A 65,196-nucleotide genomic window follows, 5' to 3' on the forward strand; every position below is an offset into this window, starting at 1 on the left:
TATTGAGCTGTTGAAAAGAACAAAGGGCAAACTCACCTCAATCTGCACATTGCCCAGTTATCAATATTTATTTCATTATTTCTTCTGGTTATTAGAAGCTCAGCTCCATTGCAACTTTTAGCTTAGGTGCTTCAGCTCCAACATCCCAAGGAAACCTTCAAGCTCAGATTTAGTTTCACAGGTCTGCATCAAGGTGAGTGAAGGGCAGACCTAAAAGATTTTGAATTTGATTCTCTGTATCTCACTCGATCAGAGATTTTTACAGGCATTGCTCACTGGGTGCCTGGTGGGAAAAGATCTCCCTTCCACTTGTGTCCCAGTCAAGAAAGTAAAAGATGATCAGTTCTCCAGCTCACCAGAATAATGGACAATCCTGTGCCAAAGCCACTCTCATCTAAATAGCTGCAGCATGGAATAAAAAAGTCTCTCACTTTTTAAACAGGGAGGGCACTGCTAAATACCAATGAGGTCTTGATCCTGGGGCTGAACAGGGTTTTCTGAAGCCCAGTATTACACTTTTATATAGCCACCTTTTCTGAATTTGTCTAATAAATTTAATCAGAGCTGTCAATGACCATAAGAAGATTTTTATCCTATTTCAGTTAACTCAGGGCATTCTTTCCTGAGGATAATCTTTAGTGAATATAGAACTGCATTGTGGTCCAGGGAGCAAACTGAATGTATTGTTCAGATTGAATTATAGCATATTACTGTCAAGGGTGTTCCTTCAAAAAGCTGACACCTTCTAATTACATCTGTGAGACTCTGAGAAAAATGGTATCCCAGGGAAAAAGATTGCTTGGCACCCACTTTGTTAGTTTTAGCCTGATGTTCATTTCTAGCCATTCATATAGGGCTGAGTCATACAAGAGAAGCCTGTAAGGGAATCACAAACAATCTGTCTGGCTTGAGGAAATTGGGAGCCATTTCAAGTGTGCATTGCCTCACTCCATAGTTAGTGGCAGGGGCTATTAGAGACTCTGGAGACTCTGAAAATAGAGAGGGCATTTTTCTACCTGAATAGTTCTGCAGATAGACTGGAGATGGGACAAAAACAAGTTTTGTGAGAGAAAAACCATCCCAGGCAGAGCCAGAATCAGATGCACCATCGGAATCGGATGCAGTCATCCCTCACCTGCCCAGGGCATCTCTAAATCTCAGCTGACAATCTTTTCCTTCTGTCTTTAGGCAACATTTTTCACCTCCCCTGAGCTAGTTTGAAACCTTTCATTCCATTCTGCCTGTTCTTCCAAGAATGTGGTGCGACAAGTGGAAACTCATCTCCACATGGGGGAAGAAGCAGGCGGGAAGAGGGGGGAGCGCTGTGTGAATATTAAAACATTTGCAGTGTGAAATGTTGAGTTATGAGCAACCACAGCACACCTCGGGCTAACAGCATGGTGCCAGGGCTGTGCTGGCACAGGGGGTGTCCCAGGAGGGCTGGCAGCAGTGCTTGGAGGGATGCATGCCCTGGGCTCAGCAGGAGCTGATCCAGGACTGAGATGCTTTGGCTGAAGATGCACAAAAGCCCTGTGTGGTGCAAACCTGCTGGTGCAGGAAGCTGGTTCTCTTCACACTGGTGAGGCTGGTGTATGCCTGGAGGCAGCATTACAATCCCATTTAAATATTCATCCACTTTGTGTGCATGCTCTGATTTACCCACGTTTGCTAAGGGACCCTCTTACTTCCTGGTCCAAATTGCTCTCTGTGGTGGAGAAAAGTTTTTATTCTCCCAATGCCATTTAGTGATGGAGCTGCAAAGCTTTGGCCCTGCTCTGGTGGCAGATGGGGACCCAGGATGTCTGTGCCCCTTGGCTGCAGAGTGGCAGGGGAGAAGTCAGGTCTGAGCAAAGCTCCTTGTTCCTGCTCCTGGTGCTGATAAGGTACCAGAGAGGTTGTGCAAGCCCTATCAGAAGATGAGAATGTGCCTGAGGCTGTGGGCTTGGTAAGCTCAGAGTAAAATGGTTACTGGCTGATGAGTAGGACATGGGGTAGTTAAAGCCTTGGAGGTTTCTATGGGGTTTTGGGCCATCAGAAGGGGCTGAAATGCAGTAGATGTCCAAGGCAGGGAGCATCACTGCTGCATTATTATGGAGTAAAAAAGGGACACAGAAGGCATCCAGGAAATGGGAATGGAGAAAAATGACCCTGGCAAGTGCTGCCATTCCCAGGAACCTGTGTCTCTGCTTCTCACACTGCTGTTCTCCATATGGTCTTTGGCTAAGTCACAGGAGAGTGGCTTGCTCCAGGGTCTGAATCATCAGTGCATTTCACATCTTGGTCTCGGAAACCTTGCAACTCTAACCCTGAATCTGTTTTACCCTGAGCATAGATAAAAGAGCCTGAGATTTGTGGTATGAGAAACCTTCCCTGCTGTAGGGAAGCCAGAGGAATCCAATGTATGGAACAAACTTGGAATGCTCAGCTTCAGAGGAGTTATAAAGTGGAGGGGGAAAACCAGGAACGTGCTCAGAGAACTCAACCAGGAGAGAGGCCACTGCTGTGGTGAAGCATCTGCTACAGGGATGTCTTTGCCAAATGTGAGACTTTGGAAAGGAGCTGTGGGTGTCCCAGAAAAGCACATTTCCTACTGTCTGCAGGCAGCACCAGCACACTTCCCTGTCCAGGAGTTCCTCCAGCATCACTGCAGATTCCTGTGAAGGGTATCCGAAGGGACAACCAGACCAGGATGCCTCAGTTTCCCAACAGTGCTCAGGACCTTTGTGAGGGGTTTGATCCCTGCTCATGGTCAGGGCCAGGTCAGAGCAGACAACTCTTGTTCCATTGATGGATTTGCTTTAATATTTCACTTCCTGGCCCAATTTCTTATGGGGTGTCTGTCTGAGAAGACACAATATCCCTGGAGTGTGCAGTGGCTGTGAACTTGGTTTTAGGTTCCCCTGGGCACAGCAGTTCTCATCTGATGTCTGTGTTGGTCCTGCCTGACCATGGAGCTGTGTTTCTCCTGGATGACTTTCTGGATGACTTTATCACAGATGAAGGTGAGAGCTGTCTGCTTTTTGAACACAAGGGGACGATTCAGATCTTTTGTGAGGGATGATCAACCACAGTAAATAAAGTTGCTGCTTGTGGGAGTAACAATTAAAACCCATTATAACCTGCTTTACTAGTCAGGGACTGAAGTGCCTGGAAGAACTTGCTCTGTCCTCCCTTGGTGCTGTTTTGCTTGGCCCATTTGCCTGATTTGGGAAAAAGATTGTGTTCTGAGGGGGTTAGCTTGAAATTCCTGCTCTCATGACCAGGGCAGTTTCCCAGTTCCTAAGGATGACTGATACCACAGAAAAAAATAAAACTTTCCCAAATGATCCTTCAGAATTTAGTATTTTGGTTAATGGGACATGCAACACCTCATGTTCAGGACAGACAACACATCACAAATTAAACCAACCTATGTTTCAGATCAACCTCTGAATTTTACCAAACTGCCACTCTGCTGTTTTCAGTGGAGTCCCACCTGAAAAACAGATGAGTTGGTGTGGCAGGTAATTGGTGTGGAGGTAATCGCATGGGCTTCTTGCTGGCTCAGGGTTTGGAGAAGGGAAAACAGGGGCAGAGAGCCCATGTCTACATGGAAAAGGCAGGGTCTGACCTGCTGGGGGCTGTGAGCTGATAACTCATGGACCTGATTAATGAGTGTGAGCCATGGAAACTGGCTGGGTGTCTGATTGCCCCCAGTGCCAGGCAGGAACACTCAAGAGCCACCTCAGCCCCTTATTTTCTCCTTTTTTTTCTAGAAGAGTTCACAGATGGCAGGGCTTATCTCCACTGATTATTGCTCTTCTTTCAAGACCTATAAGGAAAGACAAGCCATGACTTTTCCCCTCCCTCTCTCTCTTTTCAGGAGACCTGCTCATGGCCACGTTTTTTGCATGCCTTCTAGATACCATCAGAAAGGAATGGCTTTTTCCAAGTCTTTGGTGCAGCTCAAGGCATTTCTTTGGCTTTTGTGGTTCTTTGTGTGTTGCAGTGCTTTTATTTGGGGCAGCACTGAGACAGGTGGGGTGTCAGCCACAGTTTGCCAAAGCCAAGGGTCCCGTTGGGTTCATGTGTTTATGGCATGGCCACAGAATAAAAATGGGAACTGGGGTTTGATGTGCCCAAATATGTGCCCATGGGCTGCAGGGTGACCACACCCCATGGCTGCTTGTCTGGGATTTGGGGAAGCCTAGGAATTTTGTCCAAATGGGCAAAAGTCCTCATATTCCATAAGGATGGGAATTTAGGAAGGAGAAAGGGGACACATTATGAGGAACTTCTCTATCAAGGACAAAGCTGCCAATGATGTTCTGGCTAAGACTGATTCACACCTTTTGTACAGCTGGGTGAGTGGGGGAAAAACTGCCCTCAGCCCATGTCCAGGATGGGTGGAGAGGCACTGGAACAGGTTGCCCAGAGAAGTTGTGGATGCCCCTTTGCTGGAAGTGTTCAAGACCAGGCTGGATGGGCCTACTGAGCTCTCTGGTCTAGTGGAAGGAGTTAGACCTACATGACCTTTAAGATCCCTTCCAACCCAACCCACTGTGATTCTCTGACAGGTGCCAGTATGTCCATCCATGTTCCCTGGCCACCAGCACACAAAGACAGATGTTTTACTTTTCTGTGCTCTCCAGAACTCCAAGTCAAAACAGGAGAGGTGCATTTAAATGTTACACCCCCTGTCTGCCACAGTAAGGTCAGCAGTCATTTTCTCCCTGTTCCTGGAGAAGGGACTGTAGTTTTCAGAGAGGAAAATGCCATCAAACCAAATGTCAAATACATGTGTTGGAGATAAAAGAATGGATATTGGCTGAGATCCCATTGTTTATTTTGCTGCACGAGGTGCTCACTAGAGGTCTGGTTTGCCTTCCCTCTCCTCTCTGTGCTCTCAGTAGCATCTCTGATGTGCTCTGGATGAAAAAACTTTTGTCCTCCTTCCTCTCCATCACATAAGATGTCACCCTGAAAGAAGGATGGGTTGCAGGACTAAAGCTGAGGAATGGGTGGGTCTTTCTGCAGGGCCCTTGTCCCTCCTTGCCAAGATGGAGCTGGCAGCCAAGCAGAGAAGTGTGGAAAGGAAATGGAGAGAAGAGAGGGTGGTGTTGCTCTGTGAAGTGAGAATGGACAGGCCTGGACCCACAATGTCACTGGTTTTGTCCAGCATAGTGACACGATCAGTGCCCCACTGGTGACACCACAGGGCAGGGGTGTAGTGGCCACTCATGGGAGGAATCACAGAGGTGGTGGCAGGGCCATCCTTGTCCCCACCTTGATCCAGGAGCTCACCCACATTAATCTAATCCCTTCTCTCCCTGGCTTCAACTCCGAGCTCACCTACCCTGAGGCTTCTGTGACTCCAACAAAGAGGAGGCTCAGATTTTTACCAGCTTGGGCACAGCAGCCTCATGGCATGGGGGTGAGCCAGGGACATCCCTGCAGGGCAGGCAAGGCTTCATTCACCTGGTTTTGGTTTTTGGCCAGTTGTGCCATGTCAGTCCCATACAAAGTATTGTGATGGAGGGAGCCAGCCTTAGGTTAAAAATAAATATCTTTGGTGATTAACAAGCATGGCTGGGGGACTCCTGAGCACAATTCATTTCTCAAACCTTGAATTCCCAAAGCAGGGCAGTTTTGTCCATCTTGACTTTAGTGACACATCCACTTTGCTTTTCCAGGGGGATTTGCTTCTGTTCACATTGCAGTGACACAGAGGTATTTATGGTCTTAGATTTCTGCTTATCTGATCCACCCCTGCCCTCCACACTCCTGGTATGGTGCCAACACTGAAACACTTTTCCTCCCTTTGTTTGTGCCCCCCCAGAGGAGGTAATATCCAAACACAACAAAAACCAGGTAGGTCTCCCAAAGAACTTATGGAGATGATTTTTTTATTTTTTTTCAGTTTCATCAGCCAACAGCAGAGGCAACACAGTGATTTATTCTCTTTTGGACATGGTTTTCAAGAATAAAAATCCTTATGGTGTTTAATGTAGCAGAATACAGCATTGCTGTGACCATGTCACCAGAGCTAAGGAAATTTCAAGTGGGACTCTGGCCATTCTCTGAACTGCAGCAGGATCTGAGTTACTGTCCCACAGGGGCTTGCTGTTGGAAAATAACGTAATTGGCTTTGTCCCGTTTCCAGTTTCACAGGGAAAGGAGCTGTGAGAGCACGCAGGGTACGGGGGCTGGCTGCTCCCGGCCTTTGGGAGCCTGATAAATGCAGCAATCAGCACAGAATGTCTCGCTGTGCCCTCCTCCCCTCCTGCCTGGGCACGGCACCGTCAGGGGCTGGGGCTGCCCCCAGCCCTGGGAAGGCACTGCCTCCCTCCCCCCGGGATCCCAGCATGGCTTTTAACCCAAATAGCTGACCTTTCATTAAAGATTACCTATTTTTACTGCTCCTCAGGATGGGAAGAAGAAAAGGCTGAGATTTGCAGAGGCAGCTCAAGCCAAGTTGTGGATTGGGAAATTACTCAGGGCAAGTTTAAAAGATTAATTTTTTTTTTGTTAAATTAAGGTAGTCCCCAGTTAAGCCTGGATATTATTCTGTTTGGTCTGCTAGTAACAGAGCAGGAAAGACTCTGGTGCCCAAGGACCACTGGGTAAGGCTGCATCTCTGCTAGTAAGTCAAAAGTGCTTGAGGCATGGTTGTGGGCTCTCAGACCACAGACACAAAAGGTCCTGTGTCCCTTAAACCCCTTTAGGCTCTGAAATATAGCACAGACATAAAAATTTCTCTTGGGAGTGGATCCTGGCCTGTGTTAATCTGTGCTGCTGGAGCTGCTGCCAGGGCCAGTCCCCAGGAACAACCCCCAGCACCAGGGGACTTGCAGGGGCATCACCCCCAGATGAGCCAGGCTCATGTCCCAGCCCTTGGCACCAGGGGAAAATGAGGCACAGAGAGATGGGGAGACCTAACAGAGGTCCCAAGGAAAGTCTGTCAGAGCTGTCTGTGGGCATGTGGGGCCAGCTGGGGGACAAAGCCCATCCTCAGGCCAACACCCAGGAGATCACAGCTTTCCTGTCTTGTCTGACTGCCTCTCATCTCCATTTGCAAAGCAGAGGTTGTGGTCTTGCCTTGAGTGTAGGGCTGTGAGGAGCAGATACAAGAGTGATATGCATCACACAGGCCATATCTACATTAACAGGTAATTGCTACAACTAGATTAGCAAGGCAGCAATAGGAGAGGACAAGGAGAACAAACAGGCTGGTGCTGTGGGCTCAAGATCTACTCCAGGTGCAGTCCACAGTGGTTACTCCAGGTCAGATTTATTCCAGTCACTGAAAATCCCCACCCTGCTCACTGTTTGAGGCTGGCTGAAGGACCAGCTACTCATTTATTTACATTCCTAGGAGGGGTTGTGACAGAGCTTCTGGTTCCATTTCCACTGAGGAGGAAAAAAAAGAAGATAAAAAATATTAAATTGTGTGCATCAGAGCTGTTTGCAAACTGGATCACTCTGGAGTGGGGGAGGCCAAGCCAGAAGCTGCTATAAAACAGCATTTCTGCTCTGAACCAAAATGCTAAAGCAGAGGCAGCCAGAAGCACCTCGGGCTTAATCCAGCATTCAGCAGAAAGATTCTCATTTACTGCAGCTCTCCCTGAGTCAGGCCCTGAGGGTTTGTCTGTACACAAAAATTAATCTGGATTAGGATGGGGCAGGAATTTAAGTAGCTCTTCTGGAATAACTTCACTTCATAGCAGACAAGCCTGTGGATGTTTGGTTAGGAAGCGTTGTGTTACATCACATTTGGGATGATGAAATGCACTCTGAAGAGAATGTCCTTGTGGTATTTGGTCACAATTACGCAGAGAACGCTCAAAAATCCATCCATTTCCTGCAGGAGGAGAAACAGAGAACACTTGGAGTTCTTTCCAGGGCTGAGTTGCCAGAAGAGCCCAGAGGGGTTTCATGGCTCCTCTGCTTCCATTCACTGAAAAAGAGCACAGAGCCTCACGTGCCCAGCACAGCAGCTCCCCTGACAGCAGTGGGCAGGACAGGTGGAGCATCAGCCCAAACTTGTACCTGGCTGCTGCTTAAGACCTGTTCCACACACACTGGCTCACAGAGAAGCACTTCAGAGAATCAGTTCAGAGCCCTGTCTGAAGTAATAAATGCTGTGCAAGGGTGGCTCTGCATGGTCACTAATGCTCCCTCCAAGTGAGCCTGAATCAGACCCTCCTGTGGTGCAGGTGGGCCTCCTTTCCCACATCTGCACCTCTGCTTGCTCTGAGAATCACACATTAAGTGGAGGAAGAGTAAATTATATCCTTAAGCTGGACATCACTGAGCAGAATGATAAAAGCATAACCCCCTGAGGGACCCCCAGGCCTTCTAATCCAACTGCCCGGTGGAGAGAAGGTCAGAAAATGCCTTGATAGAAGTGATCCTTCCTCCTGCACTGAATCCATTTTTTCATCCAAGACTTTTTCTCCTACCTGGCTGCTTTTGCACAGCTTTATTTCCAACCAGGTTTGAATGGCCTGGTAAATATTTCTGGCAATACACACCCGCTTCCAAAGACTCTGTTTGCACTCAGCTCGAGTTAATTGTTCATAAGCAACAGTCCATAGGCATAAAAGTTTCACATATTGTTTTTTTTTAGCTGCCTTGCTATTTATTCTGCCAGGTGATAACGTTGGTTTCTCTCTGGCTTTATCAGTCTTGCACAAGGACAAACGAGGAGCAAAAAGGAACCTCCCTTCTCTCCCGTGGAGTGGAGCCTGCAATCAAGCAGCCAAGGCAGAGGAACAAGCCCTTGTCAGTCTGTAGGCACAGCCTGGCTGGCAGAGTACATTTTCCTTAACATGCCTAATCCCACAAGTATGTGGTGCCTTGCTCTGCAGAAACCTCGGCTTTTCAGGTGCTAGAAAATATGCATGTTCCATGTTACTTGATAGTTTGCTCACATCCCTGACTCTTAGGGGTGAGCAATTGCTGACCCTCTCAGCTTTAACCTACTCTGAATGCACCCCCCCAACCAACACTGCAAGGAATAACAATGTACTTGTGATTTCTTTATATCTTTTTGCTGTAAATCCAGAAAATGAGACCTGAATTATTCTTTTCTGTTTGCTCCCCAGCAGAGTGACTTGTGTATGCTGAGCTTCCCCACAGCTTCCTGGGGAGGCTGGGAAGAGTTGGTGAAGTTGGGGTTTGATAAAGGAGCTTATCACAACCACAGAATAAAAAGTTATCATTGCTTCCCAGGTCCAACCCTCCTCAGGGGTAAAGGGGAGCTGAATGAGACCCCTCACAGTAGGTGGGAAAGATTTTCCCCCTTCTTATAGGACTCTCTGAGGTTTAAAAAAAAAAGGAAAAAAAAGTGTTCTCTTTCTGGGATGAGGTGGAAAAACCAAATTGCCACATTTTTGTAACCTACATGAAAGGGCTCACACAACTGCATCCCACTTTGCACAAAAATCACCTGCCCTGTCTGAGACCAGCTTCATCCCCTGCACTGTCATTATCTCCCCCAGCCAGGCTGCAGGATGATCTGCAGTGTCCCTCATCTCCTTTTCTTCTGGAGCTGTTCCACTCTGTATAAACACCACTCATCGATGCAGCTGTTGGGAGACTTCCCACATCCCAGGGGAGTGCTCCAACCACAAAATTATCCTCACCCTTGCTCTCGTCCAGTGGGTATTTAATTATTCTTACAAAGTGAAGTAATTCCAACTTGAAGAAAACAAGAGGCACCCGGGTCAGAGTACCCCATCATTATCACAGTAGGGAGCACTCTCCTAGGACATGAGATTTCCCAATCAGATGCTGAAAACACCGGGGGAAGCTGGGAAGAGAAATGTTATTGTTTTCTCCTCCATTTTGGGAATAGTTCCTCAGAATTCATGTGAATAAGAGAGTTTGAGATAGATAATTATCTGTATGTGTGTGTTTCTGGAAATGCTGAAATGAAATGCTTCAACATTTCCAAATTATTATTTTTTTGCATTTATTCCAAAAACATTTGAGAATGTGCATCATATTTGGCAACTACCCGTGGCCACCCTGAAACCACATTTTTAGCAAATAAATGATTCACTGAGTAAATTTAGCTCATCTTAAATGTCTATTTATATCACGGGAACACACCCTGTCACTGTTGGGACTTCACCATGTTGAGTACTATCCAGAGCTCACAGCCAGACGTGCTCTACCACAAACAGCCTGAGAGGGAAAAATAAAGCCCTGCCTATTTGCTTTTTGCAACAGCACAGATGTCAGCCTCTCTGTCTCAGAAGAGCTGTGCTCCATCCTATAAACCTACCCCAGATACCTCACACCATTTTGGGGCTGACAAGCACCCAAATCTTGCCAATCTCGTCTCTGCCACCAGCACAGCAAAGCCATCCATCCCTTTTTTAGTTCCCTTTCCCAGAACAGAGCCGTCTCACAGAAACCTTTGCCTTCCACTGGCAATATCTTGTGAATGCCGAATGGGTTAATCCCCTTTAACCAGCATTCCCGTAATGAAAGGTTTCACTCTTTGTCACCTAATGGTCTTGTGTCTAAAATAGAAGCCGAGCTGCCTTCACTCCGAAATGTTTTTAATCATTGTGGAATAAAAACCTAGCCTGGCTAGTGCCAACCAAAGAGATGTTTGTCTGCTCAGCAGATTTTATCAAAGCTTCCTTGATGTCTTTGCCTTTGTAATGCTAAGCACTTCACTGTTTGGCACATTTAAAGTAGGATGCGGTACATGTGAAGCATTTCACAGAGTGATGATGCATCGAGTGTGCTTTAGGAAGTAATGAAAGCAGCAGACTCATGATTTTTGAGCTTTTAATTACTTATTAAGTGGCATGACATAAAGGCTACGGGGGAGATTTTTTTTTTTCAGCATCCAACTTATTGGCTTTGAAGTCGGTGCCTAAATACCCTTTGTGCCTTTGAAACTTTCCGTCTGCTCGCGGGGGAACGTGCTGCTGCTCTGGGCTTTGTTTCGCACTGACCACATTTGTTCGGGGGAGAGGAGCCCAGCGATGGGAGCCTGCTCAGACACAGGTCTCTGCCTTTGCCATGGTGGATAAAGATGAGGGACAGGCTAAATGCCTGTCCTTTGACAAAGGATATAGAGAGAGCCCTCAGCACAGAGCCTGCAGCAATGAGTTCTGACCTGGCCTCAAAAATGCCAGCACTACAGGGGGCAAATAACCATAGCAGCCCCCAGGGTGCTTTTAATGAGCTGAAGCACAGCCCGAGTCCAGCTCTCCATCACTCACAAGCCACTGCCACAGCTGGGTTTAGCAGATGTCCCCTCTGACAGAAAGCACAGTGGTTGGCCTCGCCACCATCTCCCTCAGGCCTGGTGTCACTGCTGTGACAAGAATGCCAAAGCTTCGGGAGCAATAAAGTCAGGAGAGGCCAGAAAGAAGAAAAACCCTCAGATTCAGGTTTGGGGATTTGTGGGTACTCACAGCTTGCCTTTTTTTTTTTTTTTTTTAAGCACATTCTGAATGGAAATACTTTCTTCCCACTCATTCTTGTGATAAACCAGAAGTCTGTGGCCTCATTTTCTGTGAGGATGGAGCCAGGCAAAGTATTTTTCATGACAGTGAAGATGAAACCAGATCCTTCCCTCCTTCCCCACCTTTATAAAAACCATTGTGTCCCAAGATGTCCCAGTGAGCAGGGATCTCTTTGCTCAGCCAGCAGGTGACCCAGCAGCTGCAACACCTCTTCTTAACAAGCCCCACTGATTCCAAGAATCCCTCATGGACCACAAATCCAAGATTCTCTCTCTGGCTCCAAATGCTGCTGAATTCCTGGGGGTCATGTCAAAGCTGGACCAAGTACACTCACCCTGCAGCTGCCTAAGGCACCCTCTCATCCTCTGGTCTATGGAAAAGAGGTGTCATTCTGACATCTTGAATCAGTATCAAATGCTCCTTTCAAAGAGAAAGAAAATGGGGAAAATAAAGAAGAAAAAAAAGGAGCTGCTGCTGAAAATCTGCCCTCTCCACTGATGGAGAAATGCAGTGCCAAAAGTGTAATATGTGTATTTTTATCCCCACTGGAGGAAAAAGCAAAGCCACAACTTCCCATGTTCAGTAAGTGACCAACACAAACACACAAGGGCTCGAGTGCATCTCTACCCCCTGGAAAAGTTTTCTTTAATTAGGACAGACACAGTGCTCAGTCAAAGCAACATCAATGTCCAGGCACACAATTTGATTAACCCACTTCTTACAATCTTTGCTACTTGTTCAGATATTCCAGAGGTGGAGAAAAAAAAAAAGAGTGGGAAAGACTAAAATCCACTATGTTTGATCAGTTGGGGATTTTTTCTTTCTATCATTTTTTCCCCAAAGAATGACAAATACCAGCATGATCCTTTTTTAATTTTCTGAGTCTGCAAAACATTGCCTCTAACTGGATTTTTCTCAGTACTGGTCAGATCTGCACAGAGTCATCTGGGCAGGCAGCTGCAAGGGGATTTGGTTCAGGAGTGGAATGACTCAGGCTGCTCCCCAGTATCACCAGCAGGACATGAAAGGGTTGTGTCCTGGAATTTCCCTGAAGGTTTATTAGGTCATATTATTTAGAAAATGTACTGCATAAAACAATAATTAGTTTTTTTTAAAAAAAATCCTGCAGTCTGTGTTGCTCATGATAGATTAATTTGCAGGCCTATTTTGGGTATAATTATTTTGCATTTATTACTGCAGGTCCAGTAAAGAGCAGAGGTGAATGCTGTCTAAAAAAAAAAAAAAAAAAAGAAGGTAGAGGGCTGAATATTAACACCTTCATTTTACTACTGGGAGCTAAACATCAAAGGGACTAAGGGCCATGTAGAAAAAAAAACAATTTAAGTTCAACATAAAGAGCCTGAAGAGTCCATTTAGCAGAAACCCAAGTCTGAAGGTGCTGTGAGCATTTTACTTTTAGCTTTGCATTATTTTTTGGGATCCAAGGTTGCCCCTGGACACAGTCAGCTGGAAGTGGCCTAGGGTTTAGGTCATGATGAGCTCCTCAGCATCTGGAAATGAGCCATTCCTCTGACTAATTCCCCAGTGGGATCCCACCCACTCAGTGCTCGATGCACAGGACCAGCCTGCCCACAAAACTGGGCACTGATATCCCTTAAATCTCCCTGTGGCATAAAGCTGGAAATCCCAGGAGGTGGGAAGGGGGTGTTTGATGTTCTCCACAGCCTGAGGACAACCTCAGCCCTCTCCATCCCACCCATGTCCCTCCACAGCAGGTCAGCAAGCTGGTCTGGGGGGACACTGCTCACCCACCTTTTGAAATTGGGATGTTGCATATGAAACAATGCAATTAGGTGCAAAGGAGAAAAGAGTTGGTGGCTCTTTGTCCCTTTCACCAGATCTACCTGAATTTGTGGGAGAGCTTCATTTTAAGGGGAGTTTTGGGATCTCTCCAGTTTCAGTCTCTAAAGATTAGGTGTCACTATCTGGCTTATGTTGAAAGATGGAGGATCCTTTATCAGACTGAGTCCCAAACAGCTTCACTTCTTGTCAAAAGTCAGTGGTACATGAGGGACTGAAACTCACAGCTAATGTGGGGGGATTTCTGCAGATTTGAATCAGGAGTTTGTCCTCCTTCACTTGTTGCCCACTAACATCACTTTTCTGAGGCTCCATTGTAGCACTGGGCTTGTCAGGGCCATTCTCTCACCTGGGACTTTCTTAATAATATTTATGTAGTGGTTTACTTGTTGCTGAGGGAAGAGAAGTGAGAATTTCCCCCAAAAGGAAGGTCTGAAGGAGAAGTTGTCCTTGGCACAGGTTGGAGGGGTTGGTGTCATGGTCATGCCTGTCACACTGCAGGTCAAGGATGGTGAAAACCACCCAAGGGGTTACACGAGCTGAGCTCTGCTGGAAGTGAGCAGGGGCAGTGGGAAAAGTTGGAAGTGGATTTATCAAAAGCTCTTTTCACCTTTGCAAGGAGCAGTTCAAAACCACCCCTGAAAGCTGAATTTTTATCTGTTTCTCAAAATCTGAAGTGTTTATGTTTCCTTTAATGCACACATGCAATTCACACTATGAGGATGTACCATGAAACAATTTGGGCCCAAACTGTATCCCAGCCATGCCCAGTTTTCATCCATGGTAGCTCTCCAGAAGTGACTCCAGATCAATGCCAGTGTAGCTAAAAACAGGATCTGATCTTTCATCTCTTCCAATGAAACAAGAATCAGAGAGTTTAGACACTGATGAGCTATTTTCTCACCCAGTTCTCACACCAATATGGAGGATGAGGGATCCTGTCTATAAAAGAATTTAATTATGTTTATTAGAAAAATGTATGGTTTAGTGGGTGTCAGCTGGGAGCAGCTCCTCAGTCAGGCCTACTGCCACATGACAAATGAGCATAAACAAGTGAGATTGCTTGGTGTTACCCATGGCAGGAGCCTGGAGCTCATCAGCAGCTTTGCCTGCTCCAATCCCCTGCATTAAATGTGGAAAACCAGGAGCGTGCAGCCTACACGTGTGGGAGAGCGAGTGCAGGAGGGAAGGTGAACCTGGCATTGCCTTCCCTGGGTATTTAAAGAGCTGCAGAGACTCCAGAGTAGTTTCCCATGTGGACACACACATATGTTCACACTCCCACTCACTCCAGAGTCCCTGAATTGAGAGTATTTTTTTTTTTCCTTCTGAGTTGGTTCCTCTTTAGCGGCATTTGAAAATGAGCTGTAAGGAAGGGACTATGATTCCAGAGAAACAGTCTGGTGCCCAAATGCCTCCTTTAGATGGCTGTATCCAGGCAGCATGATCCAAACTAGTCACCCCCACCTGACCAGCTCCTAGAGACACCGAGGTCTCGAGCACAGTTCATCTCCTCCTACAACAGATGACTAAAATGTGGCAGGGGGGCTGTGCCCCACGGTGCCCGTTCCTCTCCACTGGCCATAAGGGTGTGCTTGAGCAGATGATTCATAACAAAAGTGCCCATGCAGGAAGAGATGATGTGCAAATCCACATGGTCCCTCAGAAGAGCCCAAGGCATGCTTCCCTGCCCAGACCCACCTTAAAATCACAGAATCACAGACTGGTTTGGGCTGGAAAGGACCTTAAAGACCATCTTATCCAACCCCCCTGTTGTGGGCAGACATACTTTCCACTACAGCAGGTTGCTCAAAGCCCTGTCCAAGCTGGCCTTGCACATGCCCTGTTGGAACAATAATTTCTATTATTTGGTCCTAAAATACCTGAAAGCCTTTACCAGTCCTATTCAGGGGTTTTGTGTTCACCCACATCGCTGCTGTGTAAATTCCCAAGCAGACAAGCTTTGCATAGGGTTCAGCATCCCCAAAATCTCCCTCTGAGGAAGTTCAGTTATTTTTTTTAAATAAAGACAATATAAAAAAGGGTTCAGATGAGGCAGAATCTGGAAGTTTCCCTCAGTCCATGTGCACATGCAGTCGAAGAATTCTCAATTCACATGAGCAGCACCCGAAGATGAGATTACACCGTGTGGGCGAGCATCTGCAATCCTCCACTCCGACCCACAAAGAGGGTATCTTTCCTTATCCTATCTCGAGGCTTTCAGCTTCAATGGGCTGTGGTTTTGTACATCCAGAAATTTCTGCCCTGGTTGTCCTGACTGTAGCCAGGGGCTGATGGGGCAGAGGTAAGACTTTGAGGGATTTTTTTACCAGGGCATGGAGTGATAGGACAAGGAGGAATGGCTGTAAATGAAAAGAGAGTAGATTTAGATTAGTTAGTAGGAAGAAATCCTTTACTGTGAAGATGATGAGGCCCTGGCACAGGCTGTCCAGAGAAGCTGTGGTTGTCCCATCCCTGGAAGTGTTCAAGGTCAGGCTAGACAGGGTTTGAAGCAACCTGGGATAGTGGAAGGTGTCCCTGCACATAGCAGGGGGTGGGACTGGATGATCTTTAATGTCCCTTCCAATCCAAACTATTCCATAATTCCACAGTCTTTTAAGGCTTCTCCCCTCAGGATGCATGTCTGCAGCTGGGGGTCACCGTGCAGCTCAGTTTGCAGGATCAGATATTTTGCAGAGGAATAATTCAGCGGCATCTGAGAACTATTAATTCAATATTTAGGTGACAGCTTTTAAAAGAAGCTTTCTGAGTGCACCACAGACATTAAGGAAACCTCACTCTCTGTGCAGGCTTGGTGAGAGTCCAGAGAGCAACTCCAGAGCAGGTGAGGAGGCAGCAGCCAGGACAGGGCCAAGGCTTCTGCCTCCTACCCAGTGCTGCTAACCACAAAGCATCCCCTCCCCTTTGTCAGGAGGGCTAATCCTGTAATGTGACTCTTGAGCAACGCTGAGGAGCCTAAATAGAACTTCATTCCAAAATAGCGCCTATGAAAATGAAGATAAGGCTCAACAAGTTGTAACAGATGCCTGTTAATTAGTCACTGCAAGGCACTTTCAAATGCAAGCTGTGTTTGGTGCACCAGCCATCCACAAAGCTGCTGTCCCCTCTCTTCTCCAGGCTTGAGTGAAGAGAAGGGATAAGCCTGGGCACCCTCACGTCCCTCAAACTCCCAGCCTGGCTGCAGCTGCTTGCTTTCTGACACTGGGCTCAGCCCAACATTGAAAAAGCAGGAATTTGGTTTTCACACTTGCACACAAATCCCAACATCAGACAGTTCTAGGAGTGTAGGGCAAACTCAGGAAAAATCAGCCAGGACTCATGTGCCCTTATATAAGCACTGACAGCACACACTGGTATCATTCTATTACTTTTGTCTTGATACTTGCATTTTATCTTCATTTATAGCTCATATTTCTGAACCCAGCAGTAAACAGTTTTTCCCTCTTTCATAACCCTTAATGATACAGGTTCCTTTTTTTCTCAACTCTTTCAGATTACCATTTAAATTAACTATATAAATCAGGCTCTGGCCTCTATTACACGGGAAAACAATTGGGTTCTGTTTAACTTAGGAATCTGCAGTGTTTATAGATAGACAACCCTGAAGGTAAGTTACTAAACTAGTTTCTAGTTGCATTGATCTGTTGCCAGAATACATAAATTATTAACTGAGAAGTAACTCCAGAGAGTGTTGTGTATTTAAGTTCATATTTGGTAGGGCTGGGGATCCGTGGCTTGGCCATGAGTAGACACTAGAAATATTAATCACTTTCAAGTAGAATTCTATATTTTAATTGCCGAAAGGAGACTTCTTTATTTCAGTGTCTGAGTAAGAAACCTTTCCCCTGCTTAATTTAAGTTACTGCAGTGCAATCCTATGGGAAAACTCCCACTGATTTCCCTGAGGACTCCTGCATTGAGTCCATGGGAGTTTGACCATTTATTTTGGTTGATCAGAGTGCCCAGATCCCTCTGCCACCTAAATCTGTCTCCCTTGAACTCCAGCTAGTCAAAATTTAGTGTTCTGTCACTGGAGCACTGCGTGGAGAGTGAGATAATGGTGTTTTCCTCCCAAAACGACACAAGGCACTCAAAATACTTGACAGGCCAAGGTCTGGGTGAAGAACACTCTTTTCTGCTCTTTTGTGTTAACCAGGAGGCTGACCCGAGGTTAGCTGTCCTTCAAAGCACAGAGGGTCACAGAAAAATTTGAATTACTTCCCTGGCTGACTTTTTGAGGACTGAGACAAATCTTTTCTTGAAAATTAGGGGATGTCACTGGGGCACAGCACGTGCCCATTGGGAAGCACAAGCTGAGAAAACACATTTGCTCTTTATCTTCCAATTCTTTTTAATTTCTGAGGTGTGGAACTTCAATCCTCTGGAGGTGAATAGGACAACATGGGGCATCCTGGCTGCTCCATGGGGCCAGCCTGCCTGCAGAGGATGGGGCTGTGAGGAATGCAAGCTGTCTGCATGCCACTCAGCCCCTGAGTGGATTCAGTACTAATTCCAGCTTGCCTCTCCCACCTCCTTGGAATAAATTCCTTCCCAGCTGAACTGCACTGTGGCCAGCAGTTCAGAGAGAAGGGAGGTGACAGCCTGAGCAGGCTTGGTCCCAGCTGGGCAGGTATCACCCCACATTTGTCCTCATCCTGCAAAATCAGGGAAATTTAACTTTGTCCCCACAGCATGAGGTGTCAACCCACTTTCCACACAACAGGGAGAAATCCAAGTGTGATCACTGTCACCAAAAACAAATTGTCTTGCAGGAACACCCAGAGCCATGAGGTGCCCCATCCCTCTGCTTGCAGCAGGTCCACCCCAGAGCAGCTCAGGGAACAGCAGGAGAGACATTTGCATGGGCAGCAAGTCAGGATTAAACAGCCACATCCAGCCACATCTTGTCCAGGCACCCACGTACAGCATCCCTGCTGTGAGAGAAGGGTGTTCACCTTTTGTATAATCTTCACCCACGCCAGGAGAAAAGCACCTTTTTGGCTGTGCAGGTGCCACAAATATTTTTGCAAAGCCCTGTGGTTCTTTGCAGTTCAGTGTAAGCTTTGAGCTCATTAGAACTTGGGATTTTTTCTGCTTCAGAACAGTGAGGGGCTGAAGGATGAAAGCCATGGCCTTTGTCTGCACAGCTCCCGAGGTTGTGCCATCCTCATGCCTGGATCCTCCTGCCTCTGGAGCTGTCCTTGAGCAACGCAGGGGTGAGGTGTGGATTTCAAGTGCATTTTAACACTTGAATAACTTTAAGCAACAGGGATAGACAGATTTGCAGGCTATCACCCAGGAAGTCCAGAGAAACTCAAGTAAGGGATCTCAGTTATATCTAAAGATGTCTGGCAGCTCTCAGGCAAACTTCTCACCAGTGGCAAGACTGGCAAATTTTGTGGAGCTGAGCGCTGCAAGAACCAGCTTTGGAGGCCCTGCTCATTTCATGTCCTTCTCTCACAGCTCCTTCTCCAGGGAGGCCCTTCTCCAACCTTCTGAGGTGTAGCATGGGGCTTTGAGATTAAAAAGAGAAATATCTCTTAGTATTAGGCATGACTCCTAGAAATCAAAATAAAATTGACCCTGCACATTTAAGAAATTCAAAGATTTGGCTTTGCAGCTCTCAAAGGCCCACAGATTTAATTTGATCTGTACATTTTTATTATGTAATGGAGTGGGTGACATCTGGACTGAAGTGCTATTGCCAGGATTTTGTGTTTTAGTTCTATTCCTCAGCAGCAGCGGGACCAGGGTAAAGTGGAAAGTTTTGTGGTTGCAATTCTGAGTGTATTGGTAGATACCCCCTTTGTGACTTTCTGCAAGTCACTTTATCCCTCTGCAGAAGTTCTCCCAAATAAAACAAGGGGGGAAAAACCCTTTCCCTGCACCAGGACCAGCTTCTGAAGATGCTGTCAGGATGTGAGAGGTTTAGAGGCCACCGAGATGGGGAATGGTTCAAGTGCTAAAATCCACTTGCTGTGACTGAGGTGGAGCTGCAAAGATTGAGGCAGCCATGAAGCTGGAGACAAAACTGAGACAAAAAGCCTGAATATTGTGACAACTTCTGTATTGATCCTCCTCTTTGTCTCCCTGAAGTGCAGCAGCAGAATTGTGGTTAAGAGCCATATCTGGAGAGCTTTTGTGGGACTGAGTGAGCAATGATCTCCAGAGATAAGGGGCAAGGCAAACACTCTGCTCTGTGAACTGCCTCTGCAGACAACTGCTCTCTGCCTCATAAGCTATTAATTACCAGATGTTAGAATTTATTTATTTTTCCTGAAAAGAATTCTGACAGCATAGAGGCTTTAGAAAAGAATGGAGGGAAAAAGAAAAAAAAAAAAGATTACTCATTTAAAAATTTCCCTTCTCCCTCCACTTTTTAAAATGCTTCTGGGTTGCTGAGCTGTGAAATATGATGTCTTTTTAAGAGTTCTAAGATTTTTGCCCAGAAGGAAGAAAATACTGTTCACGTTTGTCTCTTGAGGATTTAATGATCACATTGTAAATTTCTCTGGAGAAATGAAATAGCAGGCAGTGGGTAATATCCCATCTAATGCTGTTTTCCCCTATTTTCTTCCTCTAAGGCCTAGCCTCTCTCTTCAGACCTCTGGGATTTTCTGCATAATGGGAGGATGCAGAGACACAGGGTGATGTGTCCTTCACAAACAAATTTAATACATTCAAATATTATTCCTGCTCCAGCTTGATCTAAACCCCTCTGTGCCCTAAAAACAACACTGTTCAGTGTCCTCAAAAGCCAGAGCAACTGAAGTAAGGGAATTTTTCTATATAGTTGGTGTATGATAGTCCAAACATCTGTGCTCCTGCATCCCAGCACGTTTCAGAGGGATTCATCTTTGACTGGAAGGACACAGGTACTGGAGAATAATGAATTCCAATTTCTCCATCACCTCTGTGAAACCAGCCTGACTCCTTGCTCAGAACAGCCTAAATGGAAACCTGTGAAAGAATGAGGCAAAGGGGCAAAAAGCTGTTATTTGTTTAAACAACAGCCACCAGCCATGGAATCAGAGACTCACAGGATATCCTGAGCTGGAAGGAACCCACAAGGTTTAGCTTCTGGCCCTGCACAGGACAGCCCTAAGAATCCCTGAGTTCAGCTGCTCAGCTTCATTCCTGGACACAGGCAGAGCAACAAGAATCCCTTTTGGAAGCTGTGTTTCTTTTTTTCCCAGAGTCACATGTAGAACAAAGGGAAAGTCCATCTTTGGGGTAGAAACACTCATCTGGCAATGGCCAAAATCAGTGTTCTAGTGTTGTCCTCCACACTTTACCCACCTAAACCCTTCTTACCACCTTTAAGCCTAGAGCTTCTTGCTCTGGTGCTGGCTTTTCTGGGAGCCATATATCTTCACCCACCTTGCACCCAATTTTTGTCACAAATACTACAAGATCAGGAGGAAGGATTTATTATTTGCAAGAGCATTGGTACCCTTGGGCTGAGGTCTCTCCCAGCCTCAGGATTTATGCATTTTATTATTTCCTAGCCACCAGCAGTGTGTGACTCTCAGCCCTTTGTTTCCCAGGCACCTTCAACGTAAAAAAGCTCAAGACTCCCTTGTTATCTGGTTCCTGCCCTGCAGCACAAATCAGATTTCAAGCCATGCCCTGCTTTATTCCACAGTATTTTTAGGTCACATCTTACCTTATTTGCTCATCTTTTTCCTGGACAGGGGTAATTTCCATGTGTGAACAGGCTGACCTGGCCACTCACAGCTGCTGCATTAGAGAACATCATGGAGAGGGTGAAAATGGCATGAAATGTTTGAAACCTTGGCCTGAGATGGATGGAATTCCCTCTTATCCGAATCACCAGTGCTGGTGTGTGGTTTGGGGGAGGAAAATGGCTGGATCCAAAGCAGGGGGGACCCCTGCCCTCTCCTCAGACCCACTCAGAGCTGAGCTTCAATTTGCAAGGCAGATGATGAGAGGGTTTAATACCTTTGGGCAGATCTCTTCTTTGTTCTCCACGTTTCCTGCTGCCCTGATAGTCAGGAGTGCCCCAGGTTGTGGGCATGGGCAGGAGAGGTGGTGGGGCCCTGAACTGATCTCTCACTGCCTGATGGGGCTTAGGACAGGACAGGACAATCCCCCTCCTCCAGCTTGGGGGATTTGGCTTCCTTCTCCTTCCTGTGAGTCAAGGTCCCAGATCACAAAATAAATATTGTACAATATTCCTTTGGAAAACACAGGGCATCAGTGCTGCATCCCACTCCTCTGAACAACCCATGGCTGCACAAGGGCACACTGACCTTGGAAGGGCTTGTTGAATGTCAGGCTGGGACACCAAGCCTTGGATGTTATCTCCTGACCACTGGCTCTGACCACACCTTGACACAAAAAAGCAAAAGACACTTTAGAGTGCACCTGGAGATGGGCCTAAGCCACAGATTCAAATGTGAATTAAAACAGAAGGTGTTTGGCCCCAGGGTTTTGGTTCTAGTCCTTAAATAAAGCAATTTAATTTACAGTATGCCTGGCCCAGAGGAGCTGGTAAGAAGGAATGGAAATCCTCCACCAGTAGTTTCATTTGGAAATCTGGGGAGGAGAGTCCTACAGCCTCTGCTAAGTAGACATTGGGCCAAAGCACCAGCCTTGTCATTTAAATCACTTCTGCAACACAATTTCACTTGACATTGGCACACAGCATCTCCACACACCTACATAACTGTTTTATAAAATGCTCAGCCTGGCAGGATGCAATCCCAAAGGATAAATTAATAATAAGCCACATAGGCAGACATGAAATACTCAGAATTGCATAACAGCTCCAGAGATGAACAATCCATATCAAGTTGAGAAAAACTACTCTGTTTCAGATCCCTTGTCGATGGGCACATTCCTGCTTTGCGCTGCCAATGCTTGCTGGATTTAGTGTGGCATAGATTGGATGTGACTCATGGTAAAACAGGCAAACCCTGCCCAAACTAGAAGGATCCCATTTAGTGTGTTGAAAAGGCACCAAATTAGCTATTTCCTCAACATTTGCATAATTTTTTTTTGCATGAAACACGCTTCAGGGTATATTCCTTCTCTCAATCTTCTGATTTATTAATCTTCATGGCATGGGCATAATTATTTTCATGGTTCTGCCATGGTTTCTGCAGGCAATAAGCATCAACACATCTAAACAATTATATCACCTTCTTCTCTTGCTTCCTCCCAAAGCCAGTGCTCTCCTTCTTTTGGCAAAGCCTGATTTCCTCCTTTCTGCTCCCAACCCACCTGGAAGGAAAGGGATTAAGATGGAGACAGTTGTGCTGGCTGCAAGTCTGGCTGTGTGGGGAGGAGAGACGGGATGGCTGCGAAGTTCCCACAAAGTGGAGGCTCCTTCCAGCCAGGACTTCTACTTGGCACCCTCCAGACACAAGGGTGGAAAGGCAGGAACAGCCAAAAGCAGCTTCAGTCTCCTCTGCCAGGGCAAGGAAAGTGATTGTAGGAGGCCTGGAGAGAGACAAGGCTCTACCCAAGGGATTCAGAGTCAGTCAGGGCAGTTCTGCAAAGGGTGTTTTAGGTACTGCCAGTAGAAAAAGCCCCACAGCCCCATGGCCTCACAATGCACACATTTTCCTGTAGGTTTCTTTCTTCAGGTGTCCCTGGCTGAGGTGCTGGGAGCTGAAGTGATCTCCTCAGGAGCTGAAGTGATCTCCTCAGGAGCTGAAGTGATCTCCTCAGTGTCTCCTGAGGAGGGGGGACACAGGTGAGGTCCCTCTTTGCACCCATCAGACTACATGGGTGGGCCCTCCTCCTTCTGCTGGGCTGGCCTTTCAGCCTGGACACCACAGGGCTGGCAGGGTCTCCAAATGGTCTCTGTCAACCAACTTCAGCCCTGCTCTTCATCGATTTTAGGACATTTCTGTCCTGGGGCAGAGCCATGGGTTTGACTCCAGCTGGGTGTCAGTTCCCTGAGTTTCTCCAGCACTTGGGGATGAGTCTTGTTTGAACGTTTCAACCCATCAGTGCCTGCTTGGAGAAGCCAGCCCACGTCTGCTGGCAAGGAGATTGTTTCAGAGCCCTCTTTTGTGACTGTCTCCTGCCTGGACCTGCTGGACAAGGGAGAACAGGAGACCAAGTGGGCTCCTTGTGCTTGGCCCCAAATGGAAATCAGACTGAGAAATGAATGCACAGTGATGTCTGTGCCTAGAACACCCCAAAATCACACACTTTGAGTAAGCAGAGCTCTCTTTAGCACTGAGAAATAAAATAAAAATTCACATCTTGGCTAAAAGCGGAGTCGCAGTGCTGGCAGCCGGTTGCTGCTGATGCCAAACGAGCCTGGCTGGCAACAACCAGCTGCATTCCCATCCAGAGAGCCAAACTTGCACCCAAAATCAGAGCAGGCATGCAGGCAGCAGAACAGGGGACTCTGATCCCACTCAGCACACAGCAAACACGTGTTATCCTAGTGGATTCCTTCCCAGCTCCTGCCAATAATGCTAAAATCATAACCTGGCCTCTAGTCATTGCTTGGTTCCAGGGCCATGGAAATATTTTCTGCTTGCTGCTGGGTGAGCTCTCCTCACTGTGCCTGTCATTGGGGTTGTTTTTGCCCCTCACAGCAGCGCTCAGGAGAAGATTGTAGACATAAAAGAGAAAAAGAATTAGAGCTGTTACAAAAAAAAAAAAAAAAAAAAAAAAAAAGCCAGCTCTTCTCTGTGATTTTTATCACAGGCAGACAGCAAACCCACACAGCTGGGTGCTGGTGTCTGCCCAGCCTGGGAAGAGCAGGGAAGGGCTGCTCTGGGCCAGGTGCCTACCTGTGCTGGCTGTGGAGGGGAGCAGGGCAGGAGAGCACAGGTTGCAGCAGGACCTGGCAAGCAGCAGCCCCCAGAGAGCCCCTGTGGTGGCTGCTGACACAATTCCCAGCCAGCCCTGCTCCATCCTGTGCCAGCTGGATGTGCCAGCCCACCCTCAGGACCCAGGGGATGGAGCTGTGAACCCAGGCTGCTCAGTGGGATGGGCAGTGGGAGGTGTGTGGTCTTTGCCCAGTGTGCAAAACTCTGCTGACCCTGTGGGCATTTCCCTTCAGAGAGAGGTAATGGACACAAAAACTGCACCAGGGGAGGGTCAGGCTGAACATCAGGAAGAATTTCTTCACGGAAGGGGTTGTCAAGCATTTGAACAGGCACCCTGGGGAAGTGGTGGATTCAACATCCCTGGAAGTGTCCAAGAAATGAACAGCAGTGGCACTTGGTGCTATGGTTTAGTTTGGCCAAAGGTTTGACTCAATGATGTCAGAGGTCTTTTCCAGCTTTAATGATTCTCTAATTCTGCAGTGTTTGAGTGCACAGGGGGCCTGGTCCCAGCATCTTCTTCCCTTGAGCTGTCTTTCCTACTGCCTCTCACCCAGTGCTGTGCCTCCACAGTGCCAAGGCTGGAGCTTTAGAGAAGGTAAAACCTGCCCTGAGGGTTTTCCATCAGCATTCAGCCCTGGCCATGCTCAAATCACACCAAGGCTGGCTGTCACTGATGCCAAGGGGTCTGAGCCCCTCTTCCAGCCTCTCTGAGCTGGAGGGGTCAGGCTCAGACCCTGTGCACACTCCAGGAACAAAGCTGGCTCTGCTTCACCTTGTGGCAGGCTGTTCCCTCTCCTCCTGGGACTTGACAACCCCATTAGTGGCAAATGTCCTCACTGTCATTGGTGCCAGGCAAATCTGCCCTTGGGCACCATTTGGGCAAGTGGTTCCAGGGTCATTTACTCCAGAGGCTTTTTCCTGGTAATTTTGCTGGCACAGGGTGTACTCAGACAGGTCAGGTAGCTGTAGGGCTGTCCCCAAAGCAATGGCTTACACCTGGGTTGGGGTTCTTGACAGGGAAATGAGTTTCCATGCCATTAGCCAACAAACTTGGAGCAAATTGCATCCCCTCGTGCTAGACAACTTCTGCTTCAGGCTGAAGGAAACCTCTGAGGACAAATGCAGAGAGGACACAGAGTGATAGCTCTGCAACATGCTGCTCTAGAGAGGAATGAAAAATAATCCCATGAATGAGTGACCCCCACCAGTGCCCCCTGTGCTTGCTGTCCCTGTGTGACTTTGCTGAGCCAGGAGACCGAGGCTCCTCCAGCAGCAGCAGCTCAACCCAATTCGCAGGGCAGGGAAGCAGTTGTGAAAGAGTTTGGGAAGAATAAAAACCCAGTTGGAAACTTCACTACCAATATTTATGACGCAGAGCCAAAAGCTCTCATCAGGATTTAGTAAGACGAAGTGCTGCAGTCTCCCTCATGAGAGGGCTGGGGACCTCAGCTGGTTTCTCTCCCAAGGCGTGACGCCAGGCGTCTTGCACGGTTCCCAGCTTCCATGTGCCTTTGCTCATGTTTGCAGGCTTTTGAGAGTTGCAAAATTTCCCCTTCCACCGTCATCCCAAGGAGGGTGGACACTAGCACTGTTCCCAGCCCCAGGGTCAAATTGCTCAGCCTTTGAAGATGTTTCCTTGGAGTCCTTGAGCCTGAGTTTCTTGGCCTCTTTGAAGTTTCCCCTTGATGTTGGTGCATCTCTGGGTGACTCAGTTCCCTCCCTCTCCCAGAGAGATCAGACTTTGTTTGCCAGCTTTGTCTTATATCCCCCTGCTCACGTATGTGGTCTTGCGCCACTGAGTTCCAGGGCTCTGAATTTATGATGGGCTCTGCATGCACCAACATCATTTCATTGCTTCTTGATGGTAGCACATTTCCCTGGTACAGGGGTCTTTGGGGCATCCCTCCTTTCTGGAGGTGAAATTATACAGCCCAGCTTCATAGGTTCCAGGACTCCCATCAACCATGAAAACCCTCACTTGCTCCCAGTTTTACTGTGTGGGACTGAAATGAGGATAAGAGAGCCAAAACAACTCTCCTAGAGTCACAAGGAAAATCTCCTTGACCTTTTTTTCCTCCTTCAGGAATGACTCCTTTGCTCCTGGAGAACTTTTCCGGCTGCAGTTGTCTCCTGAGGGCTGTCGTGGTCACCTTCAACAGCAGGAATCAGCCTCGAGCTCTTCACACTGCCCAAGGCTGGCATGAGCTGCACGTTGGGTTTTGTTGTCCATCCTGCAGACACAGTGAGCATGCAGAGCTCACAGCCACGCAGAGCCAGCCTTAAGGGGAGTTGCCCTTATCTGACATCCATTGATTTAGGCCTTTAATCTGGGAAGGAATGTGCTGCAGGTCACAGGAAGCCAATGGATAGGTCCACAATCCTCATCGTGTCCCAGTCTTGCAGTGTAAGCCTCTCAGGCATGTTTTTTCACCAATGCAGATATTTGTGAGCTTCTGGACGAGGAAAACAGTCCCTCAACTCAGTCTTCTTACACCTTCTGACCCCTGAAACCTGGAATCTTTTTTTACAAAAAGCAAGGATTTAAATGCTAACAGCCAGAGGGCAGAGAGCAGAGCCCATCCCTAGCTCTGCTGACACTGCTGGAATCATGGAGTGAGAAGGATGAGATGAGGAAACCCAAGGTAAACAGGCTCATAATAGTACTGGTATCCCAAGCCAGCAGTGGCTCTGCTCCCACGTGAGAGTATCCCTCCCTGAGCTGGGGAGCTGGACTGCTTGTGGAGCTACAACAAAGGATTCGGACGTGTTTCCTCTTGGAACGGGATGAAGCGAACCGTCTGCAACCCCATCCAGTGGGCAGGTTGTCATCCCCCCTCTCCCTGCCTCCCTCCAGAGAAGTAGCTCTGCTTCTCATCCACATCCACCCTCCCCTTTGAAAGCCAAGCTTCCTGCTCTGGGCTATTTCTGACCTCCAGAGCCAGGCTGTCAAGTACCCAAGGATGAGATGGCCAAGGGGGGCTGCTGGGGCAGGGCAAGGACCTCAGGTGCTGGGGGGGGTCATTGAAACAACTTTTCTCATTGAAGCAAGCCAAAATCACAGACTCATAGAATGGTTTGGGTAGGAAGGGACTTTAGAGATCATCTACTTCCAGCTCTCAAGATGTTTTCCTGGTCAGCTGTGTCCAAGCAGACAAAGTTCTCCCACCCCTGTCCCAAGGCAAACAAGTAGTTGCCATATTTTGGCCCTCACTTTCAGATGTTCTGGTGTTTCTGCATGTGCATTTATTCCCTCCTATTCACACGGATGTATAACCAGGCAGCAGCTGTAATGTAATACCAGAGTCCTGTGTATAACTCTGAAAACACCACTGGAGCAGCCCTATTATCGTGAGACCAATCTGAGCAGGAAATATTATCATTACCAGGGGGCATTATTTTTTCCAATCACACTTCATATCAGTTGTCATCAAACCCTGTGTTTTATATAGTGTTACAATAGCCACAGTTGCCATGAATTGTCTCTGGATGGACTGTAAGTATTAAAAACAAAATAAGAAGCATATGTTGGAATGTCTGAAACTAGCAGACAAAACTCAAGGCTTTGACAACGTTACGGGTTTTTTGGAAGGAGCCAGATTTTAGCAATAACATTCCACTTTTGTGAGTCTACCCACCAGCATCTAACCTGCCCTATAACATCTCACTCGAGTTTACAATTTCCTTCACCTCCTGTTCCTCTCTAATGTAAACTCTCTGGCTTTTCTCGAACGTGTGCCTTGGAAGAGGAATGGCTCCAGCCTCCCAGGTGCCAACTGGAAATCTTCCTTCGCAGTGGACAAGCAAGAAAAAATGTACAATCTAAGGAAAGTGCTCACCCATAGCTCACTTTCCCCCCCTCCCTGCTCCTGTTCTAGCTGTAGCAAAATGTCAAAGGCATGATGCACACATTCCTTTGAAGCCATTCCATCGCCTGATGATCCATTTTGCTTACGAAAGGAATGTACGCGGTGCTGGGATTTTTGTTGGAAGGCCTCAGCAGCCATGGAATAACTGCAAGGAACACTGCCAGGTTTCTCCCCCCCTTCCCTACACATTCCAAAACATCCATCCAGCGAGCAATAAATAGCAAAAAAATATTAATTACCCAAAGGAAGAATTCTCTCCTGAACAAATATTGGCTTTGTGACAAGAAGGAGCTTGTGAAATGTGTGTTTGCCTACCAAACCCACTCAGTCTATTTCTGATTCCCAAAGAACATAATGACCTGTGTGCCAGATTTTATTTGGGCTTTTTTTTTTTTTTTTTTTTTTTTTTTTGCATGGCCAGCAAGAGCTGTAACAAACATTCAGGAGGGAAAATACTCCATTGTTGCTTTTGGTCTTATGGTGGGTTTTGTTCTCTGCTTTTAACTGTTCTTCATTTCTGGAGCTGCACAGAAAAAAAAAAAACAACCCTGTTATTCTTTTTTAACGTATTCACCAGTTCTCCCAGCTTTTCCTGAATTCATTTACTGCTTAAAAGTGTTCAGTAAATGAGCTTGGGAGAAATCAGTTTTGAGCTATTATATGCCACACACAAACACAGAGGCACATGCATACTTATATATATATATATATATATATATATACTTATATATATATTCATACATATATATTTTTTTCACAGTTACATGAGTAAGGGCTTGATCCTGGGGCCACATGGGTTAATTTAAAAAGTATAAATATATAAATGCCTCCAACCCACACTCCAAAGCAAAAATGATGGTCTCCATCCTGTGCAAAGTGCTGTGCACTTTGAAGAACTTGTTGCAAATGAAGAGTCCAGCCTGCCCAGAATCCAGCAGAGATGGCTGGGGATGGTGGGAGGGATGATAATGTTGTCCCCAGGGTCTGCCCAAGATTCAGCCTTTCTCAGCTCAGGGGCTGCCTGAGCTGAATGTGGGATTTCTGTGTTTAAAAACCCTTTGCCTTGGACTTCTCCCATCTCCCTTGGACCTGCAAACTGAGGAGTTTCCTGCAGACTGGGAGGGAAAGGGAACTGGGAAAAGGGGATGTTTCTGCTCCCACTTTGGTTTGCTGGATGCAACTCCCTTCTGCCAAAAGGAGTGTAGGTCACCCAGCTGCAAAACTCCCATGGCATTTCCCCAGAAGGTCCCACAACCTTCACAGACTACTTCCCTTTGAAACAGGCTCAAATCTTGTGGTCTCTCAGGAGCTAAAATACCATGTTGGCATTTACTCATTGTCTCGTTCGTTTTGGGGCTATTCTTTGGGGAAAACAAACAAACATACAAACATACAAAAAACTATCACTTGGACAGGCACTTGGAGAAATCCAGGAGGGAGATCAGGTCTGTGTAGCCCCAGGGCTTGGTAACCACAGTCCCAGGACATGGAATGTCAGCCCTCTCCTGCAAAACAGCACAGCAGTGACATTTTGGAGTTTAAGTAAAATGATGGCAGCCTTCCTGAAAGCAAAGCCTGCTTCAAAACACTCAGAGGAGACCACCCAGAGAAGACATGCCTGGAGTTCCCTGTGAGCAAATCTCTTACATCCTAAGCTATCCCTCATCTAAGTTGCCCAAGGCAGGACAAGATCCATTCATAGGTTGTGCCCTTCCCTGCTGTGGGGAGCTGGTTGTATTGTAAAGGCAGTCAGCAGTTAGGAGCAGTTACATAGAATTATTTATCCACATAGAGATCTTTTCATGGACAGAATAGTAAATCTTTTCATTCAAGAATTTTTAGACAAAAGCTATTTGTTAATGTGACATTTTTCAGCTATATCAGTGCAAACATCCATCCATTTGGTTTTTCACACACAGAAAACTTCTTTCTTGCTGTTTGCAAAAAAAAAAAAAAAAAAAAAAGAGAGAGAGGGAGGGTGAATGAAACCTGAAAGTATTTTTTTGTTGTTGTTGCTGTTGTTGTTTGGGGTATGTTTTGCTGGAAAATAAAAAAAAAAAAGTCAAAATAGGATGATGCTGTGAGTCTTTAATTTTGGGGAAAGGTAATTTTTAACCATCTAAAATCACTTGATTCAATAAGTGTTGCCCAGATCCAGTGTCATGCTCTGCTAATCAGATTTCAGGAGGCATTCAGCACAGTAAATCACACTGCCATGTCTTATCAGCCAAACTAAACATTGTGGTTCCACCATGAGGAACATCACAACTGGCTCTTGTAGGACCCTGAGCAATGCTGCTGGGTTTTGGGGATGTGCAGAAAAGAGGAGCAAAAGGACAGGGAGACCAGGAAAGGGATTGCAAAGGTCAGTAGCATTCACTGGGGTTTTTCAGGGCTGAGATCCACCCAGCTTTATCTTCCCTTCCTCACCTCCCCCGCAGTGATTGTCTAATGGGGGGATGCCATCCTCTCTTGTCATGTTTGCCCTGTATTGGTGATGTTGAGTTACAATTTCTGATCACTGTCTTTTTTCCTCCCTGTGCTCGTCTACCCTTTCAACAGGATTCTTTTCCCCTCCACCAGCAGACGTGAGAGTGGATTACAAAGTGATTCAGATGGAAAAACTACCAGGAAATGAAACAAACAATTGATTAAATTGTTTTCTGCACAAAAATTCCAAATTCTGGCTTGAATTTCTACAGCTGCAATACCACCCAGGGGATTATGTGCAGTTATCTCCAACTGCTGGGTATTCATCTTTCCTCCTAGAGTGAGAGTGTTTCTCTGATCATCAGTGGGTTGTAGCAGAAGATAAATTTCTTTCAGTTTGATGCTATTCCTGGGGCTTCTGTGGCATTCCCACACAAAACTTTAATTGTCATAAACACCTTGAGATTTGCTGCGCATAAAGAAATGAACTGATTTGATAAACAACAATCATCTCACCAAAGTAAGCACAGACTTGATTTCTATCATGCAAAATCAGATGTGGTGTCAGAGTCAGAATAGCAAACAGGAGGTTTCATGGGAAAGGCTGCTTGTTTGCAGCAGGTAGGATGCCTTTGAATATTTCAGGTGTGACTCATTCGGCGAGAGGAGACACCCAAATTGCCCATCTGAGCAAGGCTCCCCAGCCTCCCTTTGCAGTTGCTGCAGATCAGCAAGGGAGGCTGGGACTCCTTCACAAGCACCTAAATCTGGCTTGGTGTCCTGTGCTCCCAAGCCTGACCACGGAAAAGTCCCTGTGGTGATGCCTTGTGAAGGCTGAGCTAGAGCAGAGGCTGGACAGAGCTAAAGAATAAAGTAGGGATTTATTCAAAGGCCTCCATGGATCCACCTTGGGCAGCACCAGAGCCCAGCCAGGGCTGCACCCAAGATGACCCAAAATGGTCCCAAAATGCACAACCGGGCGTGGGGTCTCTCACTTTGATCGGTTCTGCTCCATTTGCATCTTGGAGCTAATTGTCCAACTCCAGCTTTAGCCCAGACAGTCCCACCCTGCTTGTTTTTCTCTCTTTGGCTGTTTATGCTCTTGGGCTGAGATTTGGATCATTTGTCCTTGGTGCCCAGATGGAGCAGGAATTGTTTTGTCTCTCTGCTCTGTGCACAGAGCTCACCATCCCCTAATATGAAGCCCAGACCCACACACTAAAGCAGCACAGAATCTGAAAATAGAAAAGCTGAAACCTGAGGCATCCATGTCTGGCAGAGGTGCTGGGCTGTAATGTGTGATGAGGTGAATGGTTTGTTTCATGTTGGAGCAAATTCTAGAGTTCTGGCCTGCTGCAGGGCATGTTAACAGCAGAAATGATAAACCCAGACCTTGTGCCTCTGCAGGAACAACCCTCTTGGTTCTGTGTCAGGTTTAACCCCACTCAGATCTGTGTTCAGGGTGAACTTTCTCATTTGATGCAATGCATTCGTGAACACCTGGTGGTTTTTCATGTTGCCATCTCTCAAGAGGCTGCACCCTCTACTTGCTTGGGCTGCATGCAAAGCTTTGATTCTGCAAGGAAGATTTGGCCAAAATCTGACTATCCTTGGCCAATCCTTGAGCTGGCAGCTGGGTTTCTTTGGGGTAAGACATTCCCCTCTCTGGTGCTGGTGTGCAGCTGAGTGGGGATCAGAGATTGTCTTCTCAGCACAGCTTGGGCACTGGGGGAAGGACAGACCTCCTAAAATACAGACTCATGAAACCATACAATGCTTTAGGTTGGAAAAGACCTTTCAGATTGTCCAGTCCAGCAGTACCAAGTCCACCACTAAAGCCTGTCCTTCAGCATCACAGCTACACCTTTTTTATGCACCTTTAGGGATGATTATTCCTCCATTGCCCTGGGCAGCCCCTTATGATATCTGACAACACTTTCAGTGAAGAATTTTTCCTTATATCCAATCTAAACTTGGATTGGTTAAACCTGGTGCAACTTGAGGCCATCTCCTTCTCCTGTCAGAGAGCCATGGCCATGGGGAAAGTGAGGACTTGGAGCTAAGGCCAGATGGATCTCAATCAAAGGATTAATTCCTCTGCTCCACAAGCTTCAAAGGGTGTAACCTCCTGTCTTGCCAGCAGGAAAATATCTCTTTTTGGCCAAGGCAGTCCTGTGAACCTCCTGGAGTAGCCAGGAGTTGCAAGGAGAAGCAGGTCTGGTTTAGCTGAAAGATAAATCACCATTCCCAGCTGGCCCCTGGAGCTGTCAATAGCCTGACCACACCTGGGCATTTCCAACAGAATGTCCAGTTTTCACCCATGCACTGCTTTGAAATCCACCAAAATGCACCCACCACAATCTCCACCTCCTGCTCTTCCTGTGTGGTGCTAATCTGTGTTTGAGCTGCACTAAGACCTCAGGTGTGGCATGTATTTTCTCCTGAGGCAGAGACAGCCTGTCTTATCCCTGTGCCCTGTATTCTCTAACACAGTGTGGTGTCACTAATAATGAACCTGAAATTCAGGTAGCATCAGCATCAGCTACCAATCTTGGCCCAGCTTTGTATTCTGAATAGTTTAGGGGATATTTTGCTTTTTGGGTTGGGGATTTTTTTGTTGGGTTTTTTTTTTTTTTTGGTGTTTTTTTTTTGTTTGTTTTTTTTTTTTAAGCAAAAGAAATCCTAACCCACTGAAAAACGTTAGAGGGAAATTGCAAATGTTATGCTTGTCTGAACAGGAGTCACTCTGGGAAGCACACTACAGACATACTAATTTCTGAGAGGTTCCCCCCCACTTTCCCCCCATCCTGTGTGTAACTCAGACAAGGAATGTTCTGGTTTAGCTTATTCCCATCTTCTAATGCACACACACTGCTTATCAGAGATGCACTAGTTAAGGTGGAGGAAATTAAGGTGACCTCTACTAGTTCAGGTCTTTATGCAATTTGAGATGGTCATTAGTCACATATCTTGGCATGCAGTGAATTAAGGGCTCTGACTTCCAGAGTATCTCAGGCCTTTTGTTTTGTATTTTGCTCTCCTTTGTGTGGCTGAACACCCAAGAAGGTTGTTTTATTCATCTGACTTAAAACTGATTCCTTCATATAATTTAAAACAATAATATACAATTTAAAAATCTGCATGTCTTCTCTGGCTCTTTTAGCTAATTATGTGTGAAAAGTCCTTCCAGACTTGGTGGGAAAAATGTTTCTCAGCTATTAATCAAGCCATTGATTTAGGAATTTTGCTCAGGGAAAGAACTTAGCCCTCATGCAGGGAAAGGACCATAAATCTACGAGAGGAAGAACTTCTGGGGCTCTGTTACTCATCCTCTTCCTGCCTGTGTGAATGGAGGGACTTTTGCAGACCAGATGCAGCAGCCAGCACCACGAGAGTGGCAGGGAAATCCCTTCTTCCCTCTTGGCATGGAGGAGACAATTTGAACATGTTTGACTGCAGACAAGGAGGAAAAAGCAGAAAACAACTGGGAAAAAAAAAAAAAAAAGTAAGATTTTTATCCAGAGGTAAAAATCCCCTCTGGGCTCTGCAGTTGTGCTGACACACAGGAAATGGACAGCAGAAAATGCTGCTGTTCATGGAATGTCCTCGGCTGGAAGGGACCCCCAAGGATCATCCAGTCCAACTCCTGGCCCTGCACAGGGCACTCCCAAGGGTCACACCGTGTGCCTGAGAGCATTTCCCAAACCATTCTTGAGCTCAGTCAGGCTAGCTGCTGTGACCACAGCCCTGGGAAGCCTCTTGCAGTGCCCAGCCACCTTCTGGGTGAAGAACCTTTCCCAATTAAAGTGCTGGGACACCCACACTTGTACCTAAACACTGCACCATGAGATGCCACCACACTTCCCTTTGCAAGACACCTGGACCCACAGCACCTTCCTAATCCCAAGGCTTCCCAGACCACTTCCTCCTCCCCCACCCCTCACCCCACCCTGGCCAGGGCTTTCACCAAGGCTGAAGTGCCCCTGGGGACAAAAACCCTGCAGAAAACCTCAGAAACTGCAAAAAGGAGCAGCCAGGAGTTGTGGGGGAGGTCCTGAATTTGTGCCTTTATGGCTAAAAAGGGCTGTGCACAGCTGATTTGGGTGAGTTATCTCACTGTTGAACAAATCTTCCTGTTTGGGAAACATTGCTCAAGAGCAAAGGGGTCAGTCATTGCTTTTAGAAGCTGCTTTTTTGTGTGGGCTTACACACTTTTTGCCTCTGTCCTAAGAATCACAACTCCCACTGATTTACTAGAAATATTAAGAACTAGTGACTCAATTTCTAAGAATAATTTTGGGTGTTTCTATTTATAGGTATCAGCCCTAAGCTCAAAAGCACTGGCAACACCCAATCATCTATTTTTCCATTATGCTTTGATATCACACTGAAATAGCCTGGAAATCAACACTTTCCACTGTTCCTTGTCTCTGGATAACTTTCCAAACCAGATAGCTCACAGCACTCAGTTGCTCAGGAAGGGACACGAGGCATCAACTATTTTCAGGAAGTGCCTGGAAGCCCAGTTTAAAATAGAAATGGAGATGCTGGTGGACAGATGCAAAGTTGTCCTTCTGTGGTGGATTAAAGGCATTAAAAGAGCATTTCTGAGGGGCAGTTGGAGGGCTGGAAGTGTCACTGGTGGGAAGAGTGTGGGTAAAGGAAGTTCTTTTGTGGGGCTGAGGATGGAGAGGCAGAAGATGGAGAAGGAAAGGATGGAGGGATAAGGCAGGGAGGGCATGCAGAGGTGAAGGCTGGAAAGGCAGGGGATGGATAAGAAACCTTGAAATTATTTCAACTTGTGGCAACCAAAGTACCTTCAAAAACACCCCCAAAGATGAATAATCAGACCCACCCCGATCACTTTTGACTGCACTCTTCAAATGTAACCCATGATTTTTAGAGGAAGGACAGAACCATAGAATTTTTCCAGCTAAGGTTGGAAAAGCTCTCTGAGATCATTGAGCCCAATCTTTAACCCAGCACTGCCAAGGTCACCACTAAACCCTGTCCCTGAGTGCCACATCTCCATGTCCTTTAAACCTTTATCCTCCACCCCTGGCACTTGCCATACACCAAAAAATTTGGGCTAATCTTGAGCATTTAGACCAAAGAAATCAGCAGTGAATGCCTGTAACCAAATAATGAAACAGACACCTACAGGATTTAAAAACTCTGCAGAAATAAGAGATATCTCCTTGTTACAAGAATCTCCCAAGCCATTTAGTGTCCTTTCTTTAGGATTACAGCACATTTATGGCTTTAGGGCAAAAAACCTGCTTGCTCATGTGTATTTTGTAGTGATCTCGCTGGGAAGGTGTTGGGGCAGGGATGGGCTGCACTCCCCTCCAAGGTGCTCAGCACGGCATCCTCACACCCCCGGCCATTCCCAGCCCACCGAGGGGAGCTTCCAGCAGAAACCCTGAGCGTTCTCTTCCCTTCCTGAGCTGCCCCGGGCTCGGGGTGAGAGGCAGGATGCCGGATGTCAGCCGTGACTCATTCTCTGGGAAACAAAGCGTGGTGTGGCTTTCTGAGGAAAGAAACCATGAGTAAGGGCTTTTTTTTTTTTTTTTTTTTTTTTTCTCTCACTTTTTTCCCCCTCTTTTTTTTTTTTTTTTTTTTTCTTCTTTTTCACTTTTTTTTTTTTTTTTTTTAAATTTTTCAAGGGGAATTGGGCAATGCAGGACAGGTTACATCAATTTGTCAGGAAAGGAGGGCACTGTAAGAGCCACAGTGCTTCCCCCTTGCTTAGAAGCCACAGAGTTTAATGCTGTGGTTGGGGGGTGGGGGGGTGGTGTATTGCTTTCACAGGTTATTAAAGCTCATTTTGAGCAAAAATAAATGATGCAAAATAAAACCCAATTGTTTCTCAGAATTGTTGTCTCTCCTGAAAGGGGGGATTTGAACAATGCTGTTTTAATCAAGTGTTTGGCTGCTGCAGGATGTCATAGGGAGGCTGGGATACACATGGATCAAAACAGGTTTGAACCAGCTTTGCAAAACCAGTGATGTGTATTTCCTTATAGGGCTTCAATATTTATTTTTTTTTCTTACCAGTTCTGCTTAATTACTGGTTTAGATGGCAAAACCAGTCCATCTCTGATTTTTAGGAGAGATGAAACAAGCCTTCCAGTAACAGCACCTCCCTGCCACACCAGGTGCTGTGAACCTGTTGCTATTAGGAATTATTAGTCACATAGAGACTGTCAGTGGCCCTTACATGCCTGGATGGGTTAAGCTTTTTTTGTTGGGTAAATTGTTTATCCAATAATTTAAAATCAATAATAAAATAAAAAAAAAACATACATGCAAACATAAACCACACAAGACTTTTTAATTATAAACCAAATCAATAATAAAATTCTTAAACTTTCAATTTTTCTGACTATCATCTCAACAAATTATAATAAAAAAACCCCAATGATTTCAACTCTTACTTACAATACTGCAATATTAATTGGAGTATTGTAAGTAAACCAACTTTTTGTGGGGTATCCTCTGCTCAACACCCTGTCTGAGCATCCTCCTGCCATCAGCCAGCCAGCCAGCCCCAGGGGCTGCTTGCTGGCTGCTCCTGGCTATGGTGGCACGAGTTAGCACTGTCCCAAACCTACCAAAAACTCATTTTGGTGAGCCAACAGCCCCAAGGTTGGGAGGAAAGTGGACTCCAAAAGGGGCAGTGCTTGGTGTCATGGGGAAGACTGGTGGCACCTGGCACCTTCTGCCAGCAGGGAGGGTCTCAGAGGTGATGTGAGCCCACAGCCCTGTCCACAGTGAGCTGGGGTCCTGCCAAAGAGCCCTCCCAGGGGCGTTTCCCAGAAACAAAGCAGAAAGGACAAGAAAAAGTCAACTAAGTTTTCTAATAGGTGCAGGTAGGCTGGAGTAGCTATTCCACCTACTCACATCATGCCCAAAGAAAGGGTTAAAAATAAAAGAGAAGGAGTCAGGGCTGGGGGGAACATCCCTGGGACAGGACAGCTTCAGTTAATGGGTCTGGGGAGGGGATTGTAACAATATCCCCCCAAAACTACCCAGCTTTTGCAGGAGAGGTCGGTCACCCCCCTGGCAGCCCTGGCACAGAGGTGGTTAAGGTTGGTGCAGGTGTTTCCCTCTAATAGGCACTGTCAGGTGCCTCTGCAGCCTTGATGACCATCTGGTTACCATAAAGAATGGTTTATGGGATCTCATCCTGGCTTCTGATGACTATAACATAAGTATTGAGAGCCTGCAAGGTACAGCTTCATAAAAATAACAGCTTAATAATGAGAACGACTTTCCCCTTCCAGAACAGGGCAAATTCAGGTGTATTTTCCCTTTTCATTAGGATTGTAAAATGAGACAAAAGAGACCCAGTCATCTAGGAGGGGGAAAAAAAACACAATCTCACAAATTTCTTAGAACTTAAGCAAGGTGCAAGCACATCTCACAGCTGTCTGCAGGGCAGGACTGAATCCCAGCTTCCGACATGAAGAAGGGGAAACTGAGGCACAGAGTTGTGAAGCAGCTGGAACAGCATCATCCAGGCAGCCAGTGGTCAGCACAGGAACCTCAGCTCTCACTTGCCCCTGCACTCCTGTAATTAAAGACATCAGCACAGCTACCCAGGGGTTGTCACAATTTTATCACAGCTCTGTCTTGATCTTTCAAACCCTTTTTTGTGTTTCCAAAAAATCCCTAATTCTCTTCAGTTCCAGTTTCTCATTGGTTTATGGAATATCAGGGTAGTTTGTAAAGATATGACTTTCTCCTTTCAATAAATGCTTGCTATGTCTGGCCCAAAATTGTTTTCTCCCAAAGGTATGGAGGACTTTCTGCTTTGCATCTCTTCAGGACACTGAAATCTTGTGTTAAGTCAATGGTTTGGAGGTTTTCCTTGGGCATCCCTCTCAAAAATATTTTCTGAATTTGCTCTTGCAAAAAAATACCCAAAACCCAAACCAGAACAAAAAACAAACCAAAGCAAAACAAGACAAACAAGAAAAGCTCCACGAGGTTTTCATGCAAGTGTTTTGAAGGAAAGCTTGCAATTGGCTATTTACAGGCAACAGAGACAGCAGTTTCACCTGCAAACAGGGGTCTAGGACCATCCTTTGGAGGGACCTACTCCTACAGAGTGGTGGGCTGGACAGACAAGCCCAAGGCTGATCCTTGGAGGGGTGAGATCAGTGGGAACTGCAGCCTCCCATGGAGCAGGGACATGCAAGCACCTGGCCCTCCCCTAACCCTTCTTTTGCACATCAATCAGCAAAAAGTGGAGCCAGCACAGAATGACACCTGACCAAGGGCCAAGGTGGGCTGGGGACTCCAGCCTGACCCTCACAGCACCCACACCCTGCTTGGGTAGCACAGAGAATGGCCCCTGGCATGGGGGTTTGGTGGTCCCAGAGGCAGGGAGGGCATCACTCCCATCCTTCATCTGCCAGAGAAAACTCCCTCTCTTTTTCCCTTTTAGAACCAAGCCACCTCCTGATGTCCTGAGATGGGCTAGGAGAGCTCTGGAGTGGGCCAGGGCACTGGAGACCATTGGCTGCACGTCTGGGAGGAGGTAGGGGTGGGATTATCTTTCTTCTGCCTGGGGTTTGACCTCTCTGCCAGCAGATTGTTCTGATTTTCCACATGGAGGGATCTAGGGACCCTCTCGAAAGTTCAAACTCCCGGCGTCTTCCCTTCAGGCAGCAGCAGAGCTCTGGGCTCAGCCCTCACAGGGAGCTGGGCTGCACAGCAGAGTCACTGACCCAGATTGCTTCATGCACAAATTTGGACATTTCATGACTTTTTTTACGCTGGACCATGTGGTCTTTCTGCTAGTCAGAAATTTCCATGGAAAAGTAGGAATTTGGGTTTGCATTTTTGTTGTTGTTGTTGTTTTTTAGCACCTCGCCAAAAGACCTGAGGGAAATTGCTGAGATGATTTCGAGTCGAAACAATTCCATTTTTCTCATTGCAACAGAATTTTCTTGCAAAATTTGTGAGCAGTTAACAACCAAAAAGCTTAACAAGTGAAAAACAAGAAACAGGGTTGTTTCTTTCAGATTTTTCCTCAACTCAGAAAAGCAAAACATTTCCATCTTTAGTCAACCTGAATTCATGTAACTTTTTTTTTTTTTAATTTGCTTGAGTCAGCCAGCAAACCTGAAAGATCAGCTCTTTGCACAGCTTCATCTGACAACATCCTTGACTTCCTCTGGGCTGGTGCAAAACCCTGGGCTCGGCTTAGCCAAGTATTGTCCATCAGTGCAGCACAACACAAAGCTAAAAACCACCAGGGAATACCAAGCACTGTCCTTCTGCCCTTTCCAGCTCAAAGGAAGCACCGGGGCATCTAAAACCAGAATTTCCCAGCCCGTGGCTGGAGCACAGAGCCTCCACAATATCTTAATAACAGGTCTGACCCAGCACAGGAGTGCTCTGTGGCATGCACCTGATTGCTCCATCTGCCCTGGCTGCAAACATTGATTATTCTCTGACACACGTTGTAAAATTGCACTGAGGGAACCACGTTAGTCATTTCCATTCAGATGAGCTGAAGGAATTAATGAATTTGGAAGATCTCAGATCTTTGGAGATAGGGACAGGCGATGGCACGCTGGAAAATAATCACCCTCAACTGTGCACAAGCTCGAAACCACCCTGCTAATCACAGCAGGCAGAGTGCTTATGGGGGCAGAGGGAGAGCTCAAGCACCATTCAAACTCTCTAATAATGGTAAATGATTCCACAAACGCACGTGCTCAGGGCTCGGACTGCTTCCAAAGCTAAGTGCTTATGAAAACTTGAAGTGCTCCACTGGTTTTAAATCACTGTGCAGGGCTGACTGATTTAAACTACCAGAGCACTTCTCTTTTCCTTGCATTTTCTTTCCCCCCCCACCCTCCCCTTTCCCTATTTTTTTTTTTTTATGAACACTTCGATTTGGAAGTGAGTCAAACCCTTCACTTTAGCGTTTCGAGACCATATTGAACCGATTTAGAAATATGTCAAAAAAAGAAACAGTAAATTATGGTTTAAAACCCTTGTGTTTCAGAGCATGTAAGAAGCAGAGGCTGCAGCTAGAGCTGAGATGTATTAGCAGGGGCTGGGAGACAGGGCTGGTTGAAGGCATGGACACTTATCTGTTTGATCACATACCTACTGCAGGACAGATCTGCCCATGTGCTGCTCCCTGCCCTGCACCTTTGATGTGCTGATGTTTTCCTCTGATCCTCAGTGGCCTCTTGCTGCAACTGGAAAAATTCCTCTGTAGTAGGTGCAGTGATAAAAAAGGGCCTGAAATTTGAGTGCTGTGCATGGAAATGGGAAAGGATGCATCCCTCATACGGGGTTTTTAAATGAGCAGCCTCCAACACTGACAGCGTCACAACCCGAAAGTGAAACTTTCTGGTGGATTCATAACTCTTAAAAGACAGAATAAAACTGAAGCAGACAGCATAAATAATGGAAAAGAGAATTAGACTTTAAAAATTCTGTCCTGTTTAATAATTCAGAATGATTATAACATGCTGAAAGGAACTTTTTTTTTAATTACTTCTAGCCTGGCAATCTCCCATTAGTGCACACACATCTCCATCAAAAATCATCAGCTAACAAGAGCTGCATTAGTGCGAGACAAGTGGCAAAGTGCATCCCCTTGGGTGTTTATTCACACCAAGGACGTGCCCTGTGCAGCCTTCCCTCACCTACAGATGTGTTCAGGGTGGAGGAGATGCCACGGCCCCCAGGACCACAGCCCTGCCCTGGCTGCATAAAAACATTCAAATAAATCTCCCTGGGAGCCAGTAAATCAAAGCTGCTTGTCACCCTGGCTGGGACACATGGTGCAGGTGTGAGCTGAGGTTTCCCCCTCATGTCCTGTGGCCAGGTGGAGGCACTGAGAGAGCCACAGCCAGTGGGGGAATTGAGGACATGGAAGCACACCAGGCTGAGAGCTGAAGGCAATATCAGCAGAGCCTGAAGGATGAGTCCTCCATCCCTAAGATGACAGCAATCCTTGTTTAGTGACTCAGGCTGTGCACCCTCCCTTAGGATGCTGTAGGTAGAGAGAGGTGTTGGCTGCTGCTGGTGTTGACCTGTCAGTGGAGGCTGAAGTGCAGGCAGACCATCAGCATTCCCATCACCCAGAGCCACGTTTTCCTCCCACCAGAGCCAGGGGCTCCCGTGGTGAGAGCAGGGAGCATTGCCTGGGTGATGCCTTCCACGAGACCTGAACCAAATGGCACGTGGGTGAGGAGCAAAGCTCAGGAGATGTCAGGAGGGAGGAGAGCAGATGGCAGGAGAGCAGAGGAAGGTGTTGTGATTGATAGCTAAGAGCTCTGGGTGGCTGAGTCCAGCTGAGTCACGAGCCCTGGCACGGCTGGAGGCAATGGGACAGCAGAGCAGCCTGAGGAGCAGGAGAAAATGCACAAAGGGCTCTTTTGTAGTGGGAGGTGAGCGTGGCTCCGCTTGCACCACTCAGACCTGTGGCCACAGGAGCCAGGCTGTGCTCTGAGGCTGCAGCAGACTCATTTAGCATTTTGAGGGCCGTAATTTACAAGCAAATATAAATACTGGCCACCCACAGAATATACCCAGCCCCCCGTGGCAAAGCTGGTGGGTGGGGAAGCACGGGCACCCCTCAGCCACTGCCCTCCCTGTGCCATCTGGCTCGCTGCTGCCAGGCCTGTGATGGCCATCTGCCTTGGGGCTGCCATGGAGAAAGTTAATTATATTTTTTTGTAGAGTCACCACGGCAGCTGGAGATGCCAACCCAGCATAAGTGAATAAATCACACCCAAATTCCATTGCCAGAACTCCAAGGGAAGTTGTTCCTGCATTAGCCATGCTTCAGCCCCACCACACCAGCAAGGACAAGGCTTTCCAAGTGTTTAGGAGCTGCTGCTGGGTCATGCTTAGGCTTTGCCATGATGCCTCAGAGTGAGGGAAGCTCTCTGCTCTCAGCCTGCTTCAAACCCTGCCTGGACTTGCTGGGGGACAGGAGGAAACACTCCTTCACCTGATCTCCCCGTTCCCACATCCATCAAGAGAACACAGCCATTCCCACTTCCTTTGCAAAGTGCCTCAAGCAGGAAAAAATAGTGTAAGGACAAAGTACAAGAAAACAGAGCTTTCTTTGGCTCTGCTAAAAGGCTGAGAGACAGCACAGCTGTGCAGGGACACTGGACAAATTATTTTCTTTGCAAAACCTCACCTTTTGGCAGCAACCAATGTTCATTGGCCACCTTCAGCCTAATCACAACTCACAGACATCCTCACTGTCACCCCTGGCACATTAGCACAGCCCTGAGCCCAAACTAAGCATCTTTCCTTTGGCTCCTGGGGGGTACAGAGGCAATGCCATACTCCTGGCATTGCCACTCCAGGCTGGCATCCCTGCACTCCCCATCCTGTGCTGTGCTGAAATAACTGCACCTTTCCATTTTGCTTCACAGGTGAGTCTCCAGGGATCAGACCTTTCCTCCCCTGTGATTTTCAGGGCACCAAACATATTCTGACAGACACTCAAGGGTCCTGTTTTCATTTAGGTCTGGAGGAAGCTGCCTTGTCCTCACATAAAAGGAGCACCAGGGCATGGATTAAACCCTCTCAAGAGACTGGAGTTTTCCAAACTGCCTCATAAAGGGAGCAGCACGTTGTGAGAGAGAAAGCTCCTTTGTTTTGGATAGCAGCTGTAATCTCCACATCAAGCACGTTGGAATTTGTAAGTGGCCATTTAGCCATATTCTGACAGCAGAACAAGGAACCTCGGGGCAGCAGCCAGGCCTATTTATAGAGAGGAGGTTTGAGGTAATATCCTTACCTTGGATGCACTGTCTCCACTTAAGAACCCAGCTTATGAGGGAAAGTGATGCCAGACAGGCAGCCAGCAAGGAAGGAAAAGAGTCACAGCTCACTCTGCCTGGCTTGCTCTGCAGCAGAGCAAATTGTGTTCTACAGCAACAATAGAATGCTCTGAAAACTCAGTTTCTTCCCAGGCCTAACAAGAAAAGGAATGGCAGGAGATAAACAGCTGGAGAGATTCCTCAGGCCAAACCTGCACCGGGTTATCAAGTTAATGTATCACTGTTGTCACAGTGCGGGAGCGTTGGGAAATCATGAGCTGCCCAGGAGGTCAGAGATGTGCCCACAAAATGTGCTGACCTTTTTCATGTTGACGTTGCTGATGACACCCAATGGCTCAAGAAAGCTCTTGGGACACTCACTGAGTGACATCAAGAGTCTGGGCTGTCCCCCCTTATTGTGCCAAATATCGACGCTTGGAGCCCTCTAAGGCTGAGCTCAAGCAGTGCCAGCCTAGGTGTCCACACAGAGATGGGCTGGGATCCAAGCCCAGCTGAAATCACAGGGCTGCTCTGGCACACCTGAGAAATGTGGATTTTTCCAGAACAAACAGGAAAGGGGAACCCATGGAAAGCACGAGAAGGGGAGAGGACACCAAGGTGGTGTTGAGAGGCCTCGGGTAGTGTCAGAACCCAGGACATCCCTCTGGCTGCCCTGGATGGCTCAAGCACCTGGCAAGGAGCTCAGGGACCTTGGCACAGAGCTAAAGACACCTGTGCTTTTGATTTTAACCCATGGAGAAAGTTACCAATTTTATGTGAACATTTACAAGCCACGAGAGTTTAAGTAGAATGATAGTTTGTCACAAGGTAGAAAAGTAGAATTTGGGGGTTTTTAGAATGGGGATTCAGAGGCCAAGATGGAGGGATATGGGCCTTGTCCTTCTTCTTTCTTCTTCTTGTCCTCCATCTTCTGTGTGATGGTGACACTTTTGGATTGGTTTAGAGTAGAGAAGACTGTCTAACATAGGGGATAGGTATTGGAAAATTATTGTAAATAAAGTACATGTAGTTCTTAGTATAAAAAGTTAACACTGCCCCAAGGGTGGTCAGTGGGCCTCAACCTGACCTGCTGGACAGACCTCAGCAGGTTAGAGAAAGAATGTTATAGATAACAGAAAATAAACAGCCTTGAAGACCAGAACAGAAGAATCCTGACTCCTTTTTTGATCTCGGGGCTGGGAGAAGAGACTTTCTAACACCTCGGGGTCATCTCAACCACAGGGACTCTGAGAGGTTAGCAGAGATCTTTGAAAAGCTGTACTCACAGTAACAGGGTGTAGATATAATAATCCAAGGGTAAACTGTGGCTGCAAACAAGGCATGGTGGGATGAGATTCAGCTCACAGACAAAAAAAAAAAAACCTAAATGTAGCCATTTAATTTAAATTTATTGCTGCACTACCCATAGGTCAGCTGCAGGTGCTGCCTGGAGAGGGATCCCAGGTGAGGGGTCACCTTCAGGTGTGTTGCACAGATCAGGTCTTTATTCAACACTGGCCAGCCCAGCACTGCTTTTCCCAAAGGAAGGAAGTTCCTTTAGACTGACTCTTGAAACCATGCCAATGCACCTTGAGCCTTTAGGTCATACCTGTCACTGACCTGGGCTGCTTCTGGAGCTTCTCCTCCATGGAAGTAAGATGTTTTCCCAGCCATGGAACAAGGATTTTATTCTTCAGGGAAGGAAAAGAGGAATATGTATAGGAATATATATTTATAGGAATATCAATTCTAACATCAAAGTTGCTCTGAGGAGTTTTGAGGTCCCAGGAGCACATGGGAATGGGGGAAATGCCCCTCTGAGACACCTCTGAGTCCTTCTGCTCTCCTCCAAGTTAAAGTTGCTGCTGCTGCTGCTGCAGGGACAGCTGAAAAAATCCTGGTGTGGGAAAACAGGAGAAGCTGGCAGGTATCCAGCACCAGCTCCTGCCATGGGGGGAGTGTCCTGCTTTCCAGCAGATGTTTGGCTTTTACAGCTCCTGGGCCCTGCTCCTTTATCTTCCTAGGACATCTCCAGCTACTCCTTTACTGCCTGAATTAAACAGAAGCAGGGATTGAGCTGGGAGTGTGCAGATTGTCCAATGTGCACACAAAAAGCAGCAGACTGAGGAGAAAATCCACATGCATCAACACACACACGTGTGGGCACACTACGTGCACATTGAGCTACTAAATGTGGCCAGCTTCCTGAGGCTGATATCAGTTACAGGCCAAAAAAGCTAAAAATAAATAATTTAAGAAAAAATGTGACTGATAATTACAAGTTGAGTGAAGTATATTTTGCCTTTGCCCCAAAATGCAGATGCACTGCCTATGGGGTAATGTCTGGGTGACCACTGACAGAATCAAGCATTCAGAGGAAAGAAAAGATTATTTTAACAATAAGTGAGAAGGAGGAGTAAGAAATTGTAGGACATTGATAAAGGAGGCAAAAGGACAGAGGGAAGAATTGTTCAGTGACTGCCTCTGTGCTGTATTGGTGAGACAGCCCAGTGACAGAGTCTTATTGTGTGTTGAAAATTAAATACCTCCACTCCACCAATACTTGTTGTGGTCATTAAGCAGCAAGTGACTCAAGCTAAATGGATAACTTGAACCCCAGCATTTTCACCAAGCTGCCTCAGGGCTATTAGTATTGAATTTCATTATTTCCAGAGTGTCTGTGAGTTACAATTGGAGACTGTATCAATTCTAGCACAATAATAAACTGCTGATAAGTACATCAGTTCAAATGTACCAGATTAATAAAGACACTAATGTAGTCAATACCAATCAGCAGTGGTTCATGGAAAGGAGATCCTGTCAAAGTAAACTTACCTTTTCCCTGTTGAGAGGGACAACAGTGCTAATAGAGTTGGCACTTTATAAAGGTATCAGTAGCACAAGGTATTTTAAGCTGATTAAATCCACTTGGCATATGTAAAATCTGTTAAGAACTGGACATTTGATAGATCTCAAACTCTAATTGCAACAGGAGACAGTTCATTGAGCTCCTGTGCTTCTAGTGGTGTTTTGCAGAGTTGTTTGTGTCTTATACTTCAATCTCTTTTGCTGATATTCTGGAGAAAAACATGTTATTATTGTCTGCAAGTGATGGGGAAATCTGGGAGCTGCCAGGGAAAGAAGAGATTGGGATAGTGGCACCCTGGATTGGTTGCTGTGCTCATTGCAGGCAATCAATATTTAATATATATTGTACATCTATCTTCTGAGCAGTGAAGATTCTCTGTTCACATTTACTGTGCAGCACAGCATCCCAGGAAGCACAGATTTTGGAGAATACCTTCCAGGGGTTTAGAGGGCAAACTGAAGAAGGGTTAATAAATTGGAGGGAGTCACAGGACTGAGGAAAGGATTTAAATATATATATCTGGCTTGCACTGAAAGGCTTAAATGGCCCTCAAGTATAGGAAAGCAAGGAAACAACTAAGGGGTGGCTTGATTTTGGCAGGGTATCAAAAGATGTCAGAAGGATATTCCGACATGGCCATAATAAGATTGGACATAAAAAAAAATTGAGATGGACAAATTTGTACTAGAAACAATATTTGTTTGTTTGTTTATTTTTCCAACAATAAGAACTGCCAATCCCCCCAAAAAAATTCTAAGGTGAGTATTTGATTTTCCATCTAGAAAATTATTTTCTTAAAGACATGTTTTTCTTTTTTTCCCTAAATTATATATATTTAAGTGAAAACCCAAGAATTATTTCCTCCAGGTCATCCAATGAATAAACCTAAATAAAATGTAGATCTATTAGGTTTATATTTGCCCAGGTTCCAGGAGATACCTGAGGAACCATGAAGAAACCTACTCTGCCTCTTGGACCTGGGATGGAAAGCCAGCACCAAAGTGATCACCTGATGGAAAATTCACAGCAAAATCAGTTCTTCTGCAGGTCAGTCTTTACCTGCCAGGCCATGGGCATTGTCTCCATGAGTTTTGTCATTCTGCCTTTCAGCTTCTGCAGGATTTATCTGGATTCTGTGGTGTGCCTGAACCCCTGGATGTGCTCACCCAAACAGGAGAATAGAGGAAATAAATCTGGAGTATTTCTGCTGTGTCCTCTAGTCTGGCTCTTCTGAGGCATCACTTAATGACATATTTAATCACATTAATGCTTTCCCTAGTCCTGGTGAGACTAACTTGTGTGCTTAACTTTATACTATACCAGGTTGACTTATTATTTAATGCAAACCAGGTCCAACCTGGAACTTCCTCCCTCTGAACTCAGATAAATTTATCTCCTAATGCCTTAATGATTACTGTGCCACATGCAAGAGGAGAACATGAGAGCTGGATTTTTAAAATTAATTAGTTTGTCAAGCTTATTTTAAAAAGGAGAAACCTGAGCCTAAGTTTGCCTGTCAAGCAAAAAAAAAAAAAAAAAAAAAAAAAAAAATACTATGGCTAGGTAGGTTTTCCAAAGCATGAAATTCAAGAGGAGTTAGGTTTCCTTTTGTGCCTTTGAAGAACTCTCCTTAGTGCCCAAGAGCTTGGTCTTGGCTGAAATGCTCCAGGCACTTCCCCACAGCCATTCCTGGGATGTTTGGCTGTTTCCAGGAGGCCCCGTGGCCAAAGGACTCCCGGTGTTGCCAAAATGTCACACTGCTCATTGCAGCATCCCTAAGGTTCATCCCCATTTTTTCCCCCCTCATATTTAAAGACTCAGTCACAGAAATGCCTTTGGCTCCACACTGGGAATCAGACCACAGCATGATGACTCTGACCTATTTTTCTGTCCCAGCACATGTCTGCTTGACAGCACTGCCTCCAGAGCCCTGGAGTTTTCCAGCCAGCTGGGCTCAGAGCAAGGACAGAGGATACTTGATAGTGGGCATTGAGAGTGGCCTTCCCAGCTTCTTCAGTCAGTCCCAAATAAGATTTGAATATAAGCTGCTGTGATTTTATTTTCTTGTTTTCTCGTTCTCAGCAGTGATTCTGACAAAGCTGCTTTGCTGTGGGAGAAAAGGGAAATTCTCCATGTCACCAGAGCATCCAAAAATGAGGGGGAGCCTATTGCAATAGCAGCTCAGATTTTGGAGTGAAGTTCAGCTGAATGGTAGAAAAATTAGATATTTATATTTAGTGGTTAGAATAATTTTATTAAATAAGTGACTCATTATGGGCAAATGATACAAACAAACTTATATGAAAATGTTAGAACAAAGTCTGGAAACATCCTATGAGAGATTTATCATAGAATCAACTCCTGGTTTGGTTTAGAAAGGACCTTAAAGATCACCTAATTCCAAACCCCTGCCATGGCAGGAACACCTTCCACTATCCCAGGTTGCTCCAAACCCTGTCCAACCTGGCCTTGGACATTTCCAGGGATCCAGGGGCAGCCACAGCTTCTCTGGGCACCCTGTGCTAGGGCCTGCCCACCCTCACAGGGAAGAATTGATTCCAGAAAGCCAATCTAAACCTACCTTCTTACTTTTAATTTCTTCCACTATTGCTGCTGGGGAGGACTCTAATTTGCTTTCCAATCTCAATGAGCCTTGCCTTGTGTATGTGTCTTAAAACCTTCTATTGTCCTTCTGAGAGGGCATTTCCAATGTCAATGCTCCTTAAAAACCTTAAGGAGAAAATTAACCTCCAAAACAACCCTGCAAGAGGAATCCAGATGCTCCTCATGTAGCACATCCTCCCTGATGTGCTCCCTTTTATGTTCCTTCTCTCTTTTTCCTAGCATGCTTTGCCCTTATGGAAATTGAAGTGCAGAATCCAGCCTGAAAGCACAGAAGTCACATTTTTGCCATTTTACTTAAATTAAATCTCCAACTCCTCTGCAGAGAGCCCAGCCAGCTTCAGTGGGGCCAGGTGACAACCAAAAAATACCCCCAAACTGGGAATTCCAGAGCACCCTTCAAACATTACAGACTCAGGAGCACACCCCATGTCCTAAGGAGGGCATGACAGAGGCTGCTCCAGCCAGGACAGAGGAAGAGCAAGAAGTGAGGTGAAGTGTAGCAAAGGCTAATTTGTTCAGTGAACACTGATGTATCATGTATATTTTATTATTCCCGCTTTGTAGGATCCTCATAGGATTTCCTGGGAAAAAAATATGCAGCCCATGAATATCCCAGGCTTGTCAGGCTGCTGAAAATGCTCTGTATGGATGGGCTGAGCACACAGAACATCTGTGGCTGGGGCAGGCTGAAATCCCAGGCAAGTGTCTGACATCCCAAACACAGAGCCTTGATCTCTGCTCAGAGACACACAGGCTGCCTGGGAAAACCTGGGGAAATATTCACCTCCCCCATGCCTCTCTCCTTTTTATTTCCTTACTTTGAAGTTTTATAAGGAACCAAGATATCAGTTTTTAAAGATTGTTAGGGGGGGAAGGGAGTTCATTGTGACTGGCCATAGCTCAAGGAAGGCTTTAGGCACTGGGAGCCATATCTGATGTTTTGCCCAAATGTGATGCTAATTTAGCTGCCTCTTTTCCTTTTAATATGGGTTTTTAGCCTTTAGGGGCCATCTTGAACTCCAGTGAGAGAGTTTTGCTGTGGCTACAGCACCAAGCCAAGCATGGCCAGATTGACCCAGACCCACATGGCCCCAGAGATAGAGACAAGAACATGGCTCATATCTGCACAGTTATCTCCTCCCTGACCCTTCAAAACACCCCACAGGTGTGGGATGCCTTGAGGTCACACCCCTGGCCCTTGCAGTGCCCAGCTGGGAGCCTGCGCAGGGGCCAAAGCGATGCCAGGCAATGAGAAGACCTTGGTGCTCCTGGGAGGGTGTTTGGTCCCTTGCCCAGGCTCTGGGGAGCTACCAGAGCATTCAGACCACCTTCCACCAAGTGCTGCCATCACCTCCCTCCACCAGACCCAGGAGGAAGCAGGAACCAGCCTGGGGTAGCAGGAGCCCCTTTGATCTCTGCAGAGAAGGTGACAACAAGTGCAGGCAGCCTGGCTGTGACCTGAGCTCGTCCATCCTCAGCCTCTCCTGATAAGCTGTATCTGGGACAGGGAAGTGGTTTTGCTCTGTTTGTACCTGGTGGAGATCACCTGGGAAGGCAGACAAACCCATCCTACACGTCCCTGCAGCTCCCTGTCTCCCCAGGTGGGTTCAGTCCTGCCCTGCTCCCCTCCCCAGGTTAATCTGGGGGTGCATATCAGTGACTTTGCCCTGCCAAGAAAATGCATTTCATTCTGCTTTGAGGCTCAGCCTACTATTCCTTCATGGTATTTTCTAGTGAGAATATTTATTAATATGCCACCACTGCCTCTATTGTATTCTGGAGAGGGGAGATGGATGTTTTGCTTTCATTTTCAGTTAGACATGAAGACTCAGCATGAAAAGCTTCAAACTTTTCATCTCTAATGCCAGAGGGGCACAGAGGGGTGTTTTTCAGAGCCAGGCTGGCTAGGAAGCCTTGGGAATACTTGAAGCTATTTCAATACTTAGTCAAGCAACTTTCAGATAATAAGGAGAATTTCTTTACCAGACCTTAAACTATGTTTTCCATCAGACATCTAAGAAAACTGAACCCCCCTATTTTTAGATTTTAAATTTTGATTTCTTAAGGGCACTGTCTAGTAGGATGTGCAATGTAGGAATAACTTGCATGGCTTCTAATGATGCCAGTGTTATGTGTTAGATTTTAGGGCCCTTTCCTTATTTAATGAAAAAATAGGGCTTCAATCTGCAGCTGCAGCCCCATTTATCCTGTCCATCTGTACCCAGCTGCAGCTCCAGAGTGTGGTTGTTGATGTATTAATGAGGTAATTTAGATATCTGTGCTCTTGCTGCCTTTTTTTTCTCTTGTGCTTCACAAGTTCTTGGGAACTTTATGGTTTATTGATTATTTTTTTTTGCCTTTTTGAATCTGGAGAAAAGCTCCTTAACCTACCAGGGAGTCATCTGCAGATTAAAAAAAACTGAAGGCATGAGCAGAACTTACAAAGTTGAAGATTTTCCATGAAAACCTTATGATCCTTAAGTTGATCTTTTCCTGTTGGGGGGGGGGGGTCATGAGGCTGAGATCTGACACAACCACAGGTGGATTTTGCTTTCAGTGAAGAAGGTATAAGGCATAAACTGAGTACCTGCCAAGGGGAACTGCTCCCAGCTCTCCCAGCCTCACTGCTGAGGGACAGAAAAACTCAGTTCTGGCTCATTATGGACTTGATGGTATCTGCCTTGTACGTTACTAAACCCATTTTGTTCATTTTGCAACACATCAATTTTATGGCTGAGGTTGAAGTATTTACTTGTCCTTGGGGTTTGCAGTTGTTGAGATACAGGATGGAAAAGCAGCCTGCACGTAAAATGTGGCTGAACTCTGCTATCCATTCAGCAGAGAGTCAATAGTTCAGGAGTTAATTCATGAGAAGAAGGGAGTAAAAACACACCAAGGTCAGGATCTCATGACCCACAGGCTGTCTCTAGCTCCATCTGAAAGACCCTGTAATAGATAGGTATGTGCCTTGGAAAATGCAGAATAGTGTGGTTAAGAAAGGCATTTCACAAGTTCTGTAACATCACACTCCTGGCAAACCTTCTGGAGTGCACATCACATTCAGATCAGAGCTCTCTGCAGGATGGGAAACGTGAGGGTGATGAAGGTTTTAAATCCCAAATTGATACGCCAGAAAAATATTTACAAGCCAGTGAGTGTCCCATAAACTCCCACCAGAGATTTTTCTCTTCAGGAGCTGAGCTGATTCACCCCAGAGCTGTGTGTGCCATACCCCAGAGCCAGGCAGGGCCAAGCCCAGGTAGTTCCTCCCAGTTCCCACTGGCTGCTCCTCCTCACAGCACATGGGATTTGTGCAGTGTCAGCACTGACAGCCACTTTCCTGCCTTTCCCTCAGCTCATCTCTGCTGTGCTGCAGATAAGGCTCAGGTTTCCAGCCCTGCAGATCCCAAACTGCAGCAGGCCCACCTCCAAGCAGGATTTCAAGGCATCCTCCTTCCTGCCTTGCCTTTAAAACACCAACCTGCCCCAGACCAGGAGACTACTGTAGAGAGCAACCACCTCTACAGTGAAACAGGGACCTGGAGAGGCAGGAGAGCAGAGCTGGGATCAGCAGGGCTCAGGGATTCCTGTCCAGCTGGCCCTTACCCTGGAGACCTTGAGGTTCCAGGCACCAGCCCTGCTCCAGCCCATTCAGTTGCAAGCTGGAAGGGGCTGGAAAAGTTCTAGGAGCTGGAACACCTTTTCAGTGTGAACAGTGGGTTTGATCCTTAAAGGCTGCAGTGGTGGCACCCAAGGGGTTGATGGCATGGTCACAGCTGGCCAGACACTCTCTGCCACCTCTGACCTGGATCCACTCTCCTAAATGGCCTCAGGAGATCACCTAGCTTCAAAAAAGAAAGGGAAGGGAATGCAAGACCAGGTTTCCAAAATCTGCACCCTGGAAGGAGAAGGGTGCCATGGCAGGGGAGGTGTCAGGGAGCAGGGAGGATGGGAAGGAGGGCTGCTCTCAGCCACCACTGCCTCCAGCACTTGGTTCATGGTTCCTGAGGTTGCCACCAGCATTGTGTGTGAACGGGGGGAAAATCACTGACTTTCTGTTCCTCTTGTGCAGGATGAGGCTCTTTAACTTCCCTCCAGACCTGTCCTGCTTGCTTGCAGTGTGGGACAGAGGTGGCACAGAGTGTCTCTTGCTGTGGGAGAGTGCACAGCACCACAAGCTCCCTTTGGGGCCCGGAGCTGCTGCTGGAGCAAGATTTGCACCCCAGCCCTCAACACACCCTGTGCCCATGGAGGGCCCCTCCTCTTCCCCTTGCAGGTTTTTCTTGCAGCAATTTGAAAAGCAAGGGGTAGGAGGAGGGAGGGAGAGAGCATTAGTGGAACAAATGCTCCCAAAGCAGTTCCAGGAACATTTCCATCTTCCGGCAGAGTAGCAGCTGTGGCATGTCCTAGGCTGTAATGGTCACCAGCTGGGAGGAACTGCTTTTTTATTGACCAGAGCATTTCCTTGGGGCTGCAATGGATACCAGACACCTCCAGCTCCAAGTTTTGCAGGTGCCCAGAGCTGGCTGTGCCTTCCTTGGGCTTTGCCAAGGAACTCCTGGGGCTGAATTTGCCCCCTGCCACTCCTCTGCCCACGCTGCCCTTCAGCCTCTGGGCAGCAACAATCTCACTCAGGATGGGAGAGCTGGTGCTGAGCTCTCCTTGCCCAATGCTCCCCAAAGCCAAATGCACACCAGTCCTAAAGCCACAGTAATTAAAGGACATTTAATGAGGTAATACCCAGGATAAATCATATGGCAATAATAATTTAAAAATAATAAAAGCTAAGGCTTTTATTTCAGGAAGATCTTTTGAGGAGGGGAGCTGGATATAATCTTTTTGAGTGCTCTATTATAGGCCCTGAGTTATAAATAAATCCATATTTTAACATCTGGAATTCATAACATCTTGCTGACAGTCAAATCTCATAAAAGATGTGGTGACTTCTACAGATGTGGGAAACCTCATTCAATGAGCTGCGTAACAAAGGAAATCTAGTTCTTTTTCATTATTCACTCTTAAATCTGTGTCTCTCTGGCTCCAGAGAGGGAGCAAAGCTGTGGGGTCACCCCTTCTTAAACACACCCTTGCTAGGAAACTCAAGAGCAGCAGCATTGCTTGAAAGCCAGGGGTGAAACCAGCACTCTGTGCAGCATGGGCTGCCTGCAAAGCCCAGGGTTTTGATCCCTCCCTGATGCTCCAGGCTGGGTGCTCATGCAATAACAAGCAGTCCCTGGGAAGCTGGCAAATGGTGGGGGATGAGAAGGTAAGCACTGCCTGGGCATCAAAGATGTGAAGATTGGCATGAATTCAGCCTCAGCTTGGGATTTTAACAAAGTGAAAACAGAGGAAAGGGAAAAGAAGGGGAGATAAAAGGCAGGACACCCCATCTCCAAACTCTCATGAGCAACTGACTCCTCAGTCAGGACTTCACTAATCAAGGCTACAGCTCCAACACTTTACAATTAGCTACAATTCCAAAGGAAGGAGGGGAAAATATTGAAGCATTTCCAGCAAAACTTAGTAACAGCAACCATATTCCCACAATCCACACCCAACACTTGCACTGGCACAGGCATTACAGCAAACTGGAATCTCCTTTCTACTGGGTAAACCCAAAGAAAGTAAACAGTTGATTATGGTCACATTTAATTTGGGCTTTTACAAAGCTGCAGGCCTGTAGCCTATGTTTAATGCAGTTGTGGTGGTGGGGATTTGTTTTTCTCCCTCCCCAAATAGCTCACTATTGATTTTCCTCTTAACAAGTGCTCTTGTTCTGACAGCCCATCTCACTCTGTGTTCAGACTAAGAGGTTGTAATCTCCTTGTTGGTGATACCTGAATCCTCTGGCCATGGGCATGTTATGTTTTCACTAAAATGGGATTATGACCTATTAATCAATAAAGATGAAGTGGGTTAGCAGAGCTGTGACAAAGATGTGATTATTTTGCACAGTCCTGGAGGAGCAGGCAGGTGTCAGCCATGAAAGAAAACAGCACTTCAGCAGCCTCATCCTGGGTTTTTTGTGCCCAACAGAAATGGGTGATGTAAAGAGAAAAGTCCCACAAAGAGCTGCTGCTTGTCTTTGAGTCATCAATCTGCTCTTTTGCTGGGACCCACACAGGAGGAGAGGCTTCCCTGCCCTTCTCAGTGCCAAATCTCAAAGCACTTTATAGCAGAGAATAGAAATCTCTGTGTTTGACAGGGGGGGAAACCGAGGCAGGCAAAGGTGCTGGGATTTGTTGGTGAGCCTATAGGAAATGGGAGCCAGGGCTGGAGAACAGAAAATAGGCTTGGTGTCTTTAGTGAGTCCAGCCAGGCTGGCTGCACTGTGTGACTTGCACTAAGGGGCTGGCAGGACTCTAGAGCTGAGCTAAAGCACTGGAACTATGAACTTCCAAGCTTTCAAATATTTGGATAGCCTATAAAAATAATTTTAAGCTCCTAATCCCTCCCTGTCAAATGGTATAATTTTTTTCCCCCTCCTTTTTGGTTTCAACCTTCCTTCTCTTTTGATTTTGCTAAAGCAGCCTCAGCTCTGACATCATCTGAGAATTTCATTTAACAAAATGTTTTGAATCATTTGTGCTGGTTCTGGCAACTTTGCCAATGGAAACATCCCCTGCAGCAAGTGATTTTAAACCTTGAATATGGATTTTATTTTTTTCCCCCTCCTGTAGTTATATTCAGAGCAATACTGATCCCTTGACTTCTGGCCAAGTGACCCAGAGGAAAGGATTGTTCTGGGATGTCAGGAGAACATGGTTTGCACAACCTGGGAGAGCTCATCTGGTGACAGGGCAGCTTCCACCCATGTCCCTGTTCCCTCTCAGTCCTCCTGGGTGAGGAAGAGGAGGATGAGGATGGGCTGAGGGAATGTTTGGGCATTTTTGGGGCTGCATCACAAAGTGATGGTGAGACTCACAACTGGTAAAGGGAGAGGGCACAGCTGGGAATGATAGCTGTGACCAAAGCACATTCTGTACCTTCCAATATTGTGTTTTATTATTATGGCAGTGTTTGCATGCTCTGCTAACCAACGCTGCTCCAGAAATTGATGTTCTTGTATTGGGTTCTCCTTCACCCTCTTTTCAATGGTCATGGAAGTTGGGACATCATGTCCTGGGGCCAAACAAGGAAGGGTTCCTTCCTGGAGGCCACATTTAATACTCAGCAACTCAATACTCAACCTTCAGATACCAAAAACAAGCAAAACAACCCAATGTGGCCCTCAGATATCCCTGATGCACAGCTGCCAGATCTCCTCCTTGTCATGATGCACAAATATTTGGTGCTTGAGGTCACCTTTAAGAAGCAGGAATGCACTTTGCAGACCACTAACCCTCCACAGTATGTCTCTGACCTACCAAACCCAAAAGGCACACAGTAAAAGCCTGGTACTAAATGGTCAGGACTAGGGGAGTGAAGTTATAGGTTAATTCCAAACAAAATGTTCCTTGAGTCCTTCTGCACCCCAGAACGACCCCATGAAACCTTTGGGTGAGGTGACACCTCTCTTCCAACAGCAAAAGAGACTCCAAAAGGGAGATGAGGGAGATTTTATGGCACCATTGGGCTCTAGTGATATTCTTTGAAGAAAATGCAAACACATTCAGGCATATAATAAGAGGGTGTAAGAGATAGTGAGTGCAAATGACTCATTCCCTGAGATTTTCCAGGATTAGACAGCAGCAGAAGGACAACAGCTGTGTAAAACGGACTTTAAAAAATAATCTTCTAATAAGATTTTAATAAACCTGTTAGTAAATTATAATGCTTGACTTCAAGAACTGTTTCTCCCCCACAGTGTTTCTCTGGGGAGTTGGAGCTGTGGTGTTCTCCAAGTGGGCATGACACAACCTCAGCCAGACAGGGCAGGGATTCATGAGGTCCATGGATGAACAGAAAATCACACCTGTGGAGAGAAGCTGAGCCCTGAAAAGCCACTTCAGGCCTCCTGCAACATTAACTTTCTGAATTAAACTCAACCTCAGTTTTTATACTATTCTTGCCACCTTTTTCTTTCTGTTGACCCGAGAAGAATAATTTCAAAAATCAAATAAATAGTGTTTTATGAAACAAGAAGCCTGCTCTTTTCATTGCTCTCCAGACTGCATGTAGTCAGTGGTGGCTTACCAAAGCCTTCCCTTAAATCCCATGTCTGGACACACATGTGCACATTGCCATGCAGGGAAACTGCCCCAGTTTTGTCCTTTTCTCTGCAGTCTGTCTCCTGGGGTCACGTCATTACATGGCAGTCTTGGCTTTTGCTTGGAGGAGAGCACTCGTTTTTGCAGCTGCCACAGTTTAGGAGAAAATCCTGTATGTGCAAAGGTTTAGGAACTCAAAAACCAGAATGGAAACCAAACAAATCAGGTTTATTTCCCTTCCTTAATCCTCTCTGAACTGCAGCATGGTTGGGTTTAAGCTGGACTGGCCAAGTTGCTCCTATTTCCTATGAGTTTGTGGTTGTTTCAGCCTCATCAGAGCAGTGCTCAGCTCCATTTCCCCCCCTGCCTGGTGTTAAGTGAGGTGTCAATCGTTCATCCTGTTGTCTTACAGAGGTTTCTACCAACCACAGATGTCACCACAATGCACACATTATGTTAATAAGTGTGTCTGTAAGTGTGTGTAGCACAACTTACATCTTCCTTTTTACTCTTTGGGGAAAGTTAAGGGGCAGTAGCATAAATGCAGCTCCTCAGTTTTACAGGCTGATTGGGGAACATAACCTTCATGTGGGGTGAGAGGCATCAAACCCCAAATCATCCATCCATCCTGCACTGGGGGCAGGCTGTGTTGTGGGCATGTCTGGCTCCCTAAGACCTTTGCAGGGTTAATGGGGCACAGTGTGAACCAGAAAGTTCTGTCCTCCAGGACTGTGAGCACTGCAGATTTAGGAGATGTCCATACCCCTGATGGAGTGTCCCAGGAAGAGAGATGTCCCTTCATGCAGGATACGAGGCCAGCTCAGCCCAGCCCTGCCCACCAGACGAGATCTGAGTGTCACTGCCACCACCACCGTGATGTTTGCCACCCCTTCTGTGGGTTTTAATTTACAGCAAGGAGTGTAATGGCTCAGACAGAGCAGCCCCAGCGAGGCAGGAGCTCTCCCTGTGCCCCAATTTCTGCCCTTTGCACCCCACATGAGGTCGGGGGGTGCTGAGATGGTGGGGCCACATCTCCAGCCCGTGGTTGTTGGGGTCTCTCGCTGGTCAGAGTGACCCTGAGAAAAGTTTGAAAGTCTCTTTTCTCAGCCCAGTGCTCGAAGAAGGAGTCAGAGTTCTTCAGTTCTTGGTCTCAAGGTTGTTTATTGTTCCTTATCTATAAAATTCTTTCTCCTGGCCTGCTGAGATCTGTTCAGCAGGACAGTCCAGGGCACTCTGCCTGCCCCCAGGGTGGTGTTATGTCTTTATACTAAAAACTACAAGTACAATGTTTACAATAACTTCCCAATACCTATCACCCATGTCAGACAGTGAGCTGCTACTCTAAACCAATCCAAAAGTGCCAACATCACCCAGAAGATGGAGGCCAAGAAGAAGAAGGAGAAAGACAGGACACGCCCAGATCCCTCCATCTTGCCCCCTGAATCCTCCATTCTAAAAACCCCCAAAATCTATCTTTCACCCCATGATAAATTCACTAACATTCTGCTTAAACTGTCGTGGCTTGCAGATCTTCATCTAAGGTTGGTAATTTCCTCCATGGGTCATAATCACAACCACAGGCATCTTGGGCTCTGTGCCAGGGTCTCTGAGCCCCCTGGCAGGGGTCTTGGCAATCCAGGACAGCCAGAGGGATGTCCTGGGTCTTGACAGTGGTGGGGGCACAGCCCCACTCCACGCTGGCTGTGCAGCAGGAATCACCTCCTGCAGACTCAGCAGCAGCAGCTGAGGGCTGTGTAACCTTTCAGAGCACAGCAGCCACTGCTCCATGGAGAGGAGCCAGAGCTGAGCAGCATCTCCAGGTAAGTGCAGCCTGCCAGGGGGGCAGCGTTTGCAGGGAAGCTGGAGAGGAAAAGCCCAGATCAGTCACAAATTACTTAAGCAAAACTGATGCAAGTGGTTCCTGGCTGCAGATGGGAGGAGAAGTGGATGCTCCCAGGTCCTCTGAGGTCTGGCCTCCAGGTTTTGAAGGTCATCTGTTTTGTCTGGCAATGAAATCACCAGAGGTTCAATATTCAGTGGGGGTTTTCCCTTGCAGCTTCCAGCTCTCAGGGTGGTGCTTGTCCTCCCTGAGTACCTGTGCTCAGCAGGTGCCTGCAGTGAGGGTTTAGGATTCCTACAGAAACCCCTGAGCTCCTGCATGAAATCCAGAGTCCCTGTTTCTGGAGCTTTTCCCCTGCACTGATCTTGGCAATAGCTGCTTTAGGCTCAGCCTCAAAACCTCGGGTCTGTGCCCACCCTTCTGCCTCAGTTTCCCACTGGTAAAAGTGGGGTAAGAGCCAGATCCTGTCCCCAGGGAACAGTGAGGGTGGCACAGTCACACTGGGAGCACCAAGACCCCTGGACATGGCAGCTCTGTCAGTGGCTTTGCTGGGAGTTAAAGAGCTTTACAGCAGATGAGAATTTGGCTCAGAAGTCCCAACACTGACCACGAGGACTTTGGGAGCATGACCTGCCACCAAACCCATACAGAACATGCCAAGACAAATAATAATTAGCTCTCTGTACTTAATTCCACACAGCTGACCTTTTCAGAGCAAGTTTTTGGTGCCACCAGGATCTGCCTCTAAAAAGCCAGTGACCCTGGGCATCTTGCAAGTGTCAGAAGGATAATGATAGATAAAACCAGCACACAAATGTGGACCTGGTGCCCTTTTGGCAGCTCCCAGTTTTAAACAAGCACCATCATCTAGAGCTCTGGAACTGAGGAAAAAGCACTGAAGCATCACTTGTAGCCACTGTGACCATCAAATGCTGCTCCAGAAGAAGCAACTTTTTTTAGCTGGGAGATTTGCTGTGAGTTCTGTCCAACAAGTAAAGTATAAAGAGATGCACACACACCTACCTGTATATATAATTTTCACATGGATTTTAAAGCTGTTTCTGTTCAGCTCAAGCACCACAAAAGCTGCTCAGAGGAAGCAGTGCCACTGCCCTGTACTGTGGGCTTGGGAAAGGAGAAAGTTGAGAGAGGAGAGGAGAAAATTGAGCTTTAGTCATAGTGTTATTTTTAATAGATTTGGATCCTGACTTCTCTGCTCTGAAACTCTTCACTGTTAAGGAGCCACTGCAGCCCTGTACTGTGCTGGAGGCTTCACTAGCACTCATGGGGGCAGGTGTGCTGCCCCCCAGATGTTCGCATTCACAGTCCAGCCCATTTGCTCCAAATTTGCATCAAAATGGGATCATGCTGAGACCCTGGATTCAACTCTTCAGCCTTTGCTGGAGGCAGGGGGTAGTAACTTATTCAGAGAGCTCAGGTATTTCCCCCAGAGCTCGTCTATCACTGCAAATATCCCTGCTCTGGATGGGTTTTGCTGGTTAAGAATGGGCTGTGGTGAAAGTTTAGGGTGCTCCCTGCAAGGAGGGCAGGGGCTGGTGGGGGCTGGCAGGCAAAAGCCAGACAAAGCAAGTGAGACTGGAGTTGTGATATTGCCACTGTGAGCCACCAAAGTGACAGGGCAGGAGCTTACCAAAGCTCACAGGGAGACACTGGCATGGGTAGGAAATGAGCCCCAGTGGCATCTGGCCAACCCCATCACCCTACACAGCTTGGGGTCTAGAGCAGCTTCACTGCAAAGTGACAAACAGACAACCAAAATTGCTTTTTCTCTCTAAATGCTGTCCCCAGCCAGCCCAGTAGCAGTGAAATAACCCTCTCACCCAATCTCCCCCATAGTTTATGATAAAGAGTCTTTTGTTGCAATTTAATTTGCAAACTTTCTCTTCTCTGCCATTCTCATGTGCCACGGTTCTGGAGACTCATATAAGTATTTTTACAAGAAACTCTTTCAGACAAATAAGTCTGGGGAGGTTTGTAATTTCTATTACCTCATGGTGACTCCATTGATAGACAGCAGCACACCTTGGGAGAATTAGAGAGCATAAAGTAATGGAGGTTTTTGTCCTCTCAAGACAGAGCTGTGAGTGCTGCCTGGCTCACAGCCAACACCACCAATTACCAACCTGGAGCAGGAGACAGGTCCTAGTGCTGAAAAATTGCATTTTTCCAACAGGCCTGATAATGATGGAGCTGTGCTGCGAGCTACCATTTCCTCCTGGGCCTGTTAGACACCCAGGCCTGTGCAGGGTTTGGGCCACCTCAGTGTTTGAGGACAGCTGTTGTCCTTTGGGGGAAAACGATGGAGTTTGTGTTGCTTCCTTCTCCCTTTGCTGCCACTCACAACTCTTTCCAGCTTATTTTCACAGAAGCTCTTTCTGCCAGGAGACAGAACAGCCGAGCATAAAGAAGCAATTTTGGAGGCGCTGTCATTGGCAATTATGCTTGAAAGCCAGAGATTTAATTATTGTGTGAGAGCGATACCCTTGAACGAGAAATTGCAGCGGTCCCATCGCTGGAGAGGCTGCGGCGCTGAAACAGGCGACTCACGAAATGTCAAGGAGCGCAGAGCACGGCACTCCTGTGCTTCCCACCTCCAGACCCTGCTGTGAGGCTTTCTGGTGGCACCAAAGTTAGCTGTGAGCTGGGTTAATTGAGGACACAGGTGTCCTCGGCTGTCTGCAGAACGTGGGGTTTTGTCATGCTCATTTTCTGTGCCCGCTAACCGTCGCTGGCGAGCGGCTGAAGTGACGCGGCGCTTTCACAATTCCCATTTCATGCCTGAGTTTTAAATTAACACTTCTTGGCTCAGGGTGATGATTTTTTTGTGTGTTTGTTGGGAATCTAACAATTATATCGGTGCTCACCAGCAAACAGGTCACATTCTGCATCTCTCTCAAGCTTACAGGGTGGCTGTAGATGAAGGAGAGCACTGAATTACCCTGCCCTGATCTCCACCAAGGACTGACAGCACCAAAAAAGCCTATTTTGGTAAATGCATAAATAATTACCCAGCAGGTCTACAACAGCACAGCACAGCACAGGGCTTTAAATCCTTTAGATGTGATTGTCTCAAAACAGGGGCAACTTTGCAGAAGATGGTGGAGCTGTGTTGTTGTAAAATCAAAGAGGACCAGGGTCAGGAGGCAGGTTGGGGCACAGGGGTGATGCCTGGACATCTGGCTGCTCAAGCTGGGTTGGTTTTCTTTTCCCAGGTCCCCGTGTTGTCACTCTGGAATGGGTTGTTACAGTACCCGGCTACACAACCACAGCCAGATACAGCTGATAAGCTTTTTTAGAACTGCAGCAGTGATGTGACATAAAACCAGGAAAAAAATTCCTATCTCCAAGCCCAGATATTCCTGATTTATCCATTCTTAAGCACCAAGAGCCTTTTAACCCCAGGAAAAGCACAAAACCGGCAGAGAGGAGCTTGACATCCCAAGCTTGTCCAGCTCACACCTCTTATCTCGCTGCTCGTGTATCAGGAATCCTCCCCCGCTCCTTTCCCGCTGGGCTCCCCGCTCCCTGCGCTCGCTCTGCGGCCGCTGCTCGGTGCCAGGGCACTTATCCCTGCCGCGGCCGGTCAGCAGGGAATTTCCTCCCGCCGGAGCAGCGCTCCCGTGGCGCCCAGCCAGGGAAAGCCGCTCCGGGCCGCTGCTGCCAGCAGCCCTTGCCAAAGCACTGAGGGTTTTCCTGGGCGCAGGGGCTGCGAGCTGCTCCGGCTGCGCAGGGAAAGGAGGATGCTCCTTGAGAAGTGAAAAAACCGCGTTAAAAACCTCATCAAACTGGCTCAGGGTAAAGAGAAACTGATTTTTTCTCTCTCACTCTCTCTTTCTCATGAATTAATTTGTTGGAGGAATGAGGCTCAGAAAAGAAGCAACGAAAGACACGTTGAGTCAAACTGAGATATTTCTTTAAACCTATTTCTTTCAACACAGGAAAGCATCTTAGATTGGTTGAGGGCTATTTATCCTCCTGGGTAAGCTTCCAGTTATTGATAGTAGTGCTCTTAGGTTGATTTAAAAAAAAAAAATTAAAAATTTCCACTTGAAAAATAAGTTTTGTTTCAACTCCCCCTTCTCTTTCACACACACACAACCCGATGCAGTGTGGAGGCAGAATTGTTCATTGCCTGACTGAATTGCTAAATAATTTCTGCCCTGTGTGGGACTCTTCTCTCAGAGTGGCTTTACTTTCATTAAAACTATTAGGAGCAAAAGAGAAAATGGGTAAACTGGGGGCTGCTGGCCGCCTTTCCAGCTGTTTTCCAGGATATCCCCTTTCCCCCATACCCTGGGTTTCATGCCAAACTCAGCTGTGGGAGGACAGCAAGTGACCCTCCCTGATCCCACAGACACTGTGCAGAGACAGGTGACATTATACCCTGCTCTAGTCCCATGGAAGCTCTCTGGGTCCCCAGGGGCTGTGTGGTGACACCTCCCTGGCGCCAGGACCCGTTTTGGGCTGAGCCCAGGGGACTGCAGGGTTGGCAGGGAGGGTGTAGCCTGTGAGGTGGAGGAAGTGAGGAGCCAGTGTACAACCTGAACTTGGCCACCCTCACCCCAAACCCCAAAGAGGAAAGCCTGCATGCATGACATCTTCCTGTTAGGAAATATTAATCAGGGCCATGTCCAAACATGGTAAGTGAAACCTCAGGGAAACCGCTGCTTTGGCCATCGAGGGCTGTGTGCTGGTGAATTCAGGAAGGCCCTTGTGCCTCAAAGACAGGACCCACCCGTCATCAGGGCACCACCTCCAATCATGGATTGCCTCCCTGACGTTTGAAGCAAAATCTTAGCTCATCCCTCCTGTGCCTCTGTACCCAGCTGTTGTTTCATGGACTCAGGAGAGAGCCACGGGGTGAGCCAGGTAGAGGGTGAAGCACCTGGAGAGGAGAAGAACCAAACCAGCCAGGAGGAAAATCAGCTTGAGGCTGTTCTCAGCTCACCATCGCCCTCGCAGTGGTGTTGTTGGGGTGACCAGCAGGGTTGTCATGCCCACAGGAATCACTGACACACACCGGGGCAAGACCAGGAGTGAAAATCCTGAAGGCACCACTTCCCGTGAGACACCTGTATTACAAAAAAAAAAAAACCAAAACCTACCCCCAAAAAACCACACAAACAACAACAACAACAACAACAAAACCAACCAACCAACCAAAACCCCATGAGAGGCATCCCAAGAGGTTTACAAGTAAAATAACACTCCTAGAAAGAAGAGTCAGCACTCTGGCTTGCAGCACTGTGTGGGCAGCCTCTTGGAGCTAAGGAGCTCACAACAGAGCATGGGAATAAACCCAAATACCCCAATCCAGCATCATCCACCTTCTTAGGCAAGGCAAATCCAACCTGACTCCCAGGTCTTGATCCCAACCACCAGGGGCCAAAACCTTTTTTGGGGCCAATTCTTGCTTGCGGGCCAAGCCCTGCTTTTGGACCTCAACCCAGTGTGGAGGCCAAACTTCTCCTGTGGAACTCGAACACATTGTAGGGCTCAAATTCCTTGTGGGGGCCACATCCTGCTTGTGGATCCCTAATCCCTGTGGGACCAGCCATCCTGTGAGGCCCAAATTTATTCTGGGCTCCAAGCCTTTCTCAGGGGTCCTGAATTACCTCTGGTGTCTGTTCTGGGATCCAAGCCTTGCCTGCAGCTCCCCATCCATATGTGGGGTCCAGACATTTTCCAGGGGTCAAGTCTGCTTGGTCCCAAAACATTGTGGGGTTCAAAGCTCTGTGATGCACAAATGTCTTTTGGGGTCTGACCTTTGCTTGTGAGTCCCCAGCCCCTTGTGTGCCCCAAGCCCTTTGAAGCTGCCACATCCATTCTGGGGTCCAAGCTGTGCCTGTGGGTCCCAAATCCCTTTCAGGCAGAGACCCAAACCATTTGTGGGCTCCAAATCCCTCTCAGAGCCCAAGCCTACTTGTGGCTCTCAAGTTCCCTGTGGGACTCAAATCTGTTTGGAATCCAATCCTTGTGTGGGTCACCAAACCTTTGCATGGCTCAAACCCCCAGTGGGACCCAAATGTGTGTCAGGGTCCAGGCTTTGCCTGTGGGTACCCAATGCTTCATGGGCTCCAAAGCCCTTGAAGCACCCAAACCCTTTTTGGGGTTCACACCTGCTTCAGGTTCCCAAGCCCCCTGTGGTATTTAAGTGCATTCTGGAGCCCAAGTTGTGCTTGTGGGTCCCAAATCCCAAATCCCAAATCCCAAACTTTTTCAGGGACCCAAACCCTCTGAAAGGTCCAAATCCCTTTCAGGTTCCAAGCCTGCCTGGGGGTCCCCAGCCCCCTGTGGTGTCTGAATCCATTTTGCGGTCCAACCTTTGCTCTGTAGGTGTTCAACTCCTTGTAAGACCCAAAGCCCCTGTGGTACCCAAATTTGTTTGGAGTCCAAGTTTTCCCTGTGGATTCACAACGCTTTGTGGGCTCTGATAACCCTGAAGCAGTC

The 65,196-nt window shown here is 47.0% G+C and overlaps 2 long non-coding RNA genes across 3 annotated transcripts; both read right to left on the reverse strand.

The window, feature by feature from the left end:
* Positions 1-20,983: 20,983 nt before the first annotated feature.
* On the reverse strand, positions 20,984-22,498 carry LOC127059212 (uncharacterized). Its single transcript, XR_007776823.1, has 3 exons — positions 22,478-22,498; positions 21,587-21,664; positions 20,984-21,050 (listed from the first exon to the last, which is right to left on the reverse strand). It is a non-coding gene; the product is annotated as an uncharacterized LOC127059212 (long non-coding RNA).
* A 5,855-nt stretch (positions 22,499-28,353) lies between these two features.
* On the reverse strand, positions 28,354-43,434 carry LOC108961455 (uncharacterized). 2 transcript variants are annotated; one of them, XR_003945282.2, is made up of 4 exons: positions 43,220-43,434; positions 37,854-37,999; positions 29,391-29,501; positions 28,354-28,519 (listed from the first exon to the last, which is right to left on the reverse strand). It is a non-coding gene; the product is annotated as an uncharacterized LOC108961455 (long non-coding RNA). The 2 variants fall into 2 exon arrangements; XR_001989759.3 differs by lacking the exon at positions 43,220-43,434 and adding an exon at positions 40,555-40,740.
* Positions 43,435-65,196: the final 21,762 nt, after the last annotated feature.

This window comes from Serinus canaria, chromosome 2 (assembly GCF_022539315.1).
Source record: "Serinus canaria isolate serCan28SL12 chromosome 2, serCan2020, whole genome shotgun sequence".
Lineage (NCBI taxonomy): Eukaryota > Metazoa > Chordata > Aves > Passeriformes > Fringillidae > Serinus > Serinus canaria.